Source organism: Dendrobates tinctorius, unplaced genomic scaffold (genome assembly GCF_039654945.1).
Source record: "Dendrobates tinctorius isolate UK_male_01 unplaced genomic scaffold, ASM3965494v1 ptg000395l, whole genome shotgun sequence".
Lineage (NCBI taxonomy): Eukaryota > Metazoa > Chordata > Amphibia > Anura > Dendrobatidae > Dendrobates > Dendrobates tinctorius.
In genome coordinates this window covers 2,472,477-2,533,424 of record NW_027362061.1, presented here as the reverse complement: position 1 = coordinate 2,533,424, position 60,948 = coordinate 2,472,477, and the positions used below count along the sequence as shown (strand labels likewise).

Sequence of the window (60,948 nt, the reverse complement as noted above, 5' to 3'; positions counted from 1 at the left end):
TGCACAGAGCTGCCATATATGTGGCAGACGCTCCTGGACCTTCTGCTTTCTGGGCCGGTTCCTCCTGTGAGTCGTATTAACCCTTTCGGTCCCTGTGTTATTCTTTCCTTAGTTTCCCTGTCTCTGTGTTTCGGGTCGTTGTTCTGTTCGAAGACCCAGCCTCCACCCATCTTCAATGCTGTTACTGAGAGAAGGAGGTTGTTGGCCAAAATCTCCCGATACATGACCCCATCCATCCTTCCTTCAATACGTTGCAGTTGTCCTGTCCCCTTTACAGAAAAGCCCCGCCAAAGTATGATGTTTCCCCCACTAGGCTTCACGGTTGGGACTGTGTTCTTGGGGTTGTAAAAAGAAAAGGGGGAGACAGGGCGCTTCCAATGCGTAGGTCTGTATGGAAAGTAGTACCCATATATTACATATAGATAGAAGATTCCAGTGCGGGGAAGACGGGAAACCTTCATATAGACAGCCGGTGGGGATGGAGGCAGTGACCGACTCTGGCCACATCTGTCTCTAGAGCCACAGTAGAAGATGAAGATGTCGCCCTCATCATGAAGGAGTTATTTCTCATGTCGCGTGTAATGAATATCTCCTGCAGTATTGCTAATGCCGATTCCAGTGTCGGTAATGAGACGAGAATTAGCGTTATGGAAGATGAGTCTATGAGGAACGTGTTCAGCTGCCGACTCCGAGGAGGAAACTGCTTGTTGTCTGTGGCCTAAATATATAGGTTTTATTAGTAGATGTCAGGGGAGAAAACTAAACCCTGTAAGATAATAAATCTCCTCATATGTTTCCCTTATTCTCTCCAGTAATTGTATTATTACACAGGATTCTTATGATGTTACATCGGATCATCTTCTTCTCATTCAGGTCTCTACAATATCGGATCCTCTCAGTGAAGATCTTCTACAAAAGAGAATTTTCCGGATTTACCCATCAAGGATGGATATGGACAGAGACAAGATGGCGGAGAGGATATTACACCTCACCCTAGAGATCCTCTTCCGTCTCACTGGAGAGGTGAGAGATTCTGATGACGTCACATTACATCATTCTTATCTATGGGAATAACAGATGGACAGAACTGGAGAGGTGAGGACTCTGGGAATGTCTGGAGTGAGATTTATTAATGTGTCTCTCCATTACCAGGATTACACAGTGGTGAAGAAGACCTCTAGTGATCGCTGTCAGGACCCTGTGTCTGAGGGATGTGGAAGACCCCTGAGCCCAATCACGGGGCCTCCACCTCACCCCCTGATCCATGAGGACATCAATGACCAGAAGATTCTAGAACTCATCTACAAGATGATTGAGCTGCTGACTGGAGAGGTGACACTGCTGGGAATGCTGGGACATTATACAGTAACACTATGAAGGGATCGGGGGGATGACGGTATCATTGTATGTGTCAGGTTCCTATAAGGTGTCAGGATGTCGCTGTCTATTTCTCCATGGAGGAGTGGGAGTATTTAGAAGGACACAGAGACCTCTACAAGAACGTCATAATGGAGGTTCCCCAGCCCCTCACATCTCCAGGTAATAGACAGGACTAAATACACACGGCCTATAATTATCTGTATGTAGAGAATGAATTCAGTCCCTGTATGTGTTTCCTCCAGATCTATCCAGTAAGAGGACAACACCAGAGAGATGTCCCCGTCCTCTTCTTCCACAGAACTGTAAGCAAGAAGATCCCAGTGCTCCTCAGGATCATCAGGTAGATGGAGAGAAGGTGTCAGGAGATCTCCCCTATGATGTGTAGACGGCTGTGAAGGTCTTGTGCTCAGTCTTGTTTTATCCGCCAGTATTATATGTTTTATACTTGTGTAATGAGAGCGGTGGAGATGGCAGGATTAGAGCTGATCATAGATGGGACTTCTCCATCTGTCGGTGACTTTTACAATATTTGTTTCAGGGTGAAGATCTGACCCATATTAATACTACAGAGACATATGTGAGGGGTGATGAGTGGTGTAAAGAGGAGATTCCCACATATGACTACCCAGGTGAGTAGTAACCACTGAATGCAGAGAAGTCACAGATTCCTCTCAGTCACCGGCTGTGGCTGCTTTATCGGTGGTGTAGTCCGGCCGTATTACCATGATCACCATTTTGCCTCTAGACCACAACATTCTCCTCCACCCAAAACTGTTCAAATGACTTTGGGCATTGAAAGCCCTTTTCTATAGAACTTACAACCTGGAGGATCAACCTACCTGTAATATACATTTATTCCCGCCTGCAGGAGATGTGTTGGCTCCAGCCCTGGTGTCATGGATTCAATCCTCGTCATACATTACATTGTTTTTGAATTCAGATTCCTGCACAATCTCTCCTGAAATGGGGAGCAATATTATTTCCTTTAATCTTCTGCTCAGGATTCATAGTAGCTCCAATGCTCCACCATAAATGAGGGCAACTCTGGTTTACTGTTGTGTAATCTGTATTTGTAGTTTTCAGTTAATGAGATTCTCGTGCTCTGGGGCGGGGCTGTGGGTGGGGCTTTATGTGGTGCTCTGATTCCATATTCATCTATATTGGCTTATGACAGGTCGCTGATCCCTCACTGACCTGCCCCCATTATTACATAATGCATATAATAGCATTGATATTATTGGTGATAATGCCTATAATATTGTGGCTATTGTGAGGCTTAGAAAGAAATTACATCCAGCACAATGTCACCGGTGATGGCGGCGCCTGCGCAGTAACATCTATATCAACTATATCAAATTTTTTTCTTAGGAAGTTATAAGGGTTAAAAGTTAAACAGCGATTTATCATTTTTACAACAAAATTTACAAAACCATTTTTTTAGGGACCACCTCACATTTGAAGTGAGTTTGGGGGGTCAATATGACAGAAAATACCCCTAAGTGACACCATTCTGAAAACTGCACCCCTCAAGGTGCTCAAAACTACATTCAAGAAGTTACTTAACCCTTCCGGTGCTTCACTGGAATGAATGGAATGTGGAAGGAAAAAATAAACATTTACTTTAATTTTCTTTCACAAAAATTTTCCTTTAGCCCTATTTTTTTTTTTACTTTCGCCAGGGTAACAGGTCAAAATGGGCTATACGTTTTGTTGTGCAATTTCTCCTGAGCATGCCGATACCCCATATGTGGGGGAAATCTACTGTTTGGGCGCACGGCAGGGCTCGGAAGGGAAGGAGCGCCATTTGATTTTTTGAATGTAAAATACAGTATGCTGGAATAATTAGTGGTTGCCATGTCGCGTTTCGAGAGCCCCTGATGTGCCTAAACAGTGGAAACCCCCAACAAGTGACACCATTTTGGAAACTAGACCCCTTAGGGAACTTATCCAGATGTGTATTGAGCACCTTGAACCCACAGGTGCTTCACAGAAGTTTATAACATGGCGCCATGCAAATAAAAAAAAATACGATTTTTCACAAATAAATCTTTTTAGCTCCATATTTTGCATTTTCATAAGGGTAACAGGAGAAATTGCTCCATAAAATTTGTTGTGCAATTTCTCCTGAGCACGCCGATACCCCATATGTGGGAAAATACTACTGTTTGGGCGCATGGCAGAGCTTGGAAGGGAAGGAGCGCCGTATTGGAGAGCAGATTTTGCTGGAAGTGTTTGTGGGTGATATGTCACATTGTCAGAGCCCCTGAGGTGCCAAAATAGCATAAGCCCCCACAAGTGACCGCATTTTACCAAATACCTCCCTGAATGAATTCTTCTCGTGGTGCAGTGAGTATACTGACACCACTGCTGTTCCATAGAAAATTATACCATTGGGCAGTGAAGAAAAAATAATTGCTGTATTTTTCGGACTATAAGACGCACCCCAAATTTTCAACGGAAAATAGGGGAGAAAAATGTGCAAAATGGGGGTCCATCTTACATCCGAATTCAGCTTACCGGGGGGGGGGGGTGGAATCAGCACAGGTGCAAGAGTGGTCACAGACGTTGTTCGGTGGTCCAGGCTGGTGCGGTGGCCTCCGGAAACTCCCATTCCAGGCTGGTGTGGCAGCGGTGCTCTGTGCTGGGGCAGTGGCAGTGGCAGCGTTCTGTGCTTGGGTGGAAGTGCTCTGTGCTGGGTCGGCAGCGCTCCACCTGTGGCGGCGGCAGCACTCTGTGCTGGGGCAGCGGCACTCTGTGCTGCGTGGGGGGCTTTGCCGCCATTTTGTCAAAGCCTTAGGCCCCTGCAGCTCCATTGCTGTGATGGCCTCCGGGAGAATGGCAGCTGGGGGCGGTGCATGCTCAGATTTAGATCTCGGCAACGAGATCTCGGGGCGAGATCTGAATCTGAGCATGCGCCGTTCACAGCGGCCATTTTTCTGGAGACCACCGCATCGTAGCAATGAAACTGCAGGGGTCTCTGGACTTTGACAAAATTCCAGTGGAGCCCGACACGCAGCACAGAGCGCAGCCGCCACAGCATTTGTAAGTAAATTCCTACTATAAGACGCATCCCCATTTCCCCACTAAATTTTTTGGCAAAAAGTGCGTCTTATAGTCCTAAAAATATGGTACATTTTTATCCCTAAATGTTGTTTTAACCCCAGATTTTACATTGGAAATTAGGTAGATAGGTAAATGGTCACTACACCCAGAGATGAATTCACAGAGGGGGGTCATTTCTAATTCCCAGAGGGGTGTCATTTCTAAAATGGGGTCACTTCGGGGGGAATCTGCTTTTATGGCACTTTGGAGAGCCGCTAAGTGCCAGAACAACAGAATCCCCCCTGAAGTGACACCATTTTGGAAATGACACCCCTCTGGGAATTCATCTATGGATATAGTGACCATTTTCACTACATGGTTGATTTCCAGAAACTCGTAGTGGAAGTTTTAGAGCAAAAATTGCAAAAATGTCATTGTAGTGCCCAATATATTGTGCCCAGCTTGTGTCTCTGGAGACCTCCCCCCACCTACCACCGGAAATTGTTAAGTCAGCTCTACTCAAATGTGTCTGTCACTAAATAAACCAAATGCTTGAATGTCAAAACAGTTCAAAAACGTGGTTCTGTGTGTAATATTGTAAAGTCGTCATGGAGGCATAAGGCTGGCAATGATGGGCATTGTGGGTAATAATAGCGGGGATCATGCCTCATTCCTCTCTAGGAACATACACGACATCTTCTCTGGGGGTTCTTTCTTGTTTCAGTTACTGGGATGAGTGCAATAAAATGTCGCTCAGTGAGTCTTCTCACATCTTCACATACTAAAGGATTGGCGGGGACAAAATTATCAAAAACAAGATTTTCAGTGACCTCTTCCTGATAATCAAGGAAAGTATCTGCATTTCCGGCTTTTTTGTATAACACAAAAGAATTATATGTGGCCACCTGAAACAAATACATGACTAACTTTTTATACCAGATATATGATTTTCTTGATACCTGGTATGGCTGTAGAACCTGATCTGCAAGGTCCACACCCCATATATTTGTTGTAGTCAATGACAGACACAGGTTTTGGAGTAGTGGATCCCTGTTGGTCTGCAGTGGCCCTTGTGGCATCTGTGTGGATCGAGCTCAGGATAAAAATATCTTTTTTATCCTTATACTTAAGGGCAAGCAGCTCTCCATTGTGTAAAGCCCCTGACTGCCCCTTTCGGAAATTTTCTTTGACCAATGATTGTGGAAACCCCTGATGGTTTTTGCGAATAGTCCCACAAGCCCCTATGTTATGTTCAACCAGACTTTTAAATAGAGGTATGCTGGTGTAGTTGTTGTCAACATACAGATTGTAGCCTTTTTGTAAAAAAAAGGCTCAAAACCATTTTTCCAGGTGTCCCCAGATAAGTAGGGCCTCCTGGTGGGTTTAGTTCGCTGTCTTTCCCCTCATAAATGTGAAAAGCTGATGTGTATCCGGTTGAACTCTCGCACATTTTATAGAGCTTTATTCCGAACCTTGCCCTCTTAGAAGGAATAAATTGCTTGAGGTGCAGTCTTCCTTAGAATTTTACAAGGGACTCATCAATGGAAATGTTTTCTGTTGGGGTGTAGAGCTTTCAGAACTTTTCTGTCAAGTCTTTGATGATGTGTCTGATTTTGAATAGTCTGTCATGTTCTGGGGCATTTCTGGGCAGGCATTGACTATTGTCATTAAAATGCCAAAATCTCATGAGCCTTTCATAACGGGTCCTAGGAAGAACGGCAGAAAACATAGGGGTGGCTTGATCAGGGCAGTTGGACCAATAGGACAGAATGGTCATTTTTTTTTAACAAGTTCCATATTGAATGTAAGTCCTAAAATTTTTTTCATTTTTAGGACATTAGTTGGTGTCCATAAATTTGACCTAGCATAATAGGATCGTGGATTCTGGCTGATGAATTGGGACGCATATAAATTTGTAGGACAATATGCTCTAGAAAGCTATCTGTCAGAAACAAATTAAAAAAATTAATTGGTCCAAATTTTTCCACCTCCACGTTTATACCAGGAATGGCATTAAAATTATGGATGAATGGAGTAGCCGAATCCGAAGCCTCCCATCTGGGAAATGCTACATCAAGAGGCAAAGCCCCTTGGACATTGGTGTGCACCAATTCACGAGCACTAGGGACAGCGCTAGTACTGGGCATTGTTCCCTGAGTTGGAGACATTTCTCCAGAAGCGCTATTTGTCCTTCTTGTTGTACTGGTCCTTGTGTGTGAGGATGGACCAGAATCACTGCTCATTTCTGAGCTATCACTGTCGCTGCTACTAAAGCCCTCGAAATCCACATCATCATCTGACACTGCACTTTCTTCACTGTCAGACCATAAAAGTGCATAAGCCTCCTCTGCACCATAATACTGACCGGCCATTTTATTCGTTTTTATTTTTTTTCCCTGGAAATAGAAAACTCTGATGTGACCAAATTATTGGGGAGACAATTGAGAAAAGCCTAATTCTTCCCTAACTTTAGAATAAACCCTAACTATAGCATTAACTCTAACCTGACTTATCTGTTTTTCCATTGACAGATGATGGACCTGAGTGGGGACTTGTCTTTTGTGAGATGAGAATTGGTATTATTTTCGACTACATAACATTGATTGGTTTCTTTATATTCAATATTTGGGAGGCAGAATGAACCAACAGTTGAACACCACACACTACTGGTTCATCCAACAAGGTTTTTTATTAGACTGTGAACTGTCATTGTCTTGGGAAATAATTAAAGTTTTTTACATAGCTTTCCATTTTTATGGACAGTTTAAGTAGAAGTGTTCAAAAATATAAAACTCAAGGATATTTTATTAATAAAAATTATTTTTATCTTAGCAGATGACTGTACCAGGAGATCAGAGGGACAGCTGACATCTTCAACTTTTAAATCTGATGATCTTGAGGTCCTACAAGATACAACTGAAGTGATTGCTGTTACTCCTGATATATCATCATCCATTCACAGCAAAAATCTGTCATCTGATCCTATGAAACAGGTCCCATCTTCTGATTCATCACAGACTACTAAGGAAAATCAAAGTCACAAAAGAGGCATTAACAAACAAACTGCTCATTTAGCAAAGAAGCCATTTTCATGTTCAGAATGTGGGAAATGTTTTGCACATAAATCACTGCTTGTTACTCACCATAGAACTCACACAGGGGAGAAGCCTTTTTCATGTTCAAAATGTGGGAATTGTTTTAACCAGAAAGTGAGTCTTGATGAACACCATAGAGTTCACACAGGAGAGAAGCCTTTTTCCTGTTCCAAATGTGGGAAATGTTTTGCACGTAAAACACAGCTTGTTACTCACCATAGAACTCACAAAGGGGAGAAGCCTTTTTCATGTTCAGAATGTGGGAAATGTTTTAGCCAAAAATCAGATTTGGTTAAGCACCAGAGAACTCACACAGGGGAGAAGCCTTTTTACTGTTCAGAATGTGGGAAATGTTTTAACAATAAATCAGATTGTGTTAAGCACCAGAGAATCCACACAGGGGAGAAGCCTTTTTCATGTTTAGAATGTGGGAAATGTTTTACACAGAAATCAAATTTTGTTACCCATCAGAGAACTCACACAGGGGAGAAGCCTTTTTCATGTTCAGAATGTGGGAATTGTTTTAGGCATAAATCAGATTGTGTTAAGCACCAGAGAACTCACACAGGGGAGAAGCCTTTTTCATGTTCAAAATGTGGGAAATGTTTTAACCAGAAAGTGAGTCTTGATGAACACCATAGAGTTCACACAGGGGAGAAACCTTTTTCATGTTCAGAATGTGGGAAATGTTTTGTACGTAAATCAAATTTTGTTACTCACCATAGAACGCACACAGGGGAAAAGCCTTTTTCATGTTCAGAATGTGGGAAATGTTTTAGCCAAAAATCAGATTTGGTTAAGCACCAGAGAACTCACACAGGGGAGAAGCCTTTTTACTGTTCAGAATGTGGGAAATGTTTTAACAATAAATCAGATTGTGTTAAGCACCAGAGAATCCACACAGGAGAGAAGCCTTTTTCATGTTTAGAATGTGGGAAATGTTTTACGCAGAAATCAAATTTTGTTACCCATCAGAGAACTCACACAGGGGAGAAGCCTTTTTCATGTTCAGAATGTGGGAAATGTTTTAGGCATAAATCAGATTGTGTTAAGCACCAGAGAACTCACACAGGGGAGAAGCCTTTTTTATGTTCAGAATGTGGGAAATATTTTAACCAGAAAGTGCTTCTTGATCGCCATCAGAGCAGTCACACAGAGGAGAAGCCATTTTCATTTTCTTAATGTGGGACAAATTTTACTTGGAAATCAACTGTTAATAAACATCAGAGATGTCACATAGGTGAGAAGCCTTTTTTATGTTCATAATGTTGGAATAGTTTTAACCAAAATTAAATCTTTTTAAATGGTTTGTCTCTTGTCATTCCTCATGTTTGCTGACAGAAGGATAAAACTAAACCTTATTACTTCCAAATGTAAATCTATACCCATAATTCACCCCCTGAAGGTTAGTCGGAAAGTGACTAATAGAAAAAACATATACCCCACAGTTCAGTATATAGGGTGAGGTGACGTATACACACTCACTCTCCAAGCCTCTTATTACTATGAGTTTCATCGTCCTCACCAAAGACGACTCATTAAGAGACTATTTAATATTGGCATATACTCAAGTGAGACTAAACGATAAAAAAAAACTAAAATCATGAATCATGTTATTCTAAACAGTCAGAAATCTAGCCACATATTAGCAGATCCCAAACTTAAAAAATATACTTCGGAAGTTTATAAGCCACTCCAGTGTCAGGAATATATAGTATGAATTTAAATTTACCAAATGACTGCAATAAAACAATTTAAACATTTAAAGGGGTCTGAATACTTTCCATACCCACTGTATCAGTAAAAATAACTCCTCTTTATTAGGTAAAGTATAAAAGAATTGCGCCATTTTTCGATACCCGTCGCGTCTCCATTTTTCATGATCTCGGGTTGGGTGAGGGCTTATTTTTTGTGTGCCGAGATGACGTTATTAATGGAGATCATTTTGGTGCAGATACGATCTTTTGATCTTTCCTTTTTTGCATTTTAATACAACGCTGCGGCGACCAAAAAAAAAGTAATTCTGGCGTTTTGACATTTTCCTCATTACGCCATTTACCGATCGGGTTAATTCTTTTTTATAGTGATAGATCGGGCGATTCTGAATGCGGCTACAACAAATATGTGTATGTTTGATTTTTTATTGTTTTATTTTGAAAGGGTGATTTGAACTTTTATATTTTTTAAAATATTTTTAAAAACTTTTTTTTTTTACTTTTGGCATTGTGAAGACATACAGCATTGTATCTTAATTAACAAGACAACTATTTTTTAGAATAATAGAATGTTATCTGCAGGGCTGTGGAGTCGGTAAGCCAAACCTGCGACTCCGACTCCTCAATTTCCCTTACACTGACTCCGACTCCAACTCCGACTCCACGACTCCGACTCCCACACATATTGCTTATATTTAAGTGAAAAATTTATTGTAGTACAATGTAAACCTCAGACATTTAATCATTTTTATGATCCAATAATCAAGATATTTATATAGACCAGAATATATATTGGTGTACTACCCGGTTTTCATTCTTTTTGGTACAGATACGATATGGATAGACAGATATGGAAAAATGGATAGATAGAGCAGATTTCTAATCTGCTTTTGCTATTGAAAACATCTATGAGCTCAAAAACCTTTCAGGTGATGCAGTTTTTTAAAAAGATGATCAGCTTTTGCAGCTGAAAAACGTATCCTCAAAAAACACAGGAAAAACGCTGTGTGTGAATGTAGCCTTAGATCAGGAATATAACAGCCATTTATAGGACATTTCATAACTTTCCCAAACTCCTATGAAAAAATATTCAGCACATCCTGCATTGAATTACTGTACCCAATTTATTATATATTTTAGGAGTCGGAGTCGCTCCATTTTATACCGACTCCAACTCCGACTCCACCAAAATGAGCACCGACTCCGACTCCACGACTCCGACTCCACAGCCCTGGTTATCTGTATGTTGGCTTTAAATTTAAGTGTTGATTTCTAGTTGGTCAGGAAAACAGACTTTTGTTTGTGTAAGCCGGTAATATTGACTTTTATTGTGCGCTTATCCTTGATCACTAGTGATGATTGCTGATATGCTAATTATATATTGTATTATGGAGCCAGTTTGTTGACTTCTAAAGCAGAGAGGGAAAAACTATGCAAATAGTTTAAATAATCAAGTAATGCTATAATAATCTCATCTCCATTCTTACCCTTTATGTAAATACTCAGTGAGGGACAGTTGTTAAGTCTAAAAATAGGTTACATGCCTCTGTATAAAGAGACTGAGAGAGAAACAGCCAGAGAGATTCTGCCAAGACATCCATACATCCCAAAAGGACCAGAGACAGGACAGAAGACACAACATCATCACAAGGGACACGGATCTATCATTCTATAGGAAACAACCTAGGGGTTTTCAGCCTTGGTTGGAAGAATACAGATCTGCTCCATTGACCATCACTGAACCATGGATACATTCGGAGGAGCCAGATTGTGATCTTTGGACCAACTGGCCTTGTACCTTGTACGGACTCCATGAACTGTCATCTTCCTACACTTGTTACCTCCTCTCTGTGTGCGTGCCACAGGTGGAGTAGCGAACCTGAAAGATCTGAAGTCACAGCAGCTATTATCCCGGTGGATCAATTCCGGCAGTGACAAGCATAGAGGTCTGCTGGAGACCTCTGGTTGTCATGTCAACCCATCGGTCACCCATGATCACATGATGAGGTCACCAATGGGTGGGATTTCCAGTGCTTGCTGGAAGTGCGCATTAAATGCCACTGTCAGAGGCTGTTAGGGGCCAATGGCAGCTGTTCAAAACAGCTGACATGTGCTGGAAAAGATGTGGGCTCACCGCCGGTGCCCACATCAAAGAGAGGAAGTACATTTACACCCAATGTCAGAAAGGGGTTAAAGGAGATTGTTTTTACAGAGACAGAAGTGGTAATCAATCATGTATACATACAGATAATTACAAAAATACACAGCTTCTAATGGTAAATAGTAAAGAGTTAAGACAAGAAAATATAATTTGTGTAAATCATGTGTAGATATAAAAATTCAGGCAAATGTCAAATGTTGTAGCGCCATCTAGTGGCCATGTGCAAAAGTGCCATCATAGAGTAACATGTATCCTAAGAGAGCGTCACTATCAAGGTGGAGATGAGATAAGTGCACCGTATTTATTGAGTGTAAGATAAATCCATACATAGATATATGTAACCGGATTGTAGATCTATCACTGGATATCAGTGTATGAGGGGAATAGATCCTGTGCACTTATAGATGAATAGCTTATATAAAGAGAGGACACGGGGGGCATGTCTGGATGAGGAGCTGAGTGGGCGCAGAGAACGCTAGCTCCGGGCCCCAGCAGCAACTAACGGTGGGGGAAACCCGCAATTCCACTCACCACGACCTCAGACGGGGTCCGGGCACTGATGGGGCGCGTCACGAGGAGCATTGGAGCAGCGCTGGGCAGGATACCGGTCATTTTGCCGGAGCCTGGGAAAATCCAAGATATATGGGGGAACAATATGGAGCTTCTAATGGGGGCAGTATATGGGGGAACAATATGGAGCTTCTAATGGGGGCAGCATATGGGGGAACAATATGGAGCTTCTAATGGGGGCAGTATATGGGGGAACAATATGGAGCTTCTAATGGGGTAGTATATGGGGGAATAATCTATGGAGCTTCTTATGGGGGCAGTATATGGGGGAATAATCTATGGAGCTTCTTATGGGGGCAGCATATGGGGAATAATCTATGGAGCATTTCCCACCCTAGGCTTATACTCGAGTCAATAAGTTTTCCCAGTTTTTTGTGGCAAAATTAGGGGGGTCGGCTTATACTCGAGTATATACGGTAAATCTGACCAAATCGCAGACAGATGTGAAGAATACTTTAGAGAGTTATATCAGGGCTGTGGAGTCGGAGCTCATTTTGGTGGAGTCTGAGTCGGTATAAAATGGACCGACTCAGACTCCTAAAATATATAATAAATTGGGTACAGTAATTCAATGCAGGATGTGCTGAATATTTTTTCATAGGAGTTTGGGAAAGTTATGAAATGTCCTATAAATGGCTGTTATATTCCTGATCTAAGGCTACATTCACACACAGCGTTTTTGCTGCGTTTTTTGAGGATACGTTTTTCAGCAGGCAAAAGCTGATCATCTTTTTAAAAAACTGCATCACCTGAAAGGTTTTTGAGCTCATAGATAATGTTTTCAATAGCAAAAGCAGATTAGAAATCTGCTCTATCTATCCATTTATCCATATCTGTCTATCCATATCGTATCTGTACCAAAAAGAATGAAAACCGGGTAGTACACCAATATACACTCACTGGCCACTTTATTAGGTACACCATGCTAGTAACGGGTTGGACCCCCTTTTGCCTTCAGAACTGCCTCAATTCTTCGTGGCAGAGATTCAACAAGGTGCTGGAAGCATTCCTCAGAGATTTTGGACCATATTGACATGATGGCATCACACAGTTGGCGCAGATTTGTCGGCTGCACATCCCTGATGCGAATCTCCCGTTCCACCACATCCCAAAGATGCTCTATTGGATTGAGATCTGGTGACTGAGGAGGCCATTTGAGTACAGTGAACTCATTGTCATGTTCAAGAAACCAATCTGAGATGATTCGAGCTTTATGACATGGCGCATTATCCTGCTGAAAGTAGCCATCAGATGTTGGGTACATTGTGGTCATAAAGGGATGGACATGGTCAGCAACAATACTCAGGTAGGCTGTGGCGTTGCAACGATGCTCAATTGGTACCAAGGGGCCCAAAGAGTGCCAAGAAAAAATTCCCCACACCATGACACCACCACCACCAGCCTGAACCGTTGATACAAGGCAGGATGGATCCATGCTTTCATGTTGTTTACGCCAAATTCTGACCCTACCATCCGAATGTCGCAGCAGAAATCGAGACTCATCAGACCAGGCAACGTTTTTCCAATCTTCTACTGTCCAATTTCGATGAGCTTGTGCAAATTGTAGCCTCAGTTTCCTGTTCTTAGCTGAGAGGAGTGGTACCCAGTGTGGTCTTCTGCTGCTGTAGCCCATCTGCCTCAAAGTTCGACGCACTGTGCGTTCAGAGATGCTCTTCTGCCTACCTTGGTTGTAACGGGTGGCAATTTGAGTCACTGTTGCCTTTCTATCAGCTCGAACCAGTCTGCCCATTCTCCTCTGACCTCTGGCATCAACAAGGCATTTCCGGCCACAGAACTGCCGCTCACTGGATTTTTTTTCTTTTTCGGACCATTCTCTGTAAACCCTAGAGATGGTTGTGCGTGAAAATCCCAGTAGATCAGCAGTTTCTGAAATACTCAGACCAGCCCTTCTGGCACCAACAATCATGCCACGTTCAAAGGCACTCAAATCACCTTTCTTCCCCATACTGATGCTCGGTTTGAACTGCAGGAGATTGTCTTGACCATGTCTACATGCCTAAATGCACTGAGTTGCCGCCATGTGATTGGCTGATTAGAAATTAAGTCTTAACACACAGTTGGACAGGTGTACCTAATAAAGTGGCCAGTGAGTGTATATTCTGTTCTATCTAAATATCTTGATTATTGGATCATAAAAATGATTAAATGTCTGAGGTTCACATTGTACTACAATAAATTTTTCACTTAAATATAAGCAATATGTGTGGGAGTCGGAGTTGGAGTCGGTGTAAGGGAAATTGAGGAGTCGGAGTCGCAGGTTTGGCTTACCGACTCCACAGCCCTGAGTTATATGACTCTCAACTGAATCCCACTATAGAAGAGATTGATGAGGACTTGGACCATATAGAATTTCCTAAACTTTCTGGTGAGGATCGGGCATTCTTGGATAGAGATATCACGTTGGAGGAAATTCGGGAAGCGGCCATGTCTCTCTCCAATGGGAACACTCCGGGCCCTGATGGCATGCCCATAGAACTATATAAAAGATACATCGATCAGACAGGGCCGGGTCTGCTGCAAACCCTCTCCGAAGCACTTGTAAAACACTCGCTTCCCCAATCCTTTTATGATGCCACTGTAGAGGTAATTCCAAAGCCAGATAAACCTTCTGAGGAGTGTGGTGCTTATCGCCCTATATCCCTGCTTAATACAGACTATAAAATACTCACTAAACTTATAGCTAATAGAAAGCGGTAATACTAAGCATTGTACACGAAGATCAATCCGGCTTTATGCCAGGAAGATCTACTTCCTCTAATGTTAGAAGGGTACAGGTTCTAATGCAGATAGGCCACAAATATAGGAAACCTCGGGCGATAGCCTCTTTAGATACAGCCAAGGCTTTTCATTCATTGGAGTGGAAATTTTTGCAACGTGTGCTTCTGAAATTTGGCTTCTCTGACAAATTTTACAAGTGGATTGAACGACTCTCTTACATGCCGAGAGCGAATATACTTGTTAATGGCTCGCTATCTGAGTATTTTAATCTGGGTAGAGGGACTAGACAGGGCCGCCCACTATCCCCAATGCTCTTTGCCCTCGCGATTGAACCAACTGCACTTAGGATTAGACAAGATCTTTTGGTGGAAGGAATTAATGTTAATTCTAGGGTGGACAAGGTGGGATTATATGCTGATGATCTGGTTCTCTTTCTAGATAAAATAGAGCACTCTCTTCCAAGAGCAATTCACCTTATCAATCGTTTTGGAGAATTGTCAAGTCTTAAAATTAATTGGAGTGAATCTGTGGTCATGCCGCTAGTCGGTAACATAACCGTACGATATAATTCCTTATGGAAACATATTATATAGACACAGAGGATGTCCCCAGAAGTTCCGTAGGATTTGGGAAAGGTGGTGTAACTCACCCATGTCACACTTGGCTCCTAATGCCATGGTCTCCTCCATCTCGGATACAGTCCCTGATGTATATCCCTTCCAGAGTATGAGAGTGATGATATGTGTGGGCTTGAGAATATGTGTCTATTATAACCTGACCTGGTACGAGCTCATAACTCTGATAATGATCCTGTTGGTGAGGAGGAGCAATGCTTTATAGAGCACATTATGGTGAATGCTATGTCTCATTCGTTTTGTTTATTATAGAAAGTGTGATATTATATCTCTGTCCCTGTGGACGGTGATTATACGGATTATTCTGATCTTACACTGCATTGTCATATGTTTGTCATCTTATTTTGTGGAATCTTTCAATAAAAAGAGTTTAAAAAAAAGAAATAATCCGTCACTATATGGAAAACAGAGTCACTGCACAATGTTAGTTATGTCAGGACCTTATCAATTTTATTGTACATACTCGTACATACATGCACACAGGGTCGGACTGGCCTGGGGGGTATCGGGGAAATCCCCAGTGGGCCCTTGGTTGTGGGAAGGAAAGGAGAAGAAGAGAAGAAGAAAAAAATGTCTAGTTTTTAGGGGCGCGGGCCCTTTAAAAGCACAGGCAGAGTATGTGCAGGGGTGCGCGCACGCAGCAGTCATTACATGAACCACTGTGCCGAGCGTCTCGATCAATACTGAAGAGTGTGCGCCCGTCATCACCGGCATATGACATCAGTGTCATGTGTCATTCAGCGCCGGCCTCTGCTATGTCGGCGGCCATTTTACTTTGTGCGCTCTGGACCTGAGGAGGACGCTGTACAGCGCTGGAAGCGCAGGAAGGTAAGAGGAATCTTTTTTTTTTGTCCCCTCAACTCTGTACATGAAGCCAGGACAAAGGGCCAGGATGGCTACACATGGGGGGGCAGGATGGAAACACATGGGAGGCCAGGATGGATACACATGGGGGGGCCAGGATGGAAACACATGGGGGGGCCAGGATGGAAACACATGGGGGGGGGGGCGCAGGATGGATACACATGGGGGACCAGGATGGATAAAAATCGGGGCCAGGATGGAGACACATGGGGGGCCAAGATGGATACACATGGAGGGGCTAGGATGGATACACATGGAGGGGCTAGGATGGATACACATGGGGGGCAGGATGGATACACATGGGGGGCAGGATGGGTACACATGGAGGGGCCAGGATGGCTACATATGGGGGGCAGGATGGCTACACATGGGGGGCCAGGATGGGTACACATGGGATGGCAGAATGGATACACATGGGGGTCAGGCTGTATACATATAGGGGCCAGAATAGAGGCACATGAGGGGCTAGGATGGATACACATGGGGGACCAGGATGGATAAAAATCGGGGCCAGGATGGAGACACATGGGGGGCCAAGATGGATACACATGGGGGGGCAGGATGGAGACACATGGGGGGGCCAGGATACACATGGAGGGGCCCGGATGGATACACATGGAGGGGCTAGGATGGATACACATGGGGGGCAGGATGGATACACATGGGGGGCAGGATGGGTACACATGGAGGGGCCAGGATGGATACACATGGGGGGCAGGATGGCTACACATGGGGGGCCAGGATGGGTACACATGGGATGGCAGAATGGATACACATGGGGGTCAGGCTGTATACATATAGGGGCCAGAATAGAGGCACATGAGGGGCTAGGATGGATACACATGGGGTTCCAGGATGAATGCACATGGGAAGCCAGGATAGATACACATGGGGGGTGCCAGGATGGAGACACATGGAGGGCCAGGATGGATACACATGGGGGGGCCAGGATGGAGACACATGGGGGGGGGCAGGATGGAGACACATGGGGGGCCAGGATGGCTACACATGAGGGCCCAGGATGGAGACACATGGGGGGACAGGATAGTTACACATGGGGGGGACAGGATGGAGGCACATGGAGGTCAAGCTGGAGACACATGGGGGCCAGGATGGAGACACATGGGGGCCAGGAGGGAGACACATGGGGGGCCAGGAAGGAGACACATGGGGAGGGGCTAGGATGGATATATATGGGGGGGCAGGTTGCATATATGGGGGGCAGGACAAAAGACCAAGAAGCATATATATGGGTGTCCAGGATGCACATACATGGTGGTCCAGGATTCATATACTGTATATGGGGAGCCAGGAAAAGGGACCAGGAAGGATATATGGGGGTCCAGGAAAGATATATGGGAGACACAGGATTAGGCCGGGGTCACACTAACCGACGCAAAATACGGTCCGTAGTTTACAGGCGTAATACGGATGACTGACCCCTAAATAGTGCTCCGTATGTCATCCGTAAGCAAGGTGTGGTTGCGTATGTTGCGCATGTCAGCATCCGTATGTAATCCGTATGGCATCCGTATGCCGAGATTTTCTCGCCGCCTTGCAAAATGGACATATAATGGAGCCCTACGACAGGGTTTCTAACAGAAACAAAATAATAGATATAGACACATAGAATGCATATATATATATATATATATATATATATACACACACACTCACTGGCCACTTTATTAGGTACACCATGCTAGTAAGGGGTTGGACCCCCTTTTGCCTTCAGAACTGCCTCAATTCTTCGTGGCAGAGATTCAACAAGGTGCTGGAAGCATTCCTCAGAGATTTTGGACCATATTGACATGATGGCATCACACAGTTGGCGCAGATTTGTCGGCTGCACATCCCTGATGCGAATCTCCCGTTCCACCACATCCCAAAGATGCTCTATTGGATTGAGATCTGGTGACTGAGGAGGCCATTTGAGTACAGTAAACTCATTGTCATGTTCAAGAAACCAATCTGAGATGATTCGAGCTTTATGACATGGCGCATTATCCTGCTGAAAGTAGCCATCAGATGTTGGGTACATTGTGGTCATAAAGGGATGGACATGGTCAGCAACAATACTCAGGTAGGCTGTGGCGTTGCAACGATGCTCAATTGGTACCAAGGGGCCCAAAGAGTGCCAAGAAAAAATTCCCCACACCATGACACCACCACCACCAGCCTGAACCGTTGATACAAGGCAGGATGGATCCATGCTTTCATGTTGTTTACGCCAAATTCTGACCCTACCATCCGAATGTCGCAGCAGAAATCGAGACTCATCAGACCAGGCAACGTTTTTCCAATCTTCTACTGTCCAATTTCGATGAGCTTGTGCAAATTGTAGCCTCAGTTTCCTGTTCTTAGCTGAGAGGAGTGGTACCCAGTGTGGTCTTCTGCTGCTGTAGCCCATCTGCCTCAAAGTTCGACGCACTGTGCGTTCAGAGATGCTCTTCTGCCTACCTTGGTTGTAACGGGTGGCAATTTGAGTCACTGTTGCCTTTCTATCAGCTCGAACCAGTCTGCCCATTCTCCTCTGACCTCTGGCATCAACATGGCATTTCCGGCCACAGAACTGCCGCTCACTGGATTTTTTTTCTTTTTCGGACCATTCTCTGTAAACCCTAGAGATGGTTGTGCGTGAAAATCCCAGTAGATCAGCAGTTTCTGAAATTCTCAGACCAGCCCTTCTGGCACCAACAATCATGCCACGTTCAAAGGCACTCAAATCACCTTTCTTCCCCATACTGATGCTCGGTTTGAACTGCAGGAGATTGTCTTGACCATGTCTACATGCCTAAATGCACTGAGTTGCCGCCATGTGATTGGCTGATTAGAAATTAAGTCTTAACACACAGTTGGACAGGTGTACCTAATAAAGTGGCCAGTGAGTGTATATATACACACACATACATACATACACACACACATATACACACACACAAGTCATTGAGATAAACATATATATATATATATATATATATATATATATATATATATATATATACACACATATACACATATATGTATATTTATATATTTCACAGAGTTCTTCATAGCAGAATAGCCGTTAATTAAATTGCCGGCTTCTATCAAATCCTTCCCCAACCCGACATGAAATGACACATGGTTTACATTCAGTAAACCATTTCATTTCATGTTTTTTTTATATGTCCTTGACTAATAATTAGATGAGGGTTTGTGTGCAAAATTTTGGAGATGTAGTTATTTTAAGGGGTTAATTCGTTGCTAAAAATGCGTGGGCTTCCCATTGTCCTGTAGCGGTGGCGAATGGGTTAATCCAACAAAGGGTTAATGTCACCTTACAATCGAATGGTGACATTAACCCTTTGTTAGATTAACCCACTCGCCACCAATATAGGGCAATGGGAAGCCCACGCATTTGTCACCAAGAATTGTGTGTATATATCTATTCTTTCTTTCTATATTAAACCTGTCAGTGTGAGTAAAAGACACCGGGTGCGTATATCTCGCAAGTCACATGTGTTGTCCGTGTGTAATGCGTATTTTTAGCACACCCATAGACTTGCATTGGCGTATTACGGGCGTAGTACGCTGACAATCGCAGCATGCTGCGATTGGCACGAACCGTAGAATACGACCGAGAAATATACGGCTGTTGGGAGCAAACCCATAGAGAATAATTGGTCCGTGTGTAATGCGTGCTTTTAGCGCCTCTCACTCGTCCGTATTCCTCGCCAGTGTGACCCCGGCCTAAAACACATATACAGTTGTGGCCAAAAGTATTGACACCCCAGCAATTTTGTCAGATAATTCTCAGTTTCTTCCTGAAAATGATTGCAAACACAAATTCTTTGGTATTATCTTCATTTAATTTGTCTTAAATGAAAAAAACACAAAAAAGAATGAAGGAAAACGTTGATCATTTCACACAAAACTCCAAAAATGGGCCAGACAAAAGTATTGGCACCCTCAGCCTAATACTTGGTTGCACAACCTTTAGCCAAAATAACTGCGACCAACCGCTTCCGGTAACCATCAATGAGTTTCTTACAATGCTCTGCTGGAATTTTAGACCATTCTTCTTTAGCAAACTGCTCCAGGTCCCTGATATAGAAGGGTGCCTTCTCCAAACTGCCATTTTTAGATCTCTCCACAGGTGTTCTATGGGATTCAGGTCTGGACTCATTGCTGGCCACCTTAGAAGTCTCCAGTGCTTTCTCTCAAACCATTTTCTAGTGCTTTATGAAGTGTGTTTTGGGTCATTGTCCTGCTGGAAGACCCATGACCTCTGAGGGAGACCCAGCTTTCTCACACTGGGCCCTACATTATGCTGCAAAATTTGTTGGTAGTCTTCAGACTTCATAATGCCATGCACACAGTCAAGCAGTCCAGTGCCGGAGGCAGCAAAGCAACCCCAAAACATCAGGGAACCTCCGCCATGTTTGACTGTAGGGACCGTGTTTTTTTCTTTGAATGCCTCTTTTTTTCTCCTGTAAACTCTATGTTGATGCCTTTGCCCAAAAAGCTCTACTTTTGTCTCATCTGACCAGAGAACATTCTTCCAAAACATTTTAGCCTTTTTCAGGTAAGTTTTGGCAAACTCAAGCCTGGCTTTTTTATGTCTCGGGGTAAGAATTGGGGTCTTCCTGGGTCTCCTACCATACAGTCCCTTTTCATTCAGATGCCGACGAATAGTACGGGTTGACACTGTTGTACTCTCGGACTGCAGGGCAGCTTGAACTTGTTTGGATGTTAGTCGAGGTTCTTTATCCAACATCTGCACAATCTTGCGTTGAAATCTCTCGTCAATTTTTCTTTTCCGTCCACATCTAGGGAGGTCAGCCACAGTGCCATGGGCTTTAAACTTCTTGATGACACTGCGCACGGTAGACACAGGAACATTCAGGTCTTTGGAGATGGACTTGTAGCCTTGAGATTGCTCATGCTTCCTCACAGTTTGGTTTCTCAAGTCCTCAGACAGTTCTTTGGTCTTCTTTCTTTTCTCCATGCTCAATGTGGTACACACAAGGACACAGGACAGAGGTTGGGTCAACTTTAATCCATGTCAACTGGCTGCAAGTGTGATTTAGTTATTGCCAACACCTGTTAGGTGCCACAGGTAAGTTACAGGTGCTGTTAATTACACAAATTAGAGAAGCATCACATGATTTTTCAAACAGTGCCAATACTTTTGTCCACCCTCTTTTTTATGTTTGGTGTGAAATTATATCCAATTTGGCTTTAGGACAATTCATTTTGTGTTTTTTCATTTAAGACAAATTAAATGAAGATAATAATACCAAAGAATTTGTGTTTGCAATAATTTTCAGGAAGAAACTGAGAATTATTTGACAAAATTGCAGGGGTGTCAATACTTTTGGTCACAACTATATGAGGGCCAGTATGTATAGCTGGGGGTGCAGGATGTTTATCTGGGGGCCAGGCTGGACAAGGGACATAAGGGGATCAAAATGGGGCATATTATAAAATAAAGTGGGCAAGGTTGGAGCATATTATAAAATAAATGGGGCCAGGCTGGGCGAGATTATTAAATAAAGGGGGCCAGGATGAGGGACTAAATTACTGCTTGAAGGCCAGAATGAGGAACACGCTATATTAGTTTATGGTGATAAGTGGGAAACATAATTTTTTTAGGGTCCAATTAGGGACATTATTACTACTGTAATATAATTTACTTTTTAGGAAATACTGTACATTGGGGATCTGCACAACGGAGGCAAGCGCAAGCAAAAAGCAACAGGATTCACCTCCTCTAAAATTTCGTAAGGTCCAATAAACTTGGGACCCAACTTAGCAGAAGGAACCTTCAACCTTATATTCTTGGTGGATAACCATACCTTATCCCCCACCTGGAATGCCGGCCCCACCAAGCGTAGTTTATCCGCAATAAATTTATACTTGCCCTGAGCCTCCCCAATGTTCCTCTGGACCTCCCTCCAGACCTCCACCTACCGCAGAATGGTCGAATCATCCCCTGGACACTCCAAATCAAGCTGGGAAAACTCACCAAAATGAGGGTGAAAACCATAATTACAGAAGAACGGGAAAGTACGAGTGACTGATTGACACGATTATTAAACGCAACACAAATTCTGCCATGGGTAAAGAAGAGCACCAATCATCCTGTCAAGATGTGGAAGACACCTAAAATCTGCTCCAAAGACTGATTGTTCCTTTCAGTCTGACCGTTGGTCTCGGGATGATAGACTAATGTAAAGGTCAAACTGATACCCAGCCTTTTTTCAAAAAGCCCTCCAGAACTTAGACACAAACTGATACATTAACAATACACCCCTTCAAACAATTAGGACCCCAATTAACAATGTCCTGGGATTCCCAGTCAATAATCGGGTTTTGTATTCATAACCAGGGAAACCCCAACATCAATCCCGCAGGAAGATGGTCCAGAACAAAACATGTAATACGTACTTGATGACAGGACCCCACCTTGAGGATAATCTCCTCTGAGACAAACTTAATAACATTATTAGCAAGAGGTGTCTAATCAATAGCCACGATATTAATGGGAGTTCCCAACCTGACTGTCCCTAACTTACATTTGGCCACCAATTCAGAGTCAATCAAGTTCAAAGATGACCCGCAGTCCACAAAAGCCGAAGTGGGAGTACAACAGTTCTGGACATAAAGTTCCACTTCCAGCAGTAACTTAAACAATAAGGAAAAAGGTACCTGAGAGTCTGGGCAACCTTCTCAATAGTTACCCAGACTTAGGCGTTTCCCGGCACATTGGGAAAAGGAGGAGGGGCAGTCCATTTTCCAGTGTCCCGGACTACCACAGTAGAAGCAGAGTCTCTCTTTCCATAGTCGTTTCCTCTCCTTTTCTTTGACAGTGGTGGCCCCCACCTCCATGGGCTCGGAATGTAATGTAACGTTGAGATTAATTGGAAGTAATGGAACTTCCAGCTGGATAACACCCCTCTCCCATAGTCTTCGATCTATCCGGATAAACTGAGTCATAGCCTCCTCCAAGGAATTAGGTGGTGGATGGAGAGCCAGAGCATTCTTCAGATGATCAGACAGTCCCCTCTGGAACTGGCACCTGAGAGCAGAGTCGTTCCAGGACACCTCGGGGTACTGTCATCTAAACTCCGAACAATACCACTCGGCTGAGTGCTTTCCCTGAACAAGATCCATGATAGTGTCCTCTGCCAACCTGACATGGTCCAGTTCGTCATAGATAAGTCCTAAGGACTCAAAAAAACCTATCCACCGACATCCGTTCAGGGGCAGTAGGGGGCAGCAAAAAAGCCCCGGACTGAGGATCCTCCCTGAGCAAAGATACAATTATCCTCACCCGCTGACTCATCCCCACAGGATCAAGGTCAAATAATAATTTGCAACTCTCACTGAACGTACGAAACTTATCCTTCTCACCAGAAAAGGTGTCAGGCAGCTTGACTGAGGGTTCGGGAGAGTGCAAGGCGACATCTACAGAATCACCAGTCTTACCAACAACATGGGGGGGCATCCAGCACAGTCTTGTAGTCTCCATCAACTCTTTCTGCAATTGAATATGGGACGTGGCCAGGGCCCAGTGTTCTACCAACAATTCCCGCAACATCTGAGTCAATCTGGACACCTGATCCGCCAAGTTACGAAGCAGATCCATAACCATGGGAAAAAAATGATAAACACCTTTAAATATACTAGTCAGTTATAATGTAATGCTGCTGTAGCGCAGTAGTGCTTAACCCCCACCAGGGGGTGCTGATGAGAGAAGAAAGGTTGCACTCACAGCATAGCACCACAGTGCAGCAGCACAGGTGCCACTACGTGGCAAGAGAGTGGTCAGACGAGCTGGGTCATTAATGGACAAGGAACACAGTACAAGAGGAAAGAGCAATACATGTGGTCAGCTACAAGCCAGAGAAGTCAGAGCCAGTCGGGAGCAGAGATGCCAGAGACGTGAGACAGTAACACAGGTCAGAGGACAAGACGGGTCAAATACCAAGAGGTCACAGCACAGGGAGCAAACACGAAGATGAGCAGGGTAGCAGGAGTGGGGAAGGCATGGGTGCTCAGGAAACGGGCAGAGGACAAATCAGGGTGTAACGGAGTCAGCCGGTGAAGCCAGGGGCAGGAACTATAACTGACGCTGCCTGCAGGCAGCAGGGAACTGAAATAGTCAAACAGATCCCAAAACGATGCAGAGAAAGTTAACCCCCACACGACCAGGCCAGGGAGAGAATAGCAAGAAACAAACCCCGACTTTGATCATGACATCAGACCTGCCACTCCATTTTAAAATGGAGATAAGTGTCCTATCAAAAATAAAACTTCCTCATTCTTCTGATCGGTGCAGTTTCTAATGGTCGGATCTAAGTGATCACCTATCTTGTGGAACCCATGGATCAATAATAACTTGCTTTAACCAAAGAACCCCATTAATGTAATCTACCACAATTATACATCCCAGTTATGGGGGCGCACAATAGATGTGCAGGAGCCGCCTGTGTTTTACAGTCGATGGTCCACTATAATCAGGATAACGACTGACAAATATTTGCATATAGCTGTAGGGTGGGCCCCTAGGGTCCATTCCCACTGTGGGCCCCAGACACCCCAGTCCGACCCGGTATATACATATATATATTTGGAGGAGTCATATCTCCCGACTCTGCAGATCGCATGCTGGTGTTGTACTTGGTAAGCCCGGACCAGAGGTTATGGAGATGAATGAGGGAGACCAAAAGTTCAAAAATAAACTTTCCTTTACATAGCAAGAACTTGATGAGAAGCATATACATCACATTACGGTTGTAACACTTGCTTCTTCTGCATTATGCAGAGTCAGGAACTTTCCCATTTCCTGTGGCGGTACATAATTTTTGTTATAAGTCACAATAGTCCAGCATACCTGAGCTAAGGATCTCACCCTACTCTTTGTCTTCGCTATGCTCCCTGCCTGGAATCCAGATTCCCACTGCCATTATATCTTTGCTTTACATCAGAACGTACTATCTGATGTCTCCCTCCTGACACACAACACCATATCAATTAAGGTCTGCAATCAGATAGACCAAAGGTCACTAATCACAAGGACATTGTTCTCCTGTGTGCCCATGTAGCTCAGTATGAGGTCTCCCACACAGTATCACGGCCCCCACAGCACCTCACACAGTATTATGGCCACCACACCCTGCTACAGAAAATAAGGACCCCTAGTCAGTATGGAGGAATTTACAGTCCATCACAACCCTTTACTTTATGGCCCGTACCAGCCACACATTCAGTATGAGAGTCCCAACAGCTCATCTCTTAATATTAAGCCTCAACAATTCCTGATTTAAAAAAAACACACACACTACTCACCCAACCCAGTTCCCGCGGTGAACTGCTCCGGTCTGTGCGGTGTGAGCACTGAGGCTCCATACTACAGGTGTGATGTAGTGACGTCATTGTGCCTGCAGTGCAGGGAGTCTCAGACTCACAGGTGAAGGCTGAATGGAGGATCAGGAGCTTTGGACTCCCTGACTCACTATTCTATTCAATGGTATCACCGTCATGGGAGTGTGGATATCGCTGAAATTGTGATGATGGGAATGAGAGGGTGACCAATACCAAACCCCACGAGCCCTCTCAATGTATGGGCGTCATAGTAACCGAGTGGGCTACCTTTATGGATGATACACTCCTGCATATCCAACTACTGTATGGTAAATATCTCATAGATCCTGGGTTCATTAGTATCTGCACCAAGAATGAGGCTAAGTGAGTATTTGTTAAACAGCTGTGAGGTTGTCGGTGGGGTGGATGGTACCATCTTGTGCATGTAGGGGGCAGTACTGTGGGAACATTAGAAAGTGGGGGGGGAAGGCAGTACTGTGCAAACATTATGCTGTGTGTATGGCAAGCTGCTATTGTGGGAACATTTTAATTTTACTATGTAGGGGGATGGCGGTACTTTGGGAGCATTATACTGTGTGGTGGGATGGTGATACTGTGAGATTATACTGTGTGTGGTGGGATGGTGATACTGTGAGAAGATTATACTGTGTGTGGTGCGATGGTGATACTGTGAGATTATACTGTGTGTGGGGGGATGGTGATACTGTAAGATTATACTGTGTGTGGTGGGATGGTGATACTGTGAGAAGATTATACTGTGTGTGGTGGGATGGTGATACTGTGAGATTATACTGTGTGTGGTGGGATGGTGGTACTGTGAGAAGATTATACTGTGTGTGGTGGGATGGTGGTACTGTGAGATTATACTGTGTGTGGTGGGATGGTGATACTGTAAGATTATACTGTGTGGGGGGATGGTGATACTGTGAGATTATACTGTGTGTGGTGGGATGGTGATACTGTGAGAAGATTATACTGTGTGTGGTGGGATGGTGATACTGTGAGAAGATTATACTGTGTGTGGTGGGATGGTGATACTGTGAGATTATACTGTGTGTGGTGGGATGGTGGTACTGTGAGAAGATTATACTGTGTGTGGTGGGATGGTGGTACTGTGAGATTATACTGTGTGTGGTGGGATGGTGATACTGTAAGATTATACTGTGTGGGGGGATGGTGATACTGTGAGAAGATTATACTGTGTGTGGTGGGATGGTGATACTGTGAGAAGATTATACTGTGTGTGGTGGGATGGTGATACTGTGAGAAGATTATACTGTGTGAGGTGGGATGGTGATACTGTGAGAAGATTATACTGTGTGTGGTGGGATGGTGATACTGTGAGATTATACTGTGTGTGGTGGGATGGTGATACTGTGAGAAGATTATACTGTGTGTGGGGGGATGGTGATACTGTGAGATTATACTGTGTGTGGGGGGATGGTGATACTGTGAGATTATACTGTGTGTGGTGGGATGGTGGTACTGTGAGATTATACTGTTTGTGGTGGGATGGTGGTACTGTGAGATTATACTGTGTGTGGTGGGATGGTGATACTGTGAGATTATACTGTGTGTGTGGGGATGGTGATACTGTGAGATTATACTGTGTGTGGTGGGATGTGATACTGTGAGAAGATTATACTGTGTGGGGGGATGGTGATACTGTGAGAAGATTATACTGTGTGTGGTGGGATGGTGATACTGTGAGAAGATTATACTGTGTGTGGTGGGATGGTGATACTGTGAGAAGATTATACTGTGTGTGGTGGGATGGTGATACTGTGAGATTATACTGTGTGTGGTGGGATGGTGATACTGTGAGAAGATTATACTGTGTGTGGTGGGATGGTGATACTGTGAGATTATACTGTGTGTGGTGGGATGGTGATACTGTGAGATTATACTGTGTATGGTGGGATGGTGATACTGTAAGAAGATTATACTGTGTGTGGTGGGATGGTGACACTGTGAAAAGATTATACTGTGTGTGGTGGGATGGTGATACTGTGAGATTATACTGTGTGTGGTGGGATGGTGATATTTTGGAAATATCTTTTGTGTGAGATGCCAGTACTGTGGACACATTATACCGTGTGAGCGGCATCATATATACGGCATAATGGGTGTTAGAAGGAGAGTCATAAGTACAAATCCTCAGGGCTGTGCGGCATTTGTACATAGACTGCCATCTGCCGTCCAGACGGGACCATGTGGAATCAATGGGAAGAGGGAGAGTTTCAGGAAGGAAGAGTCTAGATGGTGCACCAGGTCAGTTGACCTTGATGACGCACTTTCATGTTATTATAAAGGCCATTGCCCCAAAGGAAAGGGGTGCGAGGAGGAATCTGAGGTACCGGCCATGGTAAAGTGCCCGAGGCAGCTGGGTGTGGGGCAGAACCCTGCTTACAGGGGCATAATGCACTCTGTGCGCATCTACTCCCCCTCCAACTGGCTGTCATCTACCGCCCCCCAGGGCCAGCCACCACCTTCTTTGACCACTTCACCACCTGGTTACTTCATTTCCTTTCCGCGGACATCCCTAGTATCATCATGGGCGACTTCAACATCCCCATTGACACTTCCCTCTCAGCTGCCACTAAACTTCTATCTCTCACTTCCTCCTTCGGCCTCACTCAATGGTCTTCTACAGCCACCCACAAAGATGGCCACACACTGGACCTCATCTTCACCCGCCTCTGCTCCCTATCTAACTCACCTCTTCCTCTCTCTGACCACAACCTGCTCACATTCTCTTCCCTCTTCACTCCATGTCTACAATCCCCACCCCACAAACTTTCACACCCTCGCAGGAATCTTAAACACCTTGACCTACACTCATTCTCCGAATCCCTCCTCCCTCTTACAGATATAAGTTCCTTACACAATGCGGATGACGCTGCCGCTCTATATAACACCACAATAGCTGTAGCTTTGGAATCCGCTGCCCCACTTACACATACCAAAACTCGCAAAATCAACAGACAGCCCTGGCACACCAGCCTGACCAAAGAGCTGAGGCGAGCTTCCAGGGCTGCTGAGCGCAGATGGAAAAGATCCCACTCCAACGAGCATTTCATCGCATTCAAACAGTCCCTCACTACTTTCAAGACCACACTCGCCACAGCTAAACAAACCTACTTCTCATCTCTCATATCCTCCCTGTCTCACAACCCTAAACAGTTATTCAACACCTTCAATTCTCTCCTCCGCCCCCCAGCACCTCCTCCCTCCCCACTCATCTCAGCTGAAGACTTTGCCTCATTTTTCAAGCAGAAAATTGATAACATCAGGGACAGTTTTGGTCAACAATCCCCAGAGCCCTTCCTCCCGACTTCCCAGCCCTCCACCTTCAAAACCAACTTCTCCACCATTACAGAAGATCGACTCTCCACTCTACTCTCAAGATCACATCTCACCACCTGTGCACTCGACCCGATCCCATCCCACTTCATCCCAAACCTCACCACAGTCTTCATCCCAACCCTAACCCATCTCTTCAACCTATCACTAACAACTGGTGTTTTCCCCTCAAGCTTTAAACATGCCTCCATCACACCTATCCTCAAAAAGCCCTCTCTTGACCCATCCTCTGTATCTAGCTATCGCCCTATATCACTTCTCCCATACGCCTCCAAGCTACTGGAACAACACGTCTACCTTGAACTGTCCTCCCATCTCTCTTCTTGCTCCCTCTTCGACCGCTTACAATCTGGCTTCCGGTCACACCACTCCACTGAAACTGCCCTTACTAAGGTCACCAATGACCTCTTAACTGCCAAGAGCAAGCGACACTACTCTGTCCTCCTTCTCCTGGACCTGTCGGCTGCCTTTGACACAGTGGACCATTCCCTATTATTACAGACCCTCTCATCCCTCGGCATCACAGACTTGGCCCTCTCCTGGATCTCATCATACCTAACAGACCGGACATTCAGCGTCACCCACTCACACACCACCTCCTCACCTCGCCCCCTATCTGTCGGAGTCCCACAAGGTTCAGTCCTAGGGCCCCTGCTGTTCTCTATTTACACCTTTGGCCTGGGACAGCTCATAGAATCTCATGGCTTTCAGTATCATCTTTATGCTGATGACACACAGATCTACATCTCTGGACCAGATATCACCTCCCTACTAACCAGAATCCCTCAATGTCTGTCCACTATTTCATCCTTCTTCTCCACTAGATATCTGAAACTCAACATGGACAAAACAGAATTCATCATCTTTCCCCCATCTCACGTGACCCCCCCTACGAACCTATCAATTACAGTAAATGACTGCCCACTCTCCCCAGTCCCACAAGCTCGCTGCCTCGGAGTAATCCTTGATGCTGATCTCTCCTTCAAACCACATATCCAAACCCTTTCCACTTCCTGCCGACTTCAACTCAAAAATATTTCACGCATCCGTTCATTCCTCACCCAAGAATCTGCAAAAACCCTAGTCCATGCCCTCATCATCTCTCGCCTTGACTACTGCAACCTCATGCTCTGCGGCCTCCCCTCAAACACTCTCGCACCCCTCCAATCTATTCTAAACTCTGCTGCCCGACTAATCCACCTGTCCCCCCGCTATTCCCCAGCTTCTCCCCTCTGTCAATCCCTTCACTGGCTCCCAATTGCCCAGAGACTCCATTACAAAACCCTAACCATGACATACAAAGCCATCCACAACTTGTCTCCTCCATACATCTGTGACCTCGTCTCCCGGTACTTTCCTGCACGCAACCTCCGATCCTCACAAGATCTCCTTCTCTACTCCCCTCTTATCTCCTCTTCCCACAATCGCATACAAGATTTCTCTCGCGCATCACCCCTACTCTGGAACTCTCTACCACAACATATCAGACTCTCACCTACCATCGAAACCTTCAAAAAGAGCCTGAAGACCCACCTCTTCCGACAAGCCTATAACCTGCAGTAACCACCGATCGACCAAACCGCTGCACGACCAGCTCTACCCTCGCCTACTGTATTATCACCCATCCCTTGAAGATTGTGAGCCCTCGCGGGCAGGGTCCTCTCTCCTCCTGTACCAGTTATGACTTGTATTGTTTAAGATTATTGTACTTGTTTTTATGTATACCCCCCTCACATGTAAAGCGCCATGGAATAAATGGCGCTATAACAATAAATAATAATAATAATAATAATAATGGGGGCATTACACTGTGTGGGGCCAAGAAAGGGGCCCTGTACTATGGGAACACTCCGTCTCCTCACTGCCTGTCCTCCATAGTGGGGTCGTATGTATCTATTACAGGAAACAGAAACGTGAGGATTCTTATAGAGTCTCAGTGCAGAAGGGGTTAATGTCCCCCGCGCTCAGTAATGGGGGGGAATCTCCACATACCTCCACCTGCAGAGCCGCACTCCACATATATGGCTGCTCTGTGCACAGGACCTGTGATGAGGTCACAGGAGGGGAGGAGTCAGGGGTCACATGATCTCCGGAGTGCAGACCTCCATGGAGCCTTCTCCTCAGTCAGTGACATTCCCGCCATTATTCGCCCCTCACTACTGGCACAATTACCCCGCGCCGCCTTTTCTACACAGTGTTATGTGTGGAATGTAACGTGTGATTTCTCTGGAGGGAAATAGACCCCACACAGGAGGGAATTATCACCGGTTACCGGCTGTCTACTATATGGCGGCATATGATTGTGCTATCGACTCCACACTAGGAACTAAAATGCCCAAATCTCGGTTATTTCCTCCTTCCAGAGTCCGGCTGAGGCCGGGGTCACACTTGGGAGAAACTCGCACCTCAATACCCGGCACTGCCCCGGCCCTCAGACCGCAGCACATAGAAATCCATGGAGCTGAACGCTCCGGTCCCGAGTGCCGGTGGCAGTGCCGGGTATTGAGGTGTGCGCCTCGTGCGAGTTTATCTCATGTCTGACCCCGGCCTATATGTGATTATATGCTAATGTCAGAATTTATATGTGGGAAGGACGACACAACCCGGCGCCGTATTTGGCATTGATGCTGCCCGAGGAGCTGTGAGTGGTCGCTCCCCCTATTGGGAAGTCAGGCAACAGTCTCCTGCAGCCGTCAGTGTCACACGGACAAATTCTATCCGGAGTTTTCACACCTACAGGACACCATTATAGTCTATGATGCCACATGGAGGTGATTTCTCACTGTGCGCCTGGGCAAAACTTACAGAGATTTCTCCGTTTTTTTACAGTACAACATATGAAAAGTGCTAATACAAGTCTATGGGTCCAGAAAACCTATCACACGGGTAGTATTAGTATACAGCGTGTGCGCCATCCGTGTGCTGCCTGTGATTAACACTGCGAAGTATAACAGAGGCTCCATCATTTATTTATCCATCTGTGAGAACCACGGACGATAACTGATGGTAAAAACGGGCGCGTGGACCGTACACCGATGGCGCGCGGACACCGATGGCGCGCGGACACCGATGGCGCGCGGACACCGATGGCGCGCGGACCGGGTGTGTGATAGAGGGGAGCGAGAGGGTGCAGGGGGTGTGTGATAGAGGGGAGCGAGAGGGTGCAGGGGGTGTGTGATAGAGGGGAGCGAGAGGGTGCAGGGGGTGTGTGATAGAGGGGAGCGAGAGGGTGCAGGGGGTGTGTGATAGAGGGGAGAGAGAGGGTGCAGGGGGTGTGTGATAGAGGGGAGAGAGAGGGTGCAGGGGGTGTGTGATAGAGGGGAGCGAGAGGGTGCAGGGGGTGTGCTCCCCTCAGTACACTGATGACACACAGGCCGTACACTGATGACACACAGGCCGTACACTGATGACACACAGGCCGTACACTGATGACACACAGGCCGTACACTGATGACACACAGGCCGTACACTGATGACACACAGGCCGTACACTGATGACACACAGGCCGTACACTGATGACACACAGGCCGTACACTGATGACACACAGGCCGTACACTGATGACACACAGGCCGTACACTGATGACACACGGACTGTGTCACACACAGGGTGTGTGTCATAGAGGAGAGTAAGAGGGTGCAGGGGGTGTGTGATAGGGTGCAGGGGGGTATGTGAAAGAGGGGAGCAAGAGGGTGCAGGGGGTGTGTGATAGAGGGGAGCAGGAGGGTGCAGGGGGGTATGTGAAAGAGGGGAGCAAGAGGGTGCAGGGGGTGTGTGATAGAGGGGAGCAGGAGGGTGCAGGGGGGGTGTGACAGAGGGGAGCAAGAGGGTGCAGGGGATGTGTGATAGAGGAGAGCGAGAGGGTGCAGAGGGTGTGTGATAGAGGGGAGCGAGAGGGGGCAGGGGGTGTGAGATAGAGGGGAACAAGAGGGTGCAGGGGGTGTGTGATAGAGGGGAGCGAGAGGGTGCAGGGGGTGTGTGATAGAGGGGAGCGAGAGGGTGCAGGGGGTGTGTGATAGAGGGGAGCGAGAGGGTGCAGGGGGTGTGTGACAGAGGGGAGCGAGAGGGTGCAGGGGGTGTGTGACAGAGGGGAGCGAGAGGGTGCAGGGGGTGTGTGACAGAGGGGAGCGAGAGGGTGCAGGGGGTGTGTGACAGAGGGGAGCGAGAGGGTGCAGGGGGTGTGTGATAGAGGGGAGCGAGAGGGTGCAGGGGGTGTGTGATAGAGGGGTGCAAGACGGTGCAGGGGGTGTGTGATAGAGGGGAGCGAGAGGGTGCAGGGGGTGTGTGATAGAGGGGAGCGAGAGGGTGCAGGGGGTGTGTGATAGAGGGGTGCAAGACGGTGTAGGGGGTGTGTGATAGAGGGGAGCGAGAGGGTGCAGGGTGTGTGTGATAGAGGGGAGCAAGAGACTGCAGGGTGTGTGTGATAGAGGGGAGCAAGAGGGTGCAGGGGGTGTGTGATAGAGGGGAGCAAGAGGGTGCAGGGGGTGTGTGATAGAGGGGAGCAAGAGGGTGCAGGGGGTGTGTGATAGAGGGGAGCGAGAAGGTGCAGGGGTGTGTGATAGAGGGGAGCGAGAGGGTGCAGGGGGTGTGTGATAGAGGGGTGCAAGACGGTGTAGGGGGTGTGTGATAGAGGGGAGCGAGAGGGTGCAGGGGATGTGTGATAGAGGGGAGCAAGAGGGTGCAGGGGGTGTGTGATAGAGGGGAGCAAGAGGGTGCAGGGGGTGTGTGATAGAGGGGTGCAGGGGGTGTGTGATAGAGGGGAGCAGGAGGGTGCAGGGGGTGTGTGATAGAGGGGAGCGAGAGGGTGCAGGGGGTGTGTGATAGAGGGGAGCGAGAGGGTGCAGGGGGTGTGTGATAGAGGGGAGCAAGAGACTGCAGGGTGTGTGTGATAGAGGGGAGCAAGAGGGTGCAGGGGGTGTGTGATAGAGGGGAGCAAGAGGGTGCAGGGGGTGTGTGATAGAGGGGTGCAGGGGGCGTGTGATAGAGGGGAGCGAGAGACTGCAGGGTGTGTGCTCCCCTCAGTACACTGATGACGCACGGACCGTACACTGATGACACACAGGCCGTACACTGATGACACACAGGCCGTACACTGATGACACACAGGCCGTACACTGATGACACACAGGCCGTACACTGATGACACACGGACTGTGTCACACACAGGGTGTGTGTCATAGAGGAGAGTAAGAGGGTGCAGGGGGTGTGTGATAGGGTGCAGGGGGGTATGTGAAAGAGGGGAGCAAGAGGGTGCAGGGGGTGTGTGATAGAGGGGTGCAGGGGGTGTGTGATAGAGGGGAGCAGGAGGGTGCAGGGGGTGTGTGATAGAGGGGAGCCAGAGGGTGCAGGGGGTGTGTGATAGAGGGGAGCCAGAGGCTGCAGGGGGTGTGTGATAGAGGGGAGCGAGAGGGTGCAGGGGGTGTGTGATAGAGGGGAGCGAGAGGGTGCAGGGGGTGTGTGATAGAGGGGAGCGAGACGGTGTAGGGGGTGTGTGATAGAGGGGAGCGAGAGGGTGCAGGGTGTGTGTGATAGAGGGGAGCAAGAGACTGCAGGGTGTGTGTGATAGAGGGGAGCAAGAGGGTGCAGGGGGTATGTGATAGAGGGGAGCAAGAGGGTGCAGGGGGTGTGTGATAGAGGGGTGCAGGGGGTGTGTGATAGAGGGGAGCGAGAGACTGCAGGGTGTGTGCTCCCCTCAGTACACTGATGACGCACGGACCGTACACTGATGACACACAGGCCGTACACTGATGACACACAGGCCGTACACTGATGACACACAGGCCGTACACTGATGACACACAGGCCGTACACTGATGACACACAGGCCGTACACTGATGACACACAGGCCGTACACTGATGACACACGGACTGTGTCACACACAGGGTGTGTGTCATAGAGGAGAGTAAGAGGGTGCAGGGGGTGTGTGATAGGGTGCAGGGGGGTATGTGAAAGAGGGGAGCAAGAGGGTGCAGGGGGTGTGTGATAGAGGGGAGCCGGAGGGTGCAGGGGGTGTGTGATAGAGGGGAGCCAGAGGGTGCAGGGGGTGTGTGATAGAGGGGAGCCAGAGGGTGCAGGGGGTGTGTGATAGAGGGGAGCCAGAGGGTGCAGGGGGTGTGTGATAGAGGGGAGCCAGAGGGTGCAGGGGGTGTGTGATAGAGGGGAGCCAGAGGGTGCAGGGGGTGTGTGATAGAGGGGAGCCAGAGGGTGCAGGGGGTGTGTGATAGAGGGGAGCCAGAGGGTGCAGGGGGTGTGTGATAGAGGGGAGCCAGAGGGTGCAGGGGGTGTGTGATAGAGGGGAGCCAGAGGGTGCAGGGGGTGTGTGATAGAGGGGAGCCAGAGGGTGCAGGGGGTGTGTGATAGAGGGGAGCCAGAGGGTGCAGGGGGTGTGTGATAGAGGGGAGCCAGAGGGTGCAGGGGGTGTGTGATAGAGGGGAGCCAGAGGGTGCAGGGGGTGTGTGATAGAGGGGAGCCAGAGGGTGCAGGGGGTGTGTGATAGAGGGGAGCCAGGGGGTGCAGGGGGTGTGTGATAGAGGGGAGCCAGGGGGTGCAGGGGGTGTGTGATAGAGGGGAGCCAGAGGGTGCAGGGGGTGTGTGATAGAGGGGAGCCAGAGGGTGCAGGGGGTGTGTGATAGAGGGGAGCCAGAGGGTGCAGGGGGTGTGTGATAGAGGGGAGCCAGAGGGTGCAGGGGGTGTGTGATAGAGGGGAGCCAGAGGGTGCAGGGGGTGTGTGATAGAGGGGAGCCAGAGGGTGCAGGGGGTGTGTGATAGAGGGGAGCCAGAGGGTGCAGGGGGTGTGTGATAGAGGGGAGCCAGAGGGTGCAGGGGGTGTGTGATAGAGGGGAGCCAGAGGGTGCAGGGGGTGTGTGATAGAGGGGAGCCAGGGGGTGCAGGGGGTGTGTGATAGAGGGGAGCCAGGGGGTGCAGGGGGTGTGTGATAGAGGGGAGCCAGAGGGTGCAGGGGGTGTGTGATAGAGGGGAGCCAGAGGGTGCAGGGGGTGTGTGATAGAGGGGAGCGAGAGGGTGCAGGGGGTGTGTGATAGAGGGGAGCGAGAGGGTGCAGGGGGTGTGATAGAGGGGAGCGAGAGGGTGCAGGGGGTGTGTGATAGAGGGGAGCGAGAGGGTGCAGGGGGTGTGTGATAGAGGGGAGCGAGAGGGTGCAGGGGGTGTGTGATAGAGGGGAGCGAGAGGGTGCAGGGGGTGTGTGATAGAGGGGAGCGAGAGGCTGCAGGGGGTGTGATAGAGGGGAGCGAGAGGCTGCAGGGGGTGTGTGATAGAGGGGAGCGAGAGGCTGCAGGGGGTGTGTGATAGAGGGGAGCGAGAGGGTGCAGGGGGTGCGTGATAGAGGGGAGCGAGAGGGTGCAGGGGGTGTGTGATAGAGGGGAGCGAGAGGGTGCAGGGGGTGTGTGATAGAGGGGAGCGAGAGGGTGCGTGATAGAGGGGAGCGAGAGGGTGCAGGGGGTGTGTGATAGAGGGGAGCGAGAGGGTGCGTGATAGAGGGGAGCGAGAGGGTGCAGGGGGTGTGTGATAGAGGGGAGCGAGAGGGTGCAGGGGGTGTGTGATAGAGGGGAGCGAGAGGGTGCAGGGGGTGTGTGATAGAGGGGAGCGAGAGGGTGCAGGGGGTGTGATAGAGGGGAGCGAGAGGCTGCAGGGGGTGTGTGATAGAGGGGAGCGAGAGGCTGCAGGGGGTGTGTGATAGAGGGGAGCGAGAGGCTGCAGGGGGTGTGTGATAGAGGGGAGCGAGAGGCTGCAGGGGGTGTGTGATAGAGGGGAGCGAGAGGCTGCAGGGGGTGTGTGATAGAGGGGAGCGAGAGGCTGCAGGGTGTGTGCTCCCCTCAGTACACTGATGACGCACGGACCGTACACTGATGACACACAGGCCGTACACTGATGACACACAGGCCGTACACTGATGACACACAGGCCGTACACTGATGACACACAGGCCGTACACTGATGACACACAGGCCGTACACTGATGACACACAGGCCGTACACTGATGACACACAGGCCGTACACTGATGACACACAGGCCGTACACTGATGACACACAGGCCGTACACTGATGACACACAGGCCGTACACTGATGACACACAGACCGTACACTGATGACACACAGACCGTACACTGATGACACACGGACTGTGTCACACACAGGATGTGTGTCATAGAGGAGAGTAAGAGGGTGCAGGGGGTGTGTGATAGGGTGCAGGGGGGTATGTGAAAGAGGGGAGCAAGAGGGTGCAGGGGGTGTGTGATAGAGGGGAGCAGGAGGGTGCAGGGGGGGTGTGACAGAGGGGAGCAGGAGGGTGCAGGGGATGTGTGGTAGAGGAGAGTAAGAGGGTGCAGAGGGTGTGTGATAGAGGGGAGCGAGAGGGGGCAGGGGGTGTGAGATAGAGGGGAGCAAGAGGGTGCAGGGGGTGTGTGATAGAGGGGAGCAGGAGGGTGCAGGGGGTGTGTGATAGAGGGGAGCGAGAGGGTGCAGGGGGGTGTGTGATAGAGGGGAGCGAGAGGGTGCAGGGGGTGTGTGATAGAGGGGAGCAGGAGGGTGCAGGGGGTGTGTGATAGAGGGGAGCAGGAGGGTGCAGGGGGTGTGTGATAGAGGGGAGCGAGAGGGTGCAGGGGGTGTGTGATAGAGGGGAGCGAGAGGGTGCAGGGGGTGTGTGATAGAGGGGAGCGAGAGGGTGCAGGGGGTGTGAAAGAGGGGAGCGAGAGGGTGCAGGGGGTGTGACAGAGGGGAGCGAGAGGGTGCAGGGGGTGTGACAGAGGGGAGCGAGAGGGTGCAGGGGGTGTGTGATAGAGGGGAGCGAGAGGGTGCAGGGGGTGTGTGATAGAGGGGAGCGAGATGGTGCGTGATAGAGGGGAGCGAGAGGGTGCACCCCTCTATCACACACCCCCTGCACCCTCTCGCTCCCCTCTATCACACACCCCCTGCCCCCTCTCGCTCCCCTCTATCACACACCCCCTGCCCCCTCTCGCTCCCCTCTATCACACACCCCCTGCCCCCTCTCGCTCCCCTCTATCACACACCCCCTGCGCCCTCTCGCTCCCCTCTATCACACACCCCCTGCGCCCTCTCGCTCCCCTCTATCACACACCCCCTGCGCCCTCTCGCTCCCCTCTATCACACACCCCCTGCGCCCTCTCGCTCCCCTCTATCACACACCCCCTGCGCCCTCTCGCTCCCCTCTATCACACACCCCCTGCGCCCTCTCGCTCCCCTCTATCACACACCCCCTGCGCCCTCTCGCTCCCCTCTATCACACACCCCCTGCGCCCTCTCGCTCCCCTCTATCACACACCCCCTGCGCCCTCTCGCTCCCCTCTATCACACACCCCCTGCGCCCTCCTGCTCCCCTCTATCACACACCCCCTGCGCCCTCTCGCTCCCCTCTATCACACACCCCCTGCGCCCTCTCGCTCCCCTCTATCACACACCCCCTGCACCCTCTCGCTCCCCTCTATCACACACCCCCTGCGCCCTCTCGCTCCCCTCTATCACACACCCCCTGCGCCCTCTCGCTCCCCTCTATCACACACCCCCTGCGCCCTCTCGCTCCCCTCTATCACACACCCCCTGCGCCCTCTCGCTCCCCTCTATCACACACCCCCTGCGCCCTCTCGCTCCCCTCTATCACACACCCCCTGCGCCCTCTCGCTCCCCTCTATCACACACCCCCTGCACCCTCTCACTCCCCTCTATCACACCCCCTGCGCCCTCTCGCTCCCCTCTATCACACACCCCCTGCACCCTCTCGCTCCCCTCTATCACACACCCCCTGCACCCTCCTGCTCTATCACACACCCCCTGCGCCCTCTCGCTCCCCTCTATCACACATCCCCTGCGCCCTCCTGCTCCCCTCTACCACACACCCCCTGCACCCTCTCGCTCCCCTCTATCACACACCCCCTGCGCCCTCTCGCTCCCCTCTATCACACACCCCCTGCGCCCTCTTGCTCCCCTCTATCACACACCCCCTGCGCCCTCTCGCTCCCCTCTATCACACACCCCCTGCACCCTCTCGCTCCCCTCTATCACACACCTCCAGCGCCCTCCTGCTCCCCTCTATCACACACCCCCTGCGCCCTCTCGCTCCCCTCTATCACACACCCCCTGCACCCTCCTGCTCCCCTCTATCACACACCCCCTGCACCCTCCTGCTCCCCTCTATCACACACCCCCTGCACCCTCTCGCTCCCCTCTATCACACACCCCCTGCACCCTCTCGCTCCCCTCTATCACACACCCCCTGCGCCCTCTCGCTCCCCTCTATCACACACCCCCTGCACCCTCTCGCTCCCCTCTATCACACACCCCCTGCACCCTCTCGCTCCCCTCTATCACACACCCCCTGCACCCTCTCGCTCCCCTCTATCACACACCCCCTGCACCCTCCCGCTCCCCTCTATCACACACCCCCAGCGCCCTCCTGCTCCCCTCTATCACACCCCCTGCACCCTCTCGCTCCCCTCTATCACACACCCCCTGCGCCCTCTCGCTCCCCTCTATCACACACCCCCTGCAGCCTCTCGCTCCCCTCTATCACACACCCCCTGCGCCCTCTCGCTCCCCTCTATCACACACCCCCTGCACCCTCTCGCTCCCCTCTATCACACCCCCCTGCACCCTCCTGCTCCCCTCTATCACACACCCCCTGCACCCTCTCGCTCCCCTCTATCACACACCCCCTGCACCCTCTCGCTCCCCTCTATCACACACCCCCTGCACCCTCTCGCTCCCCTCTATCACACACCCCCTGCACCCTCTCGCTCCCCTCTATCACACACCCCCTGCACCCTCTCGCTCCCCTCTATCACACACCCCCTGCGCCCTCTCGCTCCCCTCTATCACACACCCCCTGCGCCCTCTCGCTCCCCTCTATCACACACCCCCTGCACCCTCTCGCTCCCCTCTATCACACACCCCCTGCACCCTCTCGCTCCCCTCTATCACACACCCCCTGCACCCTCTCGCTCCCCTCTATCACACACCCCCTGCGCCCTCTCGCTCCCCTCTATCACACACCCCCTGCGCCCTCTCGCTCCCCTCTATCACACACCCCCTGCACCCTCTCGCTCCCCTCTATCACACACCCCCTGCGCCCTCTCGCTCCCCTCTATCACACACCCCCTGCACCCTCTCGCTCCCCTCTATCACACACCCCCTGCACCCTCTCGCTCCCCTCTATCACACACCCTCTGTCCTCCCCATGTTCCCTGTTCCCGCCATTACCTCTCACAAGTTTCCCATCTCCTGCAACTTCCAGCCTGCAAAACTCTCTGGCTCCTCCCCCATTGCGCCACATGGTCGTGACGTCACCGCAGGTCCTGTACCGTCTATTCAGATGTCATGTCTTCCGGTTAGGCGGGGATGTGGCAGACACTGAGGCCCCTGATCATGTGACCCCTGACTCCTCCCCTCCTGTGACCTCATCACAGGTCCTGTGCGCACAGAGCAGTCATATATGTGGCAGACCCTCCTGGATCTTCTGCTTTCTGGGCCGGTTCCTCCTGTGAGTCCTATTAACCCTTTCGCCCCCTGTCTTCTCCTTTCTGACAGGACAATCTCTGAATTCGGACAGTGTGACAGGAATTTCAGCAATGTGGAAGGAAAAAATGACAATTTTAGTGTTTTCCTCACAGAAATGTGACTTTCCCCCAATGTATCATTGTCCTAAAGGTGACAGGAGCGCTGAGGCCGCACAGTGCGCTGTGTCTCCTGAGTGCCGATACCCCACAGGCTCGGGAGGGAAGGGGCGCCATTGTGGCTGGGATAGACGGCGGACGCCGTGTGACGTGTGAAGAGCTCTGACACCAGAACAGCAGAGACCACACAAGTGGTCCCATGTTACCCCCTCCACCTCTGGGGGCTCATCTAGGGGGCAGGGAGGATTATTAACCCTCAGGGGGTCACAGAATTGTATAACATTGAGCGGAGGAATGAAATGTTCCCACTAAAATGTCGCTCCGTCCCCAAGTCTGTAATTATCACACGGGAGAAGAGGAGAAAACAGAAACCACTTGTTCCACAATTTCCCCTGAGCGCCGATACCCCATAAGGGGCCGGACACTCCTCAGGAGGGAAGGAGCGCCGTCTGACAGGGCAGAGTCTGCTCTTATGGTGTTAGGGGGTCACATTATCAGAGCCCCCAATAAGAGGCGCCATGTTACACCCCCCACCTCTCAATTACTCATCTGTCTCCCAGAATTTTATACCATTGGGCGACGAAGACAAAATAATTACATTTTACCACAAAAAAACAGTTTTCTCCCCAGAGTTTACCTTTATACAAGGGGAAATAGGTAAGAATGGCCCCAAAATGTGTCCGACAATTCCCGATGACTGTCCGGCGCTTCATGCCCACCCGGCGAGGCTTGGGAGGGAAGACGCTATTGGATTCCTGGAGAACACATTTTCTCAGGATACAGTAGGGAGAATAAGTCTTTGATGTTCTGCCGATTTTCCAGGTTTCCCCCTACAGAGAATGGAGAGGTCGGTAATTGTTATTGTAGGAAGACTTCACCTGTGAGAGACAGAATCTAACAATAAATAACAGAAGATCACACCCTATGATTTCTAAGGAATTAATGTGAATTTTATTGCATGAAATAAGTATTTGACACAATAGAGAAACAGGATTTTTGCCCCCCCCCCCTACAGATCTTCTCCAGATATTTCAGTTTTCGGGGCTGTCGCTTGGTAACATTGAGTTTCCGCTCCTCCAAAGATTTTCTGCTGGGTTCAGGTCTGGAGACCGGCTAGGCCACTCCAGGACCCTGACATTCTTCTTTAGTAGCCACTCCTTAGTTTCCCTGTCTCTGTGTTTTGGGTCATTGTTCTGCTCAAAGACCCAGCCTCCACCCATCTTCAATGCTGTTACTGAGAGAAGGAGGTTGTTAGCCAAAATCTCCCGATACATGACCCCATCCATCCTTTCTTCAATACGTTGCAGTTGTCCTGTCCCCTTTGCAGAAAAATACCCCCAAAGTATGATGTTTCCCCCACTAGGCTTCACGGTTGGGACTGTGTTCTTGGGGTTGTACTCATCCTTCTTGTTCCTCCTCACATATGTAAGGAGTTGATACCCAAAAATTCTCTTTTGGTCTCATCTGACCACTTGACCTTCTCCCATGCCTCCTCTGGATCATCCAGATGGTCATTGGCGACCTTCAAATAGGCCTGGACATGTGCTGGCGTGAGCAGGGGAACCTTCCGTGCCTTGCAGGATTTTAATCCATGACAGCATCATGTATTGCTAACTGTAATGTTTGAGACTGTGGTCCCAGCTCTCTTCAAGTCATTGACCAGGTCCTCGTCCCATGTAGTTCTGGCCTGATTCCTGACCTTTCTCAGAATCACCCTTACTCTACGAGGCGAGATCTTGCATGGAGCCCCAGACTACGGAAGATCAGTCATCTTGTATTTCTTCAATGTTTCTAATAATTGCACCAACAGTTGCCTTCTCACCTAGCTGCTTGCCTATTGTCCTGTAGCTCATCCCAGCCTTGTGCAGGTCTACAATTTTTTCCCTGGTGTCCTTGGACAGCTCTTTGGTCTTGGCCATTGTGGAGAGGTTGGGAGTGTGATTGAGTGTGTGGACAGGTTTCTAGTATACAGGTAATAAGATTAAATAGGTGCAATTAATACAGGTAATGAGTGCAGAGTAGGAGGCTTCATAAAGAAAAACTAACAGGTCTGTGAGAGCCAGAATTCTGGCTAGTTGGCAGGTGATCAAATACTACTTTACTACTTTCATCCAATAAAATTTAATTTACTTATTTAGAAAACATACAATGTGATTTTCTGTTTTTTATTTTTACATTTTTATCTCACAGTTGAAGTGTACCTGCAATAAAAATTACAGACCTCTTCATTCTTTGTAGGTTGGAAAACTTGCAAAATTGCCAGCATAACAAATACTTATTTTCCCCACTGTAGTTTGTGGACTCCATATACAGTATGTGGGCCCTGCTATATACTATGTGGGCTGTGCTATATACTATGTGGGCTGTGCTATATGCTATGTGGGCCGTGCTATATACTATGTGGACTGTGCTATATACTATGTGGGCTGTGCTATATACTATGTGGACTGTGCTATATACTATGTGGGCCGTGCTATATACTATGTGGGCTGTGCTATATACTATGTGGGCTGTGCTATATACTATGTGGGCTGTGCTATATACTATGTGGGCTGTGCTATATACTATTTGGGCTGTGCTATATACTATTTGGGCTGTGCTATATACTATGTGGGCTGTGCTATATACTATGTGGGCTGTGCTATATACTATGTGGGCTGTGCTATATACTATGTCGCTGTGCTATATACTACGTGGACTGTGTTATATACTACGTGGGCTGTGTTATATACTACGTGGGCTGTGTTATGTTATATACTATGTGGGCTGGGCTATATACTATGTGGGCTGTGCTATATACTACGTGGACTGTTATATACTACGTGGGCTGTGTTATATACTATGTGGCTGTGCTATATACTATGTGGCTGTGCTATATACTATGTGGGCTGTGCTATATACTATGTGGGCCGTGCTATATACTATGTGGGCCGTGCTATATACTATGTGGGCCGTGCTATATACTATGTGGGCCGTGCTATATACTATGTGGACTGTGTTATATACTATGTGGGCCGTGCTATATACTATGTGGGCCGTGCTATATACTATGTGGACTGTGCTATATACTATGTGGGCCGTGCTATATACTATGTGGGCTGTGCTATATACTATGTCGCTGTGCTATATACTACGTGGGCTGTGCTATTTACTATTTGGGCTGTGCTATATACTATGTGGGCTGTGCTATATACTATGTCGCTGTGCTATATACTACGTGGACTGTGTTATATACTACGTGGGCTGTGTTATATACTACGTGGGCTGTGCTATATACTATCCGGGCTGTGCTATATACTATGTGGGCTGTGTTATATACTATGTGGGCCGTGCTATATACTATGTGGGCCGTGCTATATACTATGTGGGCCGTGCTATATACTATGTGGGCCGTGCTATATACTATGTGGACTGTGTTATATACTATGTGGGCCGTGCTATATACTATGTGGGCCGTGCTTTATACTATGTGGGCCGTGCTATATACTATGTGGACTGTGCTATATACTATGTGGGCTGTGTTATATACTATGTGGACTGTGCTATATACTATGTGGGCTGTGTTATAATATTATTGGGGGGTATATTATATTCTATGGGGGAGGCTGTGTTATATACTATGTGGGCTACATTATATTCTATATGGAGGACTATGGGAAGTGTATAATACTATATGGAAGACTGAGCAGTGTATTTTAATATATGGAGGACTATAGGGAGTGTATTATACTATATAGAGGACTATGGGGCACATATTATATGGAGGACTATGAGGTGTGGATTTTACAATATGGAGGACTGCACATTATAATATATGTCGGACTATGGTGTGAATAATACTAAACAAGCAAAATGCTGCATATTCATTGAGTGATTGGATTGTTTATGCCGGAAGAAAAATCATTGTTCTCAGCAGCACATCGCCGGTGTAAACTGTAGATGTGCTGCTGATAACATGATACTGTCTGGGGACAGATTGATCTAATAGTGATTGTTCTGTTCCCATCATTATTCCTCAGCCAGTGGAAAGAGGCCGGGAAACAAGTGTGGAACGATTTCAATATTGTCGATCATGCTTGTTTAGCGGCCTGAACTCAGCGCATGCAACTACAACCGAAATGCTCCTGTGTGATGTGCCATATGTCAGCATTTGGGCCCCATTTTAAACTTTGCCTAGGGCCCCACTTTGCCTAAAACCGGCCCTGTGTGTCACAGTAAGTTTGTAAAACCATTTAGCTCAGGATAATTGGATAAACAGGTCAGGTATAAGGGGTAAAGGATAGGGAAGGTGAACCGTGACTCACAGGCACAACCCTCCATCCTTCTACCAAACCCCCCACGGTGACCGGAGAGGAGCATGGCCGTATATGAGCCTCAGTCGGTCTCTGGAAGGGAGGAAATAAACGAGATTTCAGCAGATTAGTTTCAATAAATTTTTATTTAGAAACTTATTAAACCAAGTCCAAGTTATGATCTCCCATGCAAGGGAGCATAAGCTAACAATTTACCATACATTCAATAAACTTCAAATAATATAAGGGAGACAGGACATAGACAGGGTAGGGAAAGGCACAAAGGATATAATTATACGATATCCAATAATCTATAATGGTGTCATCAATAACCAATCCAGGGCGATTAAAGCAGTTATGCAACTCACTATTGTAGGATCATATCTGAATCCCGTCCCAGGCCGTGATCAGTTCTCAGTTGGCTACAGAGAGAGCCTCCATGCCTGATCCAGTCGAGTATCTGAGTGAAGCTCCATCCAGGGATGCCAAACCCTGAAGAAAGAATCCCACCTGTCGGTTCTAGTTTCTTCTATTCTTTTATATAACATAATGTCGTTCATCTTCTCTTTCACCATAGATATTGGCAGTGAGGGCGACTTCCACTTTGCCACAATGTGGATTTTAGTGGCCATACATAAGTAGTTTACTAGCTTCTGAAATCTTTCTGGAAGCCGGGAAGGCCTGGTTCCCAGTAAAAGGGTAGAAGGTTCCAGATTAACCGGTCCACCATACATCTGTGCTATCAGACGCTTCACCTTCTCCCAAAGCCCAGAAACCACCGTACAAGACCATCAAATATGTCTCATGTCACCAGATATTCCACAGCCCCAAAACAGTCTCCCGAGATATTGGGAAAAATCCTGTGAATTTTTTCTGGTCCATAATAGACTCTGTGCAATAGTTTTAAGGAGGTCTCCACAAGGGAAGTCTGGTGACTACCTCATGATAGGGTGTCACAGCTACGATACCATTCATCAATTGACTGTTCAAACCCTGAATCCTCCTCCCACTGTAACATATACTTCAATTTTTTATCATCTTGTGGAGAATTTATAGCATAGTAGATCAATGAGATCGTTCCCCTGCCCAAAGGATCATTTAGACATTAATTTTCAAAACTCGTTGCCCTGAGAGTAGTACCGCTCGGGAGGATCTGCTTTGCAAAGTGGGAGATCTGGTTCAATCGCATTATGTCCCTAACTGGAGGGTCAAATATTTGAACAAATTCCTGTCTGTCAAGTAAGGCTGTGTTCACACACAGCGTTTTTTTAGCGGTATTTTTAGCGGTTTTTCCAATAAAACCGCTAAAAATAAGCTTCCCATTCATTTCTATGCATTTTTCACCACGAAAAAAACCGCATCACGGTAAAAAACGCAGCATGCTCAATAATTACGCAGATTTTTCCGCGTTTCTGGCTAGTTATATGCGTTTTGAAAATGCAGAAAAAAAACGCACAAAAAACACGCGCAGAAAAAAACGCGCGGTTTCTGGAAAGGGAGTCAGGTTTTTCAGCAGAAAATTTCTGCTACGTGTGCACTTAGCCTAAGATATTAAATGGGGAACACAAATGTTTAAGGCTATGTGCACACGTAGCAGAAGTTTTCTGCTGAAAAACCTGACTCCCTTTCCAGAAACCGCACTTTTTTTCTGCGCGTTTTCCGCGTGGTTTTTTTGCGTTTTTTTCCGCGTAGTTTCTAGACACATGGAAAAAGCCAGAAACGCGGAACAAAACGCGAAATTAATGAGCATGCTGCGTTTTTTACCGCGATGCGGTTTTTTTTTTCGCGGTAAAAAACGCATCAATGTGCACAAAAAGTGCAAAATTAATGGGAAGCTTCTTTTTCGCGTTTGCCAAAAAATCCGCGGGAAAAACCGCGATAAAAACGCTGTGTGTGAACACAGCCTAAGTATATGAATACCTTTCAGCTTCCACCAAGAAAACATTTGTGGCTCAAGACCTGGCGGGAACATGGGGTTGTGTAATATAGCTGTCAGGGGAGAAGGGCTTGATTGTAAGTTATATTTAAACTTTCCTCCAAAGAAGCAACGAGTGGACTGTAAAAGGAGCCACATTCATTAACCCCCCGTGGAAGTCGGTCTGTGGTCCACATTAGGCCTGATAAAGAGAATGGTTTGGAGAGAAATGATTCCAGAATAACCCATCTCGGACTATTGGGATATCAACATGCACTTATTAATGGAGCAATCTGTGCCGACTTGTAATAAAGTGTAAAATTAGGGAGGGATAAACCCCCTTCTTTTCTGTGACGGAACATAAGTTTTTGCACAATTCTGGGTTGTTTTCCGAGCCAAAGAAACTTAGACATCATAGAGTGTAAATGAGTGAACGTTCTGGCTGGTACCATAATTGGGAGGGACCTAAATAGATACAGTCATATGTAAAAGTTTGGGCACCCCTATTAATGTTAACCTTTTTTCTTTATAACAAGCTATTTCAGTTTCATATATCTAATAACTGATGGACTCAGTTATATTTCTGGATTTTAATGAGGTTTATTGTATTAACAGAAAATGTGCAATCTGCATTTAAACAAAATTTGACTGGTGCAAAAGTATGGGCACCCTTATCATTTTCTTGATTTGAACACTCCTAACTACTTTTTACTGACTTCCTGAAGCACTAAATTGGTTTTGTAACCTCATTGAGCTTTGAACTTCATAGCCAGGTGTATCCAATCATGAGAAAAGGTATTTAAGGTGGCCACTTGCAAGTAGTTCTCCTATTTGATTCTCCTATGAAGAGTGGCATCATGGGCTCCTCAAAACAACTCTCAAATGATCTGAAAACAAAGATTATTCAACATAGCTTTTCAGGGGAAGGATACAAAAAGTTGTCTCAGAGATTTAACCTGTCAGTTTCCACTGTGAGGAACATAGTAAGGAAATGGAAGAACACAGGCACAGTTCTTGTTAAGCCCAGAAGTGGCAGGCCAAGAAAAATATCAGAAAGGCAGAGAAGAAGAATGGTGAGAACTGTCAAGGACAATCCACAGACCACCTCCAAAGACCTGCAGCCTCATCTTGCTGCAGATGGTGTCACTGTGCATCGGTCAACAATACAGCGCACTTTGCACAAGGAGAAGCTGTATGGGAGAGTGATGCGAAAGAAGCCGTTTCTGCAAGCACACCACAAACAGTCGCCTGAGGTCTGCAAAAGCACATTTGGACAAGCCAGTTACATTTTGGAAGAAGGGCCTGTGGACTGATGAAACAAAGATTGAGTTGTTTGGTCATACAAAAAGGCGTTATGCATGGAGGCTAAAAAACACAGCATTCCAAGAAAAACACTTGCTACCCACAGTAAAATTTGGTGGAGGTTCCATCATGCTTTGGGGCTGTGTGGCCAATGCCGGCACCGGGAATCTTGTTAAAGTTGAGGGTCGCATGGATTCAACTCAGTATCAGCAGATTCTTGACAATTATGTGCAAGAATCAGTGACGAAGTTGAAGTTACGCAGGGGATGGATATTTCAGCAAGACAATGATCCAAAACACCGCTCCAAATCTACTCAGGCATTCATGCAGAGGAACAATTACAATGTTCTGTAATGGCCATCCCAGTCCCCAGACCTGAATATCATTGAACATCTGTGGGATAATTTGAAGTGGGCTGTCCATGCTCGGCGACCATCAAACTTAACTGAACTGGAATTGTTTTGTAAACAGGAATGGTCACAAATACCTTTATCCAGGATCCAGGAATTCATTAATAGCTACAGGAAGCGACTAGAGGCTGTTATTTTTGCAAAATGAGGATCTACGAAATATTAATGTCAATTTTATGTTGAGGTGCCCATACTTTTGCACCGGTCAGATTTTGTTTAAATGCAGATTGCACATTTTCTGTTAGTACAATAAACCTCATTTGAATCCAGAAATATAACTGAGTCCATCAGTTATTAGATATATGAAACTGAAATAGCTGTTGCAAAAAACAAAATTGTTATAAAGAAAAAAGGCTAACATTAATAGGGGTGCCCAAACTTTAACATATGACTGTATAAGAAGCGAGGCAGTGACACCATTTTTAATGCATGTGTTCTGCCGAGCCAGGATAACTTTGAGGAAGCCCATCTATCCAGGTCCCTCTGGAAGTTTTGGATCAGTGGAGTGTAATTCCACCGAAACAGAGGTGACCTGTTGGCTGTTAAGTTGATACCCAGATATGTTAGATACCGTATTTTTCAGACCATAAGACGCATTTTTTTCCCTCAAAATTTTGGGGGAAAGTGGGGGGTGCATCTTATGGTCGCAATATACTAACCTGCGGTGCGGTGGTGGCAGCGGGCGGGGCTCTGCGGTGCGGTGGTGGCAGCGGGCGGGGCTCTGCGGTGCGGTGGTGGCAGCGGGCGGGGCTCTGCGGTGCAGGGTGGCGGCGAGATCTGAACCCGCGCATGCGCCGTCCCCGGACCGGCGGCCATCTTTCCGGCAGCCATGTTCCCGGAGGCCACCGCAACATGGCGGCAGCCAGCAAGGGATGTGCGGGGGACTCCGGGCTGCGAGGAAATGCCGGCGGAGCCGCCGCCCCTGCACCGGAGCACAGCCCGCCACCACCCTCACCCAGCACAGGCCACCTGCCCCTGCCCCAGCACAGCTGCCCCAGCACAGCTGCCCCTGCCCCAGCACAGCTGCCCAGCATAACCAACCTGCCCCAGCACAGAGCCGTCACCGCACGAGCCTGGACCACTGAATGACCCCTGTGAATACTCCTCCACCTGTGCCGGATCCCTTCCCAGGTAAGCTGAATTCGGACTGTAAGACGGACCCCCATTTGACACATTATTATTTTTTTCCCTATTTTCCTTCTGAAAATTGGGGTGCGTTTTATGGTCCGGTGCGTCTTGTAGTCCGAAAAATACAGTAATGTTCTTTGTCTATAAACCCAAAATGGGAGGCTATATTAGTTTGCTCTGTCTTAGGAAAATTTACAAAAAATGCTTTGGATTTATCAATGTTAATCTTTAACCCTGAGATCATCTCAAATTCGTGAAGGAGGGAAAACAAGTGAGGGAGTGTAGTGTGGGGACTTATTAATGTTAGCAGGAGATCATCCGCAAAGAGGCTGACTTTATAGTGGTCTCCCATATTCTCAGGGCCCAGGATATTCTGATCTCTCCTTATTGCTTCCACAATGGGTTCCATTGCAAGTGCAAAAAGATCCGGAGATAGAGGACAGCCCTGCCTGGTACCCTCTGAATATTAATTGGAGGGGGATGTGGTGATGGGAGTTTTACATAAGCGATAGGGCTATCATATAACAATTGGAGGCACTTTATAAGTTTAGGGGAGAATCCGACTTCCGATAGAACCGTAAAGAGATACGACCAGGACACCGAATCGAAAGCCCTCTCAATATCTAATGCAAGCAGGAGAAGTCGCTTTCGCTGTAGGTTAGTTGTATGAATAATATTTAACCCTCTCCTAATATTATCTGGGGCCTGTCGCGCTGGTATAAAACCAACCTGATCCCGATGGATGAGGTGAGGGAGGATTGATCCTGTTAGTCACAATGGATGTAAAGATTTTGAAGTCAATGTATAAGAGGGATATAGGTCTATAATTTGTTGTGAGATGATCTTTCTTAGGATTAGGGATTACGGTTACATGCGCCACGTAGAGCTCAGGGGGCAGCTGTGAGCCATTTAGTAGTGAATTACAGAGGTTTTTATATGTGGTGTCAGCACATCGCTGCATTTTTTATAATATATTGCTGTAAGACCATCCGGCCCCGGGGCCTTTCCTCTTTTTAGTTTTTTGATTGTTGAAACTATTTCCTCCTCAGAGATGTGTAAATGGAGTTGTTGTGCCGCGGACTCAGTCAGGTTAGGTAGATGTAGTGTGTGAAGGAATGACTCCAGTAGTGAGGGGGGGGTGATTGTGGGGGGAATACAAATTCTGGGGGTATTCATTATAAGTGCTATACATGACATCGGGGTGGGCTGAGATCTGACCCTTAGGGTCTTTTATAGAGGAGATTATATCCAGTGACTCTCTCATTCTGAGCTTACGAGCGGCATCTTATTAGGCTTATTGGCATGGTGATAAAACGCGGCTTTACTCCAAGTTAGCGCCTCTCCGTTCTGGTGGTGAGAATGGCGTCTAATTGTCATTTCATATCTTGTATTTGTGTAGAGAAGTATAGGGGTGAAGATCGCTGATTGGCCAATTCTAACTCCTGCAGTTTCTCCTCCAGTCTGGGCTGTAATTCAGACCTTTCTTCTTCCTGTTGGCCGCTAACTTATCACAGAACCGGGAATAGATTTTCTGTGCGCGAGTCACATTGCTCCAAGTGAGGCCTCCTCCGCTGTGTGAGTTTAGGGGAAATTTGTTACATCTTCTCTTATAGCGGTTACTTTAGAGATTTGGGCATTTTAGCTCCTGGTGTGGAGTCGATAGCACAATCATATGCCGCCATATAGTAGACGGCCGGTAACTGGTGAGAATTCCCTCCTGTGTGGGGTCTATTTCCCTCCAGAGAAATCACACGTTACATTCCACACATAACACTGTGTAGAGAAGGCGGCGCGGGGTAATTGTGCCAGTAGTGAGGGGCGAATAATGGCGGGAATGTCACTGACTGAGGAGAAGGCTCCATGGTGGTCTGCACTCCGGAGATCATGTGACCCCTGACTCCTCCCCTCCTGTGACCTCATCACAGGTCCTGTGCACAGAGCAGCCATATATGTGGCGTGTGGCTCTGCAGGTTAGTGATCGGCAGTCCAGCTCTTCTTTCTCCTTTCCCCACTTTTCTCCCTCCTGTCCCTTCACTATAAAGCCTGAGCCTCATTATACAGCTGTACAGGGGTCTAGTGAAGGCTTTTTAGCCCTTTCCTCATACTGTAGCTCCTGGGGACAGGCCCTCACTCCTGTCCCTTCACTATAAAGCCTGGGCCTCATTATACAGCTGTACAGGGGTCTAGTGAAGGCTTTTTAGCCCTTTCCTCAGACTGTAGCTCCTGGGAACAGGCCCTCACTCCTGTCCCCTCACTATAAAGCCTGGGCCTCATTATACAGCTGTACAGGGGTCTAGTGAAGGCTTTTTAGCCCTTTCCTCAGACTGTAGCTCCTGGGAACAGGCCCTCACTCCTGTCCCCTCACTATAAAGCCTGGGCCTCATTATACAGCTGTACAGGGGTCTAGTGAAGGCTTTTTAGCCCTTTCCTCAGTCTGTAGCTCCTGGGATCAGGCCCACACTCCTGTCCCTTCACTATAAAGCCTGGGCCTCATTATACAGCTGTACAGGGGTCTAGTGAAGGCTTTTTAGCCCTTTCCTCAGTGTGTAGCTCCTGGGAACAGGCCCTCACTCTTGTCCCTTCACTATAAAGCCTAGGCCTCATTATACAGCTGTACAGGGGTCTAGTGAAGGCTTTTTAGGCCTTTTCTCAGACTGTAGCTCCTGGGAACAGGCCCTCACTCCTGTCCCTTTACTATAAAGCCTGGGCCTCATTATACAGCTGTACAGGCGTCTAGTGAAGGCTTTTTAGCCCTTTCCTCAGACTGTAGTTCCTGGGATCAGGCTCTCACTCTTGTCCCTTCACTATAAAGCCTAGGCCTCATTATACAGCTGTACAGGGGTCTAGTGAAGGCTTTTTAGTCCTTTCCTCAGACTGTAGCTCCTGGAAACAGGCCCTCACTCCTGTCCCTTTACTATAAAGCCTGGGCCTCATTATACAGCTGTACAGGCGTCTAGTGAAGGCTTTTTAGCCCTTTCCTCAGACTGTAGCTCCTGGGAACAGGCCCTCACTCCTGTCCCTTCACTATAAAGCCTGGGCCTCATTATACAGCTGTACAGGGGTCTAGTGAAGGCTTTTTAGCCCTTTCCTCAGACTGTAGCTCCTGAGATCAGGCCCTCACTCCTGTCCCTTCACTATAAAGCCTGGGCCTCATTATACAGCTGTACAGGGGTCTAGTGAAGGCTTTTTAGCCCTTTCCTCAGACTGTAGCTCCTGGGAACAGGCCCTCACTCCTGACCTTTCACTATAAAGCCTGGGCCTCATTATACAGCTGTACAGGGGTCTAGTGAAGGCTTTTTAGCCCTTTCCTCAGACTGTAGCTCCTGGTCACCATGTGATCTCACCATAACCCTAACAAGCGAATTAAGGTGTGAAATCTTGATCAAAATTATCTCAGTACACAAATCTCTAAATGTGCCCAAAGTTTTGCATCGCCCCTTTTACTTTTTGCAATTATGAAATTGTCTATATATATATATATATATTTTTATTATTGTTGCCTAAAATACAAAGGCCATGTGTCATCTTAGAGGTTCGGCCTTTTAGAGATCATTTCATCTTCATCTTACTACTGCTCACAATAACGGTCATTTTGACCAGGGGCGCCCACACTTTTACATGCCGCTGTCAATGCTTCATCCCACTGGTGCTCAATATTTAATAGGGTCTTGCTATTAATCTTAATGAAAAGTTTGGTGAATTTCTTTGAGCTGTTATTACTAGAGATGAGCGAATATCGTCGGAGAAGGTGTTATTGGCTAATATCGCTTACCGGATAGCTGCATCGGGACCCCGGATCCCTGGAGCGCTCCCGATAATCAGCTGCATGTGTCGCTCTCCATGCAGGTGCTGTGACTATCACACAGCGCGACACACGCAGCTGATTATCGGGAGCGCTCCAGCACACTGAGTCCTGCACACACTGAGGCCCCTGATCATGTGACCCCTGACTCCTCCCCTCCTGTGACCTCATCACAGGTCCTGTGTGCACAGAGCAGTCATATATGTGGCAGACACTCCTGGTCTTCTGCTTTCTGGGCCGGTTCCTCCTGTGAGTCCTATTAACCCTTTCGCTCCCTGTATTCTCCTTTCTGACTAGGACAATATCTGAATTCGGACAGTGTGACAGAAATTTAAGCAATGTGGAAGGAAAAAATGACAATTTTACTTTTTTCCTCACAAAAATGTGACTTTAGCCCCAAAATTGGCAGCGTAACAAATCCTTATTTTCCCCACTGTAGTTTGTAGACTCCATATACAGATCCCTTAAGTGAGAAAAGAGCTGAATTCCCCACTTAAGTTATTGCATTTTGGAAATTGCCCCCACTGGGAATTTATCTCCAGGTAAAGGCACAATTGTGTCTCCATGGGGGTTGTGCTCGCAGCCCAACATCGTGTGACCCTCCAAAGAAATGCCACCCCGCACCATTACTGACCACTGCCAAACCGGTCATGCTGAAGGATGTTGCAGACAGCAGATCGCTCTCCACGGCGTCTCCAGACTCTGTCACGTCTGTCACATGTGCTCAGTGTGAACCTGCTTTCATCTGTGAAGAGCACAGGGCGCCAGTGGTGAATTTGCCAACCCTGGTGTTCTGTGGCAAATGCCAAGCGTCCTGTACGGTGTTGGGCTGTGAGCACAACCCCCATCTGTGGGCATCGGGCCCTCAGACCATCCTCATGGAGTCGGTTTCTAACCGTTTGTACAGACACATGCACATTTGTGGCCTGCTGAAGATCATTTTGCAGGGCTCTGGCAGTGCTCCTCCTGTTCCTCCTTGCATAAAGGTGGAGGTAGCGGTCCTGCTGCTGGGTTGGTGCCCTCCTACGGCCCCCTCCACATCTCCTGGTGTACTGGCCTATTCCTGGTAGCGCCTCCAGCCTCTGGACACTACGCTGACAGACACAGCAAACCTTCTTGCCACAGCTCGCATTGATGTGCCATCCTGATTGAGCTGCACTACCTGAGCCACTTGTGTGGGTTGTAGAGTCCGTCTCATGCTACCACGAGTGTGAAAGCACAACCAACATTCAAAAGTGACTAAAACATCATCCAGAAGCATTGGTACTGAGATGTGGTCTGTGGTCCCCACCTGCTGAACCACTCCTTTATTGAGGGTGTCTTGATAATTGCCAATAATTTCCATCTGTTGTCTATTCCATTTGCACAGCAGCATGTGAAATTGATTGTCAATCAGTGTTGCTTCCTAAGTGGACAGTTTGATTTCACAGAAGTTTGATTTACTTGGAGTTATATTCTGTTATTTAAGTGTTCCCTTTATTTTTTTGAACAGTGTATATAGATAGATAGATTTTTTTTCTTTGCATTGGAGGGTCCAATTCCAGCTATTGCTGTGGGATCTGTGATTTCTATCTACTCCACTGTGTACAGGATAATAGAGTATAATAAAGTAGTTATGGACGAGACGTAACTAACATTGTGCAGTGACTCTGCTTTCCATATAGTGATGGATATTTCTTGTTGATGAAACTGTGATTTTTTTTTCCACTTCAAACCTTTTTTTAAACCCCTCTGATCAGTGCGATCATACAACATACAAGCCTCTGATGGCTCCGGTGATGCCCTGTACTACTGTAGTGCCGTGTATCATCACTGCCTGTCAGTGTAATACTAACGGCCCCATACACATGAGATCAGAGTTGGCTGAACGGTCATTTGGCAGACGGCGATCTCTCCCGACTCCCCCATACACACAAATATTCCAGCTTTCCTGTGGTCTGTATGAGAGAGTCGCCTCCAGACTCCTCTAGAGGAGGATTATCTACAGGAAGAACAGATGGATTATCCTCTGAAATTCAGGATGCCGGATCCTTCTCTGCCCTGACATCATCTGTCTGGAGGCCCCCAAATACATTGTATGGTCGGCCAAACCCCCCGAAGTCAGTGCTTTCATGGAACTTTAGTCTAATGTGTATGGGGGCGTTATAAGGTAACTTATTGGACGCTGCCTCTGGCCCGACCTAATAGACCTTCATACATTGCAGCCCAGACCCCGTTATTAGGCATGTAAGTATCGCAGTAACTAGGCCGCCCCATACTATCGAGTACTTGGAGGCGGGGGGCATTCAGCCAAACTCTGTCACACCTTCTTAGATGTCATGTTTGCTTTTCAGGGTTTTTGTTGCAGCCTCATCTGTGCCGTCCCTGCGGTGTACATCTATGTTCTGGGGCCCAAAAAGATTAATTTCTTTTTAATAAATGTTTAACATGTTAAAAACTATAAAATGTGTTTTGCTTTTTAAATATTTTTTTCTTCTTACAAGAATTGTTGGAGCCAATTTTCCTTAGAAACATTTAAATTTTGGCTTTTTCTGGAGTTTTTCTTGTAACATAGGAAAGCCTAAGGCCAGAAATAATCCCCATAAATCACTGTACATGGAGACTTTGAGATCAGATCATTTCTGTCCGCGTTGATTGTGGAAACAAAAAATCTTTTCTAAAAGCCTCAAACTTCTGTGTGTGACTCAGAGCTGAGATCTAACGGGATAGAAGATTCCAGTGCGGGGAAGACGGGAAACCTTCATATAGACGGCCGGTGGGGATGGAGGCAGTGACCGACTCTGGCCAAATCTGTCTCTAGAGCCGCAGTAGAAAATGAAGATGTCGTCCTCACCATGAAGGAGTTATTTCTCATGTCGCGTGTAATGAATCTCTCCTGCAGTATTGCTAATGCCGATTCCAGTGTCGGTAATGAGACGAGAATTAGCGTTATGGAAGATGAGTCTATGAGGAACGTGTTCAGCTGCCGACTCCGAGGAGGAAACTGCTTGTTGTCTGTGGCCTAAATATATAGGTTTTATTAGTAGATGTCAGGGGAGAAAACTAAACCCTGTAAGATAATAAATCTCCTCATATGTTTCCCTTATTATCTCCAGTAATTGTATTATTACACAGGATTCTTATGATGTTACATCGGATCATCTTCTTCTCATTCAGGTCTCTACAATATCGGATCCTCTCAGTGAAGATCTTCTACAAAAGAGAATTTTCCTGCTTTACCCATCAAGGATGTATATGGACAGAGACAAGATGGCGGAGAGGATATTACACCTCACCCTAGAGATCCTCCTCCGTCTCACTGGAGAGGTGAGAGATTCTGATGATGTCACATTACATCATTCTTATCTATGGGAATAACAGATGGACAGAACTGGAGAGGTGAGGACTCTGGAAATGTCTGTAGTGAGAGTTATTAATGTGTCTCTCCATTACCAGGATTACACAGTGGTGAAGAAGACCTCTAGTGATCGCTGTCAGGACCCTGTGTCTGAGGGATGGGGAAGACCCCTGAGCCAAATCACGGGGCCTCCACCTCACCCCCTGATCCATGAGGACATCAATGACCAGAAGATCCTAGAACTCATCTACAAGATGATTGAGCTGCTAACTGGAGAGGTGACATTGCTGGGAATGCTGGGACATTATTACTATTTATTTATAAAGCACCATTGGTTCCATGGTGCTGTACATGAGAAGGGGTTACATAGAATTACAGATATCACCGACAGTAAACAAACTAACAATGACAGACTGATACAGAGGGGAGAGAGGACCCTGCCCTTTCGGGCTTACATGCTACAGGATGGTGGGGAAGGAGACAGTAGGTTGGGGGGTTGCAGCAGTTCCGGTGTTGGTTGAGGTGATATCTGCGGTAGTGGTTAAGAGGTAGTGGAGTCATTGCAGGCTGTAGGCTTTTTTGAAGAGGTGGGTTTTCAGGTTCCGTCTGAAGGATCCGAGTGTGGTTGATAGCCGGACGTGTTGGGGCAAAGAATTCCAGCGAATAGGGACACTTCGGGAGAAGTCTTGGAGGCGGTTGGGTGAGGAGCGAATAAGTGTGGAGGAGAGAAGGAGGTCTTGGGAGGACCAGAGATTACGTGAGGGAAGGTATCAGGAGATTAGTTCAGAGACATATGGGGGAGACAGGTTATAGATGGCCTTGTAGGTCAGTATTAGTAAATTGAATTGGATACGCTGAGGGAATGGGAGCCAGTGAAGAGATTTGCAGAGGGGAGAAGCAGAGGAGTAGCGAGGAGAGAGATGAATTAGTCAGGCGGCAGAGTTAAGGATGGACTTGGGAGATGCAAGGGTGTTAGCAGGGACGCCACAGAAAAGGATGTTGCAATAGTCGAGGTGGGAGATGATGAGGGCATGCACAAGTAGTTTAGTAGATTGAGAGTTGAGGAAGGGACAGATTCTGGAAATATTTTTGAGCTGGAGGCGGCAGGAGGTGGAGAGAGCTTGGATGTGCGGTTTGAAGGACAGGGCAGAGTCAAGGGTTACTCCCAGGCAGTGGACCTTGGGTAGGGGGGAAAGCGTGATGTCAATTGTTATAGAAATGTCGGGTAAGGAAGATCTGTGAGATGGGGGAAAGATGATGAGTTCAGATTTGTCCACATTGAGTTTGAGGAAGCGAGAGGAGAAGAAGGAGGATATGGCTGATAGACACTCTGGGATTCTGGAGAGCAGAGAGGTGACGTCTGGGCCAGAGAGGTAGATCTGAGTATCATCGGCATAAAGGTGGTACTGGAATCCATGGGACTCCATGTTGCCCCAGGCCAAGTGTATAGATTGGGAAGAGTAGGGGTCCTAGAACAGAGCCTTGGGGAACTCCAACAGAGAGAGGGTGGGATGAGGAGGTAGTGTGGGAGTGGGAGACGCTGAATGTGCGGTTGGAAAGGTATGAGGAAATCCAGGATAGGGCGAGATCTTTGATGCCGAAGGAGGAGAGGATGTGTAGTAGGAGGCAGTGGTCAACTGTGTTGAAAGCAGAGGACAGGTCTAGAAGGAGGAGTATAGAGTGTTGTCCCATAGATTTGGCTGTAAGTAGGTAATTGGTAATTCTGGTCAGGGCTGTCTCAGTGGAATGATGGGGGCGGAAGCCAGATTGTAGATTGTCAAAGAGCAAGTTAGATGAGAGGTGGGAGGAAAGGTGAGCGTGGACATGCTGCTCCAGGAGTTTAGAAGCGAATGGGAGCAGCGATATTGGGCGATAGCTAGATGTGGCTATTGGGTCGAGGGTCGGCTTTTTAAGGATAGGCGTGATTGTGGCATGTTTGAAAGCAGAAGGGAAGGTACCAGAAGTAAATGATAGGTTGAAGAGGTGGTTTAGGGATGGAATAAGAGTGGTGGCGAGGTTGTGGAGGAGGTGAGATGGCATAGGATCAAGTGCACAAGTGGTGAGGTGTGATTTGGAGAGATGAGCAAGCTCCCCTTCAGTGATGTTATATAGGGAGGTTATGGGGTTTGGGCTTTGGTCTGGTGTGTAAAGGGGTTGTGGTGGTTGAGCAATAAAGACATGCCATGTTTGGGCCATCTTGTTTTTGAAGTGTGCGCAAAGTCCTCGGCAGAGATGAGGGAGGTTGGAGGGGGCAGTGGTGGGTGGAGGAGGGAGTTAAAAGTACTGAACAACTGTTTGGGGTTGTGGGATAAGGAAGATACAAGGGATGTAAAGTAGGCCTGTTTAGCAGAGGTGAGGGCAGATTTGAATGCAAGTGTTGCTTGTTTGAGTGCAGTGAAGTCGTCTTGCGAATGCGTTTTCTTCCAGCGCCGTTCTGCAATTCTGAATGCTTGCCGACGCTTTTTAGTGGTGTTATTGTGTCAGGGTTGTCTATTGATTCGTCGCACTCTGTTATGCATGACAGGGGCGACCTAGTCGATGGCTGATGCAAGAGTGGCATTGTAGAAACTAGTGGCAGTGTCTGTGTCGTGGAGTGAAGATATGGAGGACAGTGGTAGAATAGAGTAAGAGAGTTTGTGAGTGTCTAGATGTGTGAGGTTTCTGTGGGGGTGCGCATGCTGCTGGACATGGGTGACAGGTGAGGAGGACAGGGATGAGAAAGTGCGTAGATGGTGGTCAGATAGAGGGGAGGTGGTGAAGTTAGAAAGACAGCAGAGGCGGGTGAAAACCAGGTCTAATGTATGTCCGTCTGTGTGGGTGGCTGAGGAGGACCACAGAGTAAGTCCAAAGGATGATGTAAGGGACAGGAGTTTGGAGGCTGCTGAATGGTGGTTGTCAATGGGGATGTTGAAGTCACCCATGATGATGGTGGGAATGTCAGCAGAGAGAAAGTGAAGGAACCAGGTGGAGAATTGGTCAATGAAGGCAGTGGTCGGACCTGGAGGTCGGTATAGGACGGCCACTTGGAGGTTGGAGGGAGAGTAGATGCGGACAGAGTGGACTTCAAAAGAGGGGAGGATAAGGGAGGGTAGAGGTTGGATTGGGTTGAAGCTGCAATTGGAAGAAAGGAGAAGGCCCACTCCCCCGTCATGTCTGTTGCCAGGGCGAGGAGTGTAGGTGAAGTGGAGGCCGCCGTAACCTAGCACAGCAGGGGAGGCAGTGTCGGAGGGTGTCAGCCATGTTTCGGTGAGGCCAAGGAAGGAAAAATTACGAGAGGTAAAGAGGTCGTGAATCACATGGAGTTTATTGCAGATGGAGCTGGCATTCCAGAGTGATCCAAAGAGTGGGAGCAGGGTGGTGGGTGTCAAGGGCATGGATTTGAGGTGGGAAAGATTTCTGGTGTTTGTGTTGATTTGGGAACGATAGAAGGGGGTAATAATGGGAGGTATGGGCTGTGGGGGTCCAGGGTTGAGAGATATATCGTCAGCAGTGAGGAGAAGCAGAGAGAGGGAGAGCATGTGGGAGAAGGAGGGTGGGTGGCTTGTTTTGTATTTTATTAGGAGAGCTCTGAGGTCAAGGAGCAGGTCAGCAGAGGAGGTCAGGTGGGGAGGCAAGAGGGAAGGAGAGATTATTATTTGGTTAGCGGGTGATGGGGTTTGCGGATAGCGAAGGAGAGTGAGGAGTAGTGGAGCCAAAACTGTTAGTGCGTATGTCAGCATGGTGAGAGTAATATAAAAGGCAAAAGAAATTTAGTACATCTAAATGCAGCAGTTAGTCATACCTTCTGGTCACTTCAGGCTCATTTCAGATGTTATCCTTAGAAAACATCCTTGCAATGACAGACCGAGGTCAGACAGACCTCTTAGTCTGAATTTATACTAACTTAACAGCACATGAAAGGGCCCAGGTGTGATCAGAAAGGGAGGAGCAGTAGGGAGACTGGATGCAGACACAGGAGACGATTAATTAAAGTCACAAGAGGAAATGCAAAGGGAGATAGTATTGCAGCCAGAACACATACCAGTGATAGCAGACAGATACAGGGGTGATTGGGGTTCAGGAAAGCTGGGTGATGATGGTATTGCAGCCTGAACACATACCAGTGATAGCAGACAGATACAGGGGTGATTGGGGTTCAGGAAAGATGGATGATGATGGTATTGCAGCCGGGATACATA

General features: G+C 47.7%; 2 protein-coding genes across 2 annotated transcripts in view; both read left to right on the top strand.

Moving 5' to 3' along the window:
- The first annotated feature begins 1,110 nt into the window (after positions 1–1,110).
- Positions 1,111–8,826, top strand: LOC141076230 (uncharacterized). The gene is made up of 5 exons (XM_073563586.1): positions 1,111–1,332; positions 1,416–1,539; positions 1,623–1,720; positions 1,919–2,009; positions 7,258–8,826. Exons 1-5 carry the CDS (start codon positions 1,111–1,113, stop codon positions 8,697–8,699), a joined length of 1,977 nt encoding a protein of 658 aa, XP_073419687.1. The 3' UTR covers positions 8,700–8,826.
- A 47,768-nt stretch (positions 8,827–56,594) lies between these two features.
- LOC141076229 (gastrula zinc finger protein XlCGF66.1-like) overlaps positions 56,595–60,948 on the top strand; it is a 5,038-nt gene continuing 684 nt past the window's right edge. The window contains exons 1-2 of the mRNA XM_073563585.1: positions 56,595–56,739; positions 56,869–57,048. Of these exons, the coding sequence (XP_073419686.1) occupies positions 56,662–56,739; positions 56,869–57,048 (258 nt within the window). The 5' untranslated portion in view covers positions 56,595–56,661. The remainder of the gene's footprint in view (positions 56,740–56,868; positions 57,049–60,948) is intronic.

Excerpts from the sequence above, each read along its gene's own strand:
- LOC141076230 (XM_073563586.1), top strand. The coding sequence starts at position 1,111 with ATGTCTGGAGTGAGATTTATTAATGTGTCTCTCCATTACCAGGATTAC. Across the intron at positions 1,333-1,415 it reads TTGAGCTGCTGACTGGAGAG|GTTCCTATAAGGTGTCAGGA; the intron begins GTGACACTGCTG and ends TGTATGTGTCAG. Across the intron at positions 2,010-7,257 it reads TCCCACATATGACTACCCAG|ATGACTGTACCAGGAGATCA; the intron begins GTGAGTAGTAAC and ends TTATCTTAGCAG.